At 34.6% G+C, this 72,089-nt stretch overlaps 2 protein-coding genes across 2 annotated transcripts; one reads left to right on the plus strand and one right to left on the minus strand.

Moving 5' to 3' along the window:
• Positions 1-1,034: 1,034 nt before the first annotated feature.
• Positions 1,035-41,922, minus strand: LOC131804180 (uncharacterized). Its single transcript, XM_059126665.1, is given in 9 exon segments — positions 1,035-2,654; positions 20,908-20,922; positions 20,925-20,963; positions 21,028-21,168; positions 21,221-21,354; positions 28,427-28,538; positions 29,998-30,141; positions 39,836-39,940; positions 41,716-41,922. Coding segments are annotated over 9 exon segments (1,272 nt in total). The 3' UTR covers positions 1,035-2,279.
• Positions 41,923-46,648: 4,726 nt separating this feature from the next.
• LOC131804205 (probable tubulin polyglutamylase ttll-15) lies at positions 46,649-50,007 on the plus strand. Its single transcript, XM_059126707.1, has 4 exons — positions 46,649-46,827; positions 46,889-48,054; positions 49,237-49,450; positions 49,514-50,007. Exons 1-4 carry the CDS (start codon positions 46,789-46,791, stop codon positions 49,628-49,630), a joined length of 1,536 nt encoding a protein of 511 aa, XP_058982690.1. The 5' UTR covers positions 46,649-46,788; the 3' UTR covers positions 49,631-50,007.
• The last annotated feature ends 22,082 nt before the right edge of the window (positions 50,008-72,089 follow it).

The following is a 72,089-nucleotide window of genomic DNA, read 5'->3' on the forward strand; positions in this document are numbered from 1 at the left end:
CCTCCTACTGCCCAGCCCTAAACTCTAACTCCGTGCAAAATTCAGCGTCGATTGGTTTATAATTGTGGCCTGTAAAACAACAGCAAAATCAGGAAATTCTTATGTTTTCGGTCTATTTCAACCCCTAAATATTTTGCGATCATCTCCAAAAACGATAGGCTTCTATTATGACCCTATCCCCACCTCCATTTTGAATTTCGTGAGTATCGGGTCATAGTTGCTGTACCGTATGAAATTGCGTATAGAAATTGCAAAACTAGCAGATTCTTGCAAGTACTGGAAAAGAAAATTAATAGAATTTAAATAAAGAAAATTAGAATTGCAATGTAATGAAATGAGTGAAAAACCATAAAAGCCATACGCATCCTGATGTTATTATGCGATAGTCTTGAACTCGATAGCGAGTAGTTTTGCAAATTTTAGATATACCTAGAAGTTGCAAATCGAATGGTTTGAAAGTTTTCATGAGTAAGTAAAGGAATGCTATTACGAAAATTTGGCCCTTTGACATGTTGTGATACGAGTTTATACCCTACACAACTTTGTGGTAAAGTGTATTATGTCTTTGTGCATTTGTTTGTAACATACAGAAGGAAACGAGATAGACCCATAGCTCTTTCTGATGGTCACATTCACATTCTGAGTCTATTTATGTATTTTTGTATGCATCCCCGTCCATGTATTTTTGTAAACAAAGCACTGATAGCATTTGTTAGGCTCAAAGCCGAACCTTCTTGAAATCGGCGATAATCGGTCCGAGTTTAAATACAGCCCCAATATTTGTGTTCGTATGGCTTCAGTTTTATTGTGCGACAACTGTAATGTTGATCCAAGTACGATGGAGTTTGCCACATGCGGCCAAAATAAGCCAGTATATAAGCCAGAGTATAAGCCAGTGTTTCAATATTTGTGAAAATCGGATATAGCGATAACTTCCTTTATATATGTTTCATCCGATTTGATATTTAAGTCCCTCGAAGTTGTAAAATGCACTGTACAACGATGTTACTTAGTTCCAGATACAACCTAGCACAAATTATGGCATTTAAACGTCACACGGTGCCCGAATGTTGCTCTGCGGTATTTTGTCCCCTTCCCGGCGAAATGCTTGCTTGCTCCAGACACAAAAGTCCAACGGATTGGTATCCGGAGATTTTGGTGGATGTTGTGCGCTGGAAATGAAGAGAGGAACCTCATTTTGTAACCATTCTTGGGTGGCGCGTGCTGAGTCCAGTTGGAATGTCCAAGGTCTGTGGCCAAAATGTCTGCGTGCCCAAGGCGTTAATACACCCTCCAGAATATTTTCGCGATACTATTCGGCATTTATTCTGATGCCACGATCGATCAATACGAGCGTAGAGCGATCATCGGCTGTTATGGCGGCCCACACCATCACCATGGCCGGCGCTTGAGTTATGGTGGCCAACCGAAGGTGTATATTTTCAGCTGACTTCTTTGTCAAGTAAACACGATAATTTTGTTTGTTTAAAAACTGCTGGACAACGAATGTTTTCTCATCGGAGAAAACCAAATTCGACAGTTCACCACTTTCAGCCAAGCGAAGCAACTCTTTAGCTCTTTTGAGTCTATTTTCTTTCTGTTACGGGGTAAGTTCTTGGATTTTTTGGAATATCAATGGCTTTAACTCCGACCTTATTTTTAAACACTTGCCGAATGGAATATTGCGATATGTTCAGCTCAGGAGCCATTTTTAGACCACTGCGACGCGGGTTTCGATCAAATCGCTTCTTTACCCTTCGAACCATTTCTGCTGATGTTGCTGTTTTGTTCAGTCCAATTCCTTGACGTCGGACTACGCTACCAGTATCAGGTTACGAGCGATGGTACGAGACACAAACGATTTATTCACATTTAAATGCTGGAGTGCTCTAACGGGAGCCACTTGTGGCTTTCCTGCCAAATATAACGAAACCGCTTGAATTCCATTACGAATAACTTTTTTACTGGAAAATTCTCACCAAAAATGCTCCTGTACGCTTGTAAACAATATAATGAGCTGTCACTGGAATAATTTTAACAGCTGTCGAAAGAGTGGCTTAGAAATGACAGCAGTCTGAAGTTGGTTGCAGTTTTTTCATCTCACCCTGCACTGTTCATAAACTCTATTTAATGTCGATGAAATTTCTTCCTCTGGCACAAATAATAGACTCAATTCGAATTCGGCTTTTATTAAAATTTTCTAAAGATGTAACTGAAATCTATCTGTTTAAAACGACTTAATTTTGAATTTCGATTGAAATTGTATCAACAAGTACAGACTAAATGTTGTCTTCAATTATTTGGCAAATTATGGGAACATCTTGTATGCGGGTTGGATTTGAAACGGAGGCATGAACTAAATTGCTCTGAATTGTATTGCTTTTGAATTTCTTCCATTGACGCGTACATACAAAATCGGTGAATAGCGATTGCCGGGATGGAATAGTTGAATCCAGATAAAAACGCCTGCGTTGCCATACATTGCCGGGATTTTGCATTTTTTCAAAAAGCCAAAATCTGGGTATCATTAGACATTGTACAGTTGTCCGTGCCATTATAACGCGACGTTCACTTTTTTCGCCAAGTCCGAATATTCCTCCGAATGTTATGGATCCAACATCAATAAAGTGCTTTTTCTTGACATAGCCCGATTTCTGAAAAGAAGAAATTTATGTACAAAGAAATGTATGATTATTTCAAAACCTTTAAGTTAAATAGCCATTTTCATAAAAAATAGCATATCTCTGTCGGTTCAAAAGTCAAAGTCTACTGGAAAGTATAAAATGTTTTAGATTAGTGCGGAGAGTCGTTTGGTATGTGCATTTTCTCTCGAATATGTTTCCAAATGTTTTTTTAGATCAATTACTATAATTTTAATATAATATTATTTTTACATAAAATTTTAAATAAATAAGATCCAAAAGACGGTAAATTGTAAGCGCATAATACTTAATTTGGTATTGCGCACGGACAGGTGTAAATTTATAACTTATATATGCTAATATAAAAATTATTTTTATTGAAAATGTTGACTTTATGGGGGACCGGCCGGAGCGTATAGACATATAATAGTCACATCCTCTGATGATATATATTTAATACAAAAATTTATATGTGTGAAGTCAAAAACGTGCAAACCTACACCTTTTTACACATTCCACCCTACGAAGAATCCACTTAAGACCTCACAAAATGTAAATTCTATGTCAATTTAGCAACATCCGTCCTTCTGTGGAAATCACACTAGCTTAGGAACGATGTAAAATACTGACTGGAATTGTCTTAAATTTCTTAAGTGGAGTTCGTAATGGGTATCATCTGCTACGGCAAATAATTGTCCATATAGCTGTTAAAATTATTCCAGTGACATCTTATTATATTGTTTACAAGCGTACATGTTATTCGTGATGGAATTCAAACGTGATAGTGTGATTTCTTTATATTTGGCTGGAAAATCACAAGTAAATATCGTTAGAGCACTCCAGAATTTAAATGTGAATAAATCTTTTGTGTCTCGTGCCATCGCTCATTTTCGTGATACTGGTAGAGTAGCCCGACATCGAAGAAGTAGACGAAAGAAAACAGCAACATCAGCAAAAATAGTTCGAAAGTAAAGAAGCGACTTGATCGAACCCCGCGTCGCAGTGGCCGAAAATTGGCTAGTGTGCTAAACATATCGAAATATTCCGTTCAACAAATATTGAAAAATTAGCTCAGGGTATAGCCATTGAAGTTCCAAAAAGTGCAAGTACATAGACTCAAAAGAACTAAAGAGTTGCTTCGCTTTGCCGAAAGTTGTGAACAGCCGAATTTGGTTTTCTCCGATGATAAAACATTCGACCGCTCTCTCCGCTCGTATTAATCGACCGTGGCATCAGATCAGATGGAGGGTGTATTAAAGCCTTGGGCACGCAAACATTTTGGCCGCAGGCCTTGGACATTCCAACAGAACTCAGCACCATCGCACTCAGCACGCGCCACCCAAGAATGATTACAAAATGAGGTTCCTCGCTTCCGTTGGACTATTGTGTCTGGGATATTTTGGAAAGCAAGGTTGATACAAAAAATACCAAAGTGTCGATTACCTCAAGCAAGCGTTTCGCCGGGAATGGTCCAAAATACGGGCAGCATGTGACGGTTTCATTGGACGTTTGAAGATCATAATTCGTGTTAAAGGTAACCAATTCGAACAAATCTAAACTTATTTTAAAATTTGTTGCTTTTTCCGACATTTTTTGCTTTCATTTAATCAAATTAAAAAAAAATGTTAAAATTATGGCAATTGATTGCTGGTATTTTATCTCACATTTCGCTGACGATCTAAGATTGATACAAAACTTACCGTGTTTGAAGTCAAAAACGTGCAAACTTACACCTTTTTATACATTCCACCCCACGAAGAATTCACTTAAGGCCTCACAAATGTAAAATACTGACTGGAATCGTCTTTAATTTCTTATGTGGAGTTCGTAATGGGTACCATCTGCTATGGCAAATAATCGCCCACATATGAAGAATCTTACCAATATTCAGTATTTTCATAATTGTTCAAAGGAATTATTTCAAATTGTTGTATGTGGTGTTGACAATAGCTATCATCTTCTCAGGTAGAAAATGATCTAAACAGGTCCACATTTTCGCGTAGCCCCCATATTATTATACCTCTTATATTTGGAATTTTGATGAATTGTAAAAGCTATATATCAATTCACTAATACAAGTTTTTGCTAAAATTAGTTGAGTTGCATAAAGTTTTATTAGCATAGCAAATACCGCCCTGTTATTGTAGTTACTGTTCCCGAACTCTATTTAATTTTGATGAATTGTTTTAAATTTGGTACAATCGGTGTTTGGGTAAACGGACTGAGCTGGAGCCGATGTAGTACAGAATAAACGAACCAAAGGCTTTTTTGAAATTTGAATTATAAGTGTTCGAATATAAATGTACCACAATTAATTAAATTTGTATTTGGTATAAGAATTAAGTTTAGAAAATTTAGCTAATATAAAGAGGTAAATTTGGAAATGAGTACTAAGCGTAAGAACTGTACTAAGTTTGTTGCAATTTGGTTTTGGGTGAACGTATGGAGAAAACATTTGATATGTTGGCATAGAGGTCACTACTGATGTGTGGAGTTGTTATAAAATGTAATAAATTGTATTAAATTTGTTATTTGGTAGACCGATAATAATGTTGATGCGTGAGATTGAGATTTGAAGATGATTGTGGAAATACGCACTAAAATATCAATAAGTAATAAAGTGTACTAAATTTGGTCTTTGGGGAAGAAATTGAGCAAAGTGTTGAGGTTCCTTGATATTATGTATAAGCAAAGGATTTTTGAAAATTCGAACAATAGCTTTCACCAAAAGTTCTAAAATGCAATAAATTTGGTACGATTTCATATTATGTAAATGGATAGAGGCAATATTTTGCTACGAAATGTGGTACAACATGGTTTTGGGTGAATATATAACTGTTTAGCTTTAAGTTAAGGAGGTGAATTTGGAAACCCTTTATATAAAATGGCCCAATAGTGCTAAAAGGTACTAAATTAGATATAGGATTAGATTTAGGAATAGAGTTGAACTTATGAATATTGTTGAGGGGGTAACTGTTGGTTAGACAGGGAAGAGAGAGTGAACGTAGTGTAAATGTACGTAGTTCGGTAGGAAGTGTAGGAACATAGTTGGATATATACATGTTGATATTAGAGTCACTGTGAGTGTATAGCTTTAGTCGATTTCCAAATGTGATCTATAACATATACAGGGTGAGATAAAAAACTGCAACAAACGCCATAATTTTTACATTTTTTTTTAAATTTCAAATTTTAGAATAAATTTAGATTTGTTCGAATTAGTCACCTTTGGTCACGAATTATGGCCTTCAAACGGCCAATGAAACCGTCACACGCTACCCGTTTGTTGCTCCGCGGTATTTTGGTCCATTCCCGGTGAAGCGCTTGCTTGAGGCAATCGATACTTTGGTATTTCAAAATACTCCATACACAATAGTCCAACGGATTGGTATTCGGAGTTTTTGGGGACCATTATGCGCACAATATAAACAATATAATGAGCTGTCACTGGAATAATTTTAACAGCTGTCAGACGAATGGCTTAGAAATGACAGCAGTTTGAAGTTGATTGCAGTTTTTTCATCTCACACTGTAAGTACCATGTGGTACTATATCTGGTACCCAGAGCGGGAGAGGAGTGAGAGTTGTGCATTTTGGTATTAAGATCAGTGTGAAACATATGAAATATCATCATATTTTACAAAAGGAAGAGAAATACATAGCTACATATATTTATGTACCCATTTTTAGAGGTTACTTGGGGAAGCTGTGGCGTCGACAAATTCTAATCATTGGGACTTATAAATACTACATTACAGCTAATTTAGTTCGACAATTTGTATTAGGAACTTCAGAATAATATCCACCGATATCAATTTATAGCACCAATGTCCAATTGAACAATGTTGACTTTTTACAATAGGGATTACTGCATTGGGGACATTTCAATACCAATCATCTTAGTAGTGCGTCAAGTGTCTATTTCATTAATTTATCTGAAATATTGTACATTATATTTGAAAGAAATGGATGGAAAGGTAACAAAAACTGTTAAGCTGATCTTAGTTGGAAGCCATAACTTTGAAAAATATATAGGTCTTTCAAGCTGACTATAATTCAAAAATCAACAAGTTAAAAAGCAATAAGTTCGGCCGGGCCGAACTTTGAATACCCTCCACCATTTGGAACGAATTTGGAAATTTTCAGAAAATAAAATCCTTATATTATATTGGACCTGCATAGGCATTGTTTGTCATTAGCCATTGTCATATTCTGTAGTATCCATTTCGAACTTCAGATACCACAGTTGAAACAATTCCGGTGAATATCAATCATCAAAATACCGAATATCGGGAGGTACCGTTATATGGGGACTATACCAGAACGTAGACCGATATTTATCATTTTCAATACCAACCATCCTAGACACAATACAAATTTCTCTGCTAAATTTTGGCGCTCTACGTCACATAATGTGGGCTGTATCGTGATTTCAACAGACAGACGGACGTCATGAAATCGACTTAGAATTTTGTGCTGATTATGAATCTATATACTTTATGGGGTCTACGACGAATATTTAAAGATGTTACAAACGGAATGACAAAGTTAATATACCCTCCTTTCCAAGGTGGGGGTATAAAAATCAATTGTCGCTGGTAATGGAATCAGTTGAGAACGTCTGGACAGATTTGCATAATTTTTTGTACAAACGTTGGTCATACCCCGAGTTATGTTTTTAAAGAAAAAATATTGACCACGCCTATTTTTACGCCCACTCTTTCGATTTATCTAAAATCCTTATATTTGCCAAAATAATGAAGATATCGGTTTGAAAATTATTACAAGAGATACTGTTGACTTTCCATCCAACTCTAAGTATTTATTTGGGGCAGAGGAACTGACCACGACTACTTTTTTAATCTATATATTTAAATATCAATTGTTGTTCATTGGCAATCGAATCAGCTAAGAACGGCTAGACGGTTTTGAATATTTTTTTAAATGTTCGTCCTACCCCGATTTTGATTTTTATGCAAAGAAAAAGTCACCACGCCTACTTTTACGCTCATTTTTTCGATTTACCTAAAATCCTTATATTTGCCAAAATAATGAAGATATTTGTTCCATAGTTAGTATATGACGTACTCTTGACTCTCCCCCTAACCCTAGGTATCTGGTTGGGGTCAGATGAACTGGCCACACATACCTCTTTAAATGTATATGTATAGAATTTAAAAAATAAATAGCAACACATAAGTTGAGAACTGCTTGGCCGATTTGACTCAAATTTTCTTTTGGTTATTTGTAATTGTAGTGGAAACGTTTTCATGAATGAAAATTTTGAGAAAAGCCTCTAGAAAAATTGCAAAAGTGAAAAACTTGAATATTCTATTTTGATAAGGAATTTTGTATAGAATTGTCGAGAACAAAATCGAGAAATTTTGCATATATTCATAAAATTTTGAAAATACTTCTCAAAGCATCAAAACATTTAAAATCTCAACGTACTTTTAAATTGGGGCTATGCATAATGGGGAACAATAGTAAGTTAAATAGTAAACAGTTATTGCCGGTATTGATTTCACAATACTGAAAACGTTAAATGCCAAAATACAGTTAATTCGGTAGAAATTATAACAAAAACATACAAAATGACGAATGTTTAGCGGTATTATTATACCTAAACAAAGCGTATATATTCTAACTTCCTAGGAATATTGTATAAATGTATCATAAAGTAGACTTTTCGTAATTTTTTAACAAATGTTTTATAACCTCAAAAATGTTTTGAGACCTTCAAAATACCTCAAATCGACAGGTTATATGGGATATCAGTATTAAAGGACTAGACTTAAGTGTACTGAAATCATAAAATGCCACATTTGAGCACATTTAGTTCACGAATATTAGGAGGTAATATTATATGAGGGTAGATATAGCCCTCATAATGATAACAAATATATACCTTTTGTAACACCATTAATCCTAAGAATAATATCTGCTAAGTCTGAAAGACGCATATTACATTTGGTGAGCTCTATCGCAATTGCAAATAGAGAACGGAGGGGCTCACGGACATAATTTAATCGACAAAGATTTATACTTTTTAACATACTTTATAGGGTACATAACTTTTATAAAGCGATGACTCCTTATTTATGATAGTTAAATTCAATTTAGAAATTATTATCGATTCTGACGACGAAAACTCCAAAAAACATATATACATGTGTATATGCAACAAGTCCATCATTCGTCATAAATTTGATTGTGCACTCTAAAAAAGAAGTAGAAACGAATACAACAATAAACCACAAAACAAGGAAAACCGCAATAAGTGAAATGGAATATATATATATATATATATATATATATATATATATATATATATATATATATATATAGATATATATTTATATATATATATATATATATATATATATATATATATATATATATATATATATATATATATATATATATATATGTATATATGTATATATATATATATATATATATATATATATATATATATATATATTCCATTTCCATTCCATTGTGCACCAAACGTATAATGTCAGTCCGAATAGTATGGAATTTTGCACGTACGATCAGATTGGACCTGAAAATAAGTATGCCAAATTTGATCGAAATCGGTTCAGATATAGCTATAGCTCCTAAATATATTGTTCATCCGATTTGTTATTTTTTTCCTCCCCAGCCGTAATATGCACTATGCAGCAATATTTGGGGAAATATTTCAAATATAGCTCAGAAATACATTTGCTAAATTTTATCGAGATCCGTTCAGATTTGGATACAGCTGCCATATATAACTTCGTCCGATTTACCTTTGATTGTGCACCAAACGCCTATATTTGCACAAATTGGATGAAATTTCACACTTACGACCGAAACTAGAAGCTAGTGTGTCAAATTTGGTGAAGATCGATATAGCTATAGCTCCCATATATACTGTTCATCCGATTTGTCATATTTGTCACCCACAGCCGTAATATGCACTCCATAACAACGATATTCAGAGAAATATATCAAATACAGCTCAGAAATATCTTTGCCAAATTTTATCGAGATCGGTTCCGATTTGTATATAGCTCCCATATATATTTTTATCCGATTTCAAATAAATTGTGCACCAAATGGGCAATACAAGTCCGAATTTAAAAGATACAAATGCATCGGCATATTTAGTCCTTTGAACTTTAAATTATAATTATAATTATAATTATAATTATAGCGTGTATGATTAAATTCTCCCATAAAAACTTTTAATTGTTATGTGGAGCTCTACTTAATTAGCAAAGTGGTGTAGGGTATCATAAAGTCGGCCCCGCCCGACGTTAAGACTTTCTTTAATGGTTGTTTATTTAAATGTGTTCGCATCTTCCAGCTGAAGCACGATGTAGATCCTGGAGTTGAAAGCTAAATGCCAATTTCAGACATGAAAGATCGCCATTTAACATCTTATTGCGTACTATTTCATTTTTGATATTATTCATTCAGAATTCAAAACAATAACAAATGTACACTTCTAAATAGTTTTTGAATTGAAAAAATTTCACGCCAAAAGGATTTTTTCTTCTATATTTTTATTGGCATATTTTACGCAATTTTTTTGAAAGATTCCATTCCGAAGTCGTATGAATTGTGAAAATCCGTCAAAACGTTCTTGAGTTATAAGCATAGTAACTATTAAACAAATTGAAAAAAAATCTTCAACTGGTTCGCTGGTGTTTTACAGCCAATATTTAAAGGTCCTTGGTTAGGGCTATATAATAATAACTATCTTTCCTGAGATAAATAGCTGATCTTTTGCTATTTTTGCCAATATTTAATAGCAGTTGCACTGTACGGCCAAAGTTAATTTCAATGGACGCTGGTTTTTACACCCTGATGTTAAGACGTTCGAAGCTTAAAGAAAAATATTGCGATATGCCAAGTTTGAATGAAATCGTATATTCCCTTTGCTTTAAAATATGCATGTTTTTATAACCAACTATCAATTTTTTCCAGGGAATAGACTGATATTACCCATCTTCCGAGCGGAATAAAGTATGAGGACATAATTGCATCAAATGTATCTTAGGTCCGTTGAATTTATAAGTATTGAAAATGAAATTTATGTGATGAGTTATTTTTAAGATTTTATGACACATTTTTCTACGGAAATGCAGGTTAACATCTTCGTAAATCCACCATATAGTACCTCCCGATATTTGAAATTTTTCAGTGCAATTATCTCAAAATTGGTATTTGGAGTTCGCAATGGACAGGGTTTTCTACGGCAGAATACGGTATTTTAAAAATATTAGCGGCATTTTTTCAATCGAATCTTTTGAAATTTGGCAAGTCCCTTCCTAATGGTGGTGTAAATGTTTTTATATCCTCCATTACACTATGGAGGGTATATTAACTTTGTCATTACGTTTGTAAATTCTCGAAATACTCATGTCAGACCCAACAAAGTATATATATATTCTTGATCAGCGTAAAATTCTAAGTCGATTGAGGTGTGTCCGTCTGTCTGTTGTAATAACGCTAACTTTCGAACGAATTGAGATAGAAGGCTAACATTTTGCACAGGTTAAGTTCGTAAATGGGTCATGCCGGTCCACGCTTTCGTATAGCCCCATATAACGCTACATCTCAATATTGGGTATTTTGTTGATTTTAGCGACATTATAGACTAGAATCGATTAAAACTTCACATTAGAAGATCTTAATGGATACTTCAAACTCTGACAGAAAACTTTCTATACAAGTCCACGTTTTTGTATAGTCATTATTTTTCGACGAAATTGTTTTAAATTAATTTAAAAGATCAGCTATTTATCTCAGGAAAGATAGTTATTATTATATAGCCCTAACCAAGGACCTTTAAATATTGGCTGTAAAACACCAGCGAATAAGTTGAAGATTTGTTTTCAATTTGTTTATTAGTTACTATGCTTATAACTCAAGAACGTTTTGACGGATTTTCACAATTCATACGACTTCGGAATGGAATCTTTCAAAAAAAATTGCGTAAAATATGCCAATAAAAATATAGAAGAAAAAATCCTTTTGGCGTGAAATTTTTTCAATTCAAAAACTATTTAGAAGTGTACATTTGTTATTGTTTTGAATTCTGAATGAATAATATCAAAAATGAAATAGTACGCAATAAGATGTTAAATGGCGATCTTTCATGTCTGAAATTGGCATTTAGCTTTCAACTCCAGGATCTACATCGTGCTTCAGCTGGAAGATGCGAACACATTTAAATAAACAACCATTAAAGAAAGTCTTAACGTCGGGCGGGGCCGACTTTATGATACCCTACACCACTTTGCTAATTAAGTAGAGCTCCACATAACAATTAAAAGTTTTTATGGGAGAATTTAATCATGCACGCTATAATTATAATTATAATTTAAAGTTCAAAGGACTAAATATGCCGATGCATTTGTATCTTTTAAATTCGGACTTGTATTGCCCATTTGGTGCACAATTAATTTGAAATCGGATAAAAATATATATGGGAGCTATATACAAATCGGAACCGATCTCGATACAATTTGGCCAATATATTTCTGAGCCGTATTTGATATATTTCTCTGAATATCGTTGTTACGGAGTGCATATTACGGCTGTGGGTGACAAATATGACAAATCGGATGAACAGTATATATGGGAGCTATAGCTATATCGATCTTCACCAAATTTGACACACTAGCTTCTAGTTTCGGTCGTAAGTGCGAAATTTCATCCAATTTGGGCAAATATTAGACGTTTGGTGCACAATCAAAGGTAAATCGGACGAAGTTATATATGGCAGCTGTATCCAAATCTGAAGGGATCTCGATAAAATTTAGCAAATGTATTTCTGAGCTATATTTGAAATATTTCCCCAAATATTGTTGTTACAGAGTGCATATTACGGCTGGGGAGGACAAAAATAACAAATCGGATGAACAATATATTTAGGAGCTATAGCTATATCCGAACCGATTTCGATCAAATTTGGCATACTCATTTTCAGGTCCAATCTGATCGTACGTGCAAAATTCCATACTATTCGGACTGACATTATACGTTTGGTGCACAATAAAAGGCAAATCGGTCGAAGATATATATGGGAGCTATATCTAAATTTTGACCGATTTCAATAGGGTTCGTCCTTAGGCCACACAAATGATTTGTGCAAAATTTCATCTGGATAGGGCAATAAATGCGAACTGTACTTTGTTTACAAAAATACATGGACAGACGGACGGACATGCATAAATCGACTCAGAATGTGATTCTATGCAGATCATCAAAAGGAACTATGGGTCTATCTCGTTTCCTTTTGCCTTTTACAAACAAATGCACAAAGACATAATACCCTGACCACCTTGTGGTGTAGGGTATAAAAATAACCAACAAAACGTTATGGGGCTCATTTCAACACGTGGACCTACCTACTTCTATCACATGACAATAATCCGTTCAATGAGAACTCAATATGCAAAATTCATTGGGACTGCAATCAGTGAAATACCGAATATAAAGGGAAAAGGATTTCTATTCTTTCAGAAATTCTTCCTAAACTTTCACGATACCTTAAATCACTTTTGCAGTTCATGATATGGGCCATAACTCACGGATAAGGATACAACCCGATTTCAAGTATATCTTACATTTTAATCATATTTTCATACTATTTTCGGCAAATGTTGGTAATTTGGCAAGAAACCATCCATGCAAAAACTGATCACGTTTTGTATAACCATCATCGTCTTTGAATTATACTATGATAAAAGATATGGAAATTATGGGGTCTCCAACGCGCAATTTCAATGGCAAATAATTCATATTACTTTAAAAACAAGTAAAACAAATGAAGTTCGGCCGGGCAGAATTATTACTATCATCCATGTGAGGGTAAAGGAAACATTTTTATATAAAAGTATCTAAATTCAAGCGTGTTTCACTTTAAACTTCATATACCAGTAAGACTGTTTGGATAATGCAGTTAACTTACCAAAAAAACATAAAGTGAATGAGGCCGTTATATGGGGCCATACCAAAACGGGAAGCTCTGTGGACAATTTTATACTTCAAGGATTGTCTCCTTCTAAAATACCAAATTTGAAACAATTATACGCGTAAATGTGTGGATTATCAACATACCCAATATAGGTAGGTATCGTTATATGTGTTAGACAAATCCGAGGAGAAATGTGGCAAAAATCATCAAAATACCGAATTTCGAGAGATACCGTTATATGGGAGTATACCAAAACGTGAACCGATAGACCATTTTCAATACCAACCATCCTATACACATTACAAATTTTTCAGCTACATTTTGACGCTATACGTCAAATAATGTGGGCCGTATCGTAATTTAAACAAACAGACATACAGACGGACAAATCGACTTAGAGTTTTATGCTGATTATGAATATATATGCATATTTAATGGGGTCTATGACGAACATTTAGTGATGTTACAAGGTGGATGATATAATAGCATTAAAGACTTAAATTATGGGCCGGCCGGATGGCCCGGTCTGCGTACTTTTAGTTTTAATGCGTATTTTTTAAAGCATAATAAATCACAGATCTGACTTATGTAAGCGGCAGAATTTTCATTCTCCATGACTAAATAGAAATTAATTTTTGTGTTAAATACCTTTATGATAAAGAACATCTATAATAGCCCAATGTGAAAATTTTATTTTCGCAACAGAAAAAAAAAAATTTATTGTTGTAAAAAGCTTAACATTTTCATTCAAATGATCTATAATTTCGAATTTGTATTTCCAACGTTTAAAATCCCGTACTGCTTGGTATTTAGTTTTGTTCACCTCATACTTGAAGGTAGAATGTTGTCAGAATAGCCAAAGAAATACTCTTTTGGGCATTTAAATTGTGCGATGGAAATCCAATAAAGTCCACATTTTTCATCGTAGTGTAATTCAATGACGATTAAAGAAATGTTCGGTCTCGTGTTACTTTCTAATTTCGTATTTTTTTTCATGTTTCTGCCACAATTTCCGACTGAATAAGTCCCAGATTGACATTTCGGAGTTTATTTCATATAGACGTACATCCCAAATCTACGTTCCCAACCAATATTCTCTTGGGGGTTACAAATTCAATAGAATACCAAATTTTCTTTTGTGACCAAACATTGGTTGGAAAAGTGGACTTGGGGATATCCTAATGTGGGGACTATACTTAAATAAATGCATATGTGGATAATTATCTGAAGATTGTTTTCTACCTCAGGGTTTTTTACCCAATGTAGCCTCAAGACTAAGATGGACCCTTTTCCGAAAAATAAATATAAAAAAATAAATTATGAGAAGAGGTTTTCTTCCCCCTTAGAAACAAAGATGTCAAATAAGGGCCAAAAAAATGGAAAAAGTGACCAAGACCCCGAAAATACCTTAAATCATATGATGGTGATACTAAAACGTGATCATTTCTTGCAAGGATGGTTTTTTTTAAATTATCAACATAAGATAAAATTAGTACGAAAAATATGGTTAAAATGTAGAATATACTTGAAATCGGGTTGTTCCGTTATCGGGGGTTATGACCCATATCATGACCTGCCACAGCGATTAAAAGTATCTTGAATGTTTGCAAAAATTTTCTGGAAGGAATTCGCTCTACTATTTTGCGTCCTTTATAGTCGGTATTTCACGGATTGCAGTCCCAATGTATTTTGCATTTTGAGTTCTCATTGGACGAATTATTGTCATATGAAAGAAACAGGTCCACTTTTTGAAGTGAACCCCATAACGCTTTTTCGGTCATTTTTGTTTGTATAAATGTGTTCGCATCTTCCAGCTGAAGGTCCTGGAGTTGAAAGCTAAATGCCAATTTTATACATGAAAGATCGCCATTTAATATCGTATTACACACTCATTTCATTTTTAATATTATTCATTCAGAAAACAATAAGAAATGTACACTTCAATATAGAAAAAAGAAAGGATTGAAAAAATTTTTAAAGGTCCTTATGAAGTTTGTCTGTAGAATGTACTATTATTTTGAAATTCGATTTTATTGAAAAATTTTCGATTTTTCCCGATTTTAGAATTTTCATATCTTAATCTCTTCTGAAATGATATTATACATATTACCCAATAAATACATAAAATCTATAAATAACAGTTTTATCCGTTGTCGCTTTATACTACCCACAAAAACTACACATCATATTAAAATTCCAAAAAAAAAAAAAAAAAAAAAAAACACTACAAATGTACATTCGAAAATAGTAAGTCAAAATTAAAAAAAAAAATCATGCAAAATAAAGCATTACTATTGTACATTTTAAAAGTCAAAATGAAAATGTTCAAAATCTCACATTTTTACGCGATTTTTTTGAATTTTATGCTTTTTTGCCAAGAGGCAATTCCGAATTTGTCTGAATCGTTAAAATCAGACCAACGGTCTTTATGTTATAAGCGTAGTAACTTACATAACTTTCTTTTACGTATAGAGAGACAGATTTAAAAGTAGGCGCGTTCCTCAGCCCCTAAATAAATACTTACGGTTGGATGGAAAGCCAACAGTATCTCGTGTAATAATTCTCAAACCGATATCTTCATTAATTTGGCAAATATAAGGATTTTAGATAAATAAAAATAGTGGGCGTAAAAGTAGGCGTGGTCAATATTTTTTTCTTTAAAAACCTAACTCGGGGTATGACGAATGTTTGTACAAAAAATTATTCAAATCGGTGCACCTGTACAAAATACTTTGTACATACTTTTGAGTGTGATTGAGGCGCTGGGAAAATGTAGCAATAAAAAATAAATGGTCTAAAGTTAAATATTTCCCAGCCGCCATAAAATATCACATATGAAGAATTCAGTGATCTTGTGCGCTGACGCATACGATAATGTGTGAGATAATAAAGATTACGACCCACAGGCACAGATATCGATGCGCTCAGTAAATGCACAAGACCACTTGAATGAAATTACAAGCAGCCCTGCAATGTTCTCCATTCAATATTAGAATAGATAAGAACAATTGTGTGGCTGCGACTAGGTTAAGTTAGATTAGTTTCAGTAGTACGTAAGGAACATATTTCTTAAATAAAATCAGAATTGAAATAACACACAGACGAAACGGTCGTGTTTCTATTCTCAACAGCACCCATATTGACATTTCGGAGTTTATTTCATATAGACGTACATCCCAAATCTACGTTCCCAACCAATATTCTCTTCAATAGAATACAAAATTTTCTTTTCTGACCACACATTAGATGTGAAAGTGGACTTGGGGATACTCCAATGTGGGGACTTTACTTAAATAAACTTCTATGTGGCAATTATCTGTATGATGGATCCTTACCCCTGGGTAGCATAAATACAATTTTTTGTGGCAATAATCTGTATGATAGTTCCTTACCCCAGGGTAGCATAAATACAATTTTTTAGCCAAATCAATTGATGAATGTGGTTAAAACCAAAATGGGCCCTACTCCGAAAATTTTATGCGAAGAGGTTTTCTACCCCCTTAGAAACAAAGATGTTAAATAAGGGCCAAAAATAGAAGAAAGTGGCGAAGACCCCAAAAATAGCTTAAATCGATTTAAGGTATCTTGAATGTTCGGGAAGAATTTCTGGAAAGATAGAAATCCCTTCTTACTAAAAGTCCCATTCGCTCTACTACTTTGCACGCTTTATATTTAGTATTTTACTGATTCTACTCCCAAAAAAATTTGCATTCTGAGCTCTCATTGGACGGATTATTGTCACATGAAAGAAGTAGGTCCACGCTTTGAAATGACCCCTATTAGTCTTTTCCGGTCATTTTTGTTTGCTTCAATGTGTGCGCATCTTCCAGCTGAACCACGATGTAGGCCCTGGAGTTGAAAGGTAGATGTCAGTTAACATCCTATTTCGCACTTATTTCATTTTTTTGGTGAAAAATTGTATATAGTGAAAAATTATTCTTTATTTTGTTCACAAAATCCACTGAATTCAATTGAAAAAAAAAAATTGAGAAAAGAAGAATAACAAATTGAAAAAATCTTAAACTTGTTCGCTGATTTTTTACAGCAACTGTTTAAAGATCCTTACAAATTTTGTCAATAGAATGCACTTTTATTTCAAATTCAATTCCATTGAAATTTTTTTTCGATATTTGCCCGATTTGAGAATTTTTGCAATGAGATCTCTTTTTCGTGATTTTTTAGCGATTTTGAAAAAGTAATTTTCTTTTAACTTTGGTGTGATCGCGTTAAATTATTTCTATATCATCTATTCCGTTTCGCCACCACATAATTCGGTACTACACTTCCATGTAACCCGCCACCAATTTCACTTCTCAAGAAATCAAGTCAATTAAATAAATTGGTATTAATATTCGAATTCACAAATAAAATATAAAAAACACTACAAATGTACATTAGAAAAAAAAGTAAGTCAAAATGGAAAAAAATCAAGCAAAATAAAACATTACTATTGTACATTTCAAAAGTCAAAATGAAAATGTTAATATATCACATCACATAATATATATCTAAATTTTTACCGATTATCTCCAATTTCAATAGGGTTCGTCCTTGGGCCAAACAAATGGTGGTTGGGAAATTTTATCTCAATTGGATAATAAATGCGACCTGCATTTTGTTCACAAGAATACATAGACAGACGGACTGACATGCATAAATCAACTCAGAAAATGGTTCTATATAGATCCTCAAAAGTAACTATGGGTCTATCTCGCTTCCTTTTCCATTTTACAAACAAATGCACAAAGACATAATAGCCTGACCTTGTGGTGTACGGAGAAGCCGGTACCTCATCAGCTATGTTTAACGATTTTTTGTTCACAAAATTGAAGAGCACGCTTTCACACAGCTGAAGTTCGAATTATAGCAAGTAAAAAACCTGTATACTCTCCACCAATTGAAAGCAACTTGCAAATTTTCATAACAATTTGCGTTGAAAACTACATGCTAATAATAACAAGTAAAAAACATTAAGTTCGGCCGTAAAGGAAACATTAGAGCCCATTATGACCCACATATTACAATTTTGATACATATTCATGGGAAAATATCGAATATAGGGAAATACGGCTGTATGGGACTATACGAAAACGTGGACCTATACATGCAGTGTTTCGCAAAAGAGCTAGAACCCATTAAGACCAACAAATACCAATTTCTACACAAAACCGCGAAGAAATGTGTCAAAAATCACCACACGAAGTGGGACCCATTATGACCTACAACTACCAATTTTCAGAGAAATCCTTAAATATTCGTCATAGACCCCATATATATATATATATATATATATATATATATATATATATATATATATATATATATATATATATATATATATATATATATATATATATATATATATATATATATATATACATATATGGGGTCTACGACGAATATTTAAGGATGTTACAATATTTAAGGATGTTATATATATAATACCAAATATATGAAGACGTAGACCAGTATATGCAATTTCTGTCATAGACTGGAGTATCTATTAGGATGTGTCGCTTAAATCATTAAAATACCAAATATAGGGAGGTACCGTTGTATAGGGGCTGTAAGAAGACGTGGACCTGCATAGACAATTTTCTGTCACAGGCTGTAGTATTCATTACGAACTTCAAATACCAAATTTGAAACAATTTCTGTGAATAATGTAGCTAAAATCATCAAAATACCAAATATCGGGAGGTACCGTTATATAAGGGCTATAGCAAAACGTAAACCTACATAGTCCATTTTCAATGTCCTTCAGACATAATATACATTTGAGTAACATTTTATCAATCTACTTCATTTCCTTCGGAAGCTAGAGTGATTTCCACAGACGGATAGCCGGACGGACATCGCTAAATCGACATACAATTTTATGCTGATCAAGAATACTAAAAACTAAAATAATAATAAAATGTATATTTCGAGTTGTTACAAACGGAATGACAAACTTAATATACCCTCCATACTATGGTAGAGGGTATAAAAATATATGGACAGTCGAACAGGTGGAAATGAAAAAACTGCAACCAAATTCAAACCACTCGTCTGACAGATGTTAAAATTATTCCAGTGACAGCTCATTGTTTACAAGCGTACAAAAGCTTTTTGGTGGGAATTTTCCAGAAGAAATGTTATTCGTGACGGAATCCAAGCGTGATAGTGCGATTTCTTTATATTTGGCTGGAAACCCACAAGTGGCTATCGTTAGAGCACTCCAGCATTTTAATGTAAATAAATGTTTTATGTCTCGTACCATCGCTCGTTACCATGATACTGGTAGCGTAGCCCGATGTCAAGGAAGTGGACGGAAGAAAACAGCAACATCAGCAGAAATGGTTCGGAAAGTAAAGAAGCGACTTGATCGAAACCTGCGTCGCAGTGGCCGAAAATGGCTCGTAATAGACCTCATATAACTGTACCGCTCACTTTGTGATATTGTAAAGACTTCAAATGCATCTTCCAACCGATTACGCCAATTATTTCAGTTTAAAAGTCGATTTTTATACCCTCCACCAAAAAAAGTATGGAGGGTATATTAAGTTCGTCATTCCGTTTGTAACTCACCGAAATAATCATTTTAGACCCAACAAAGTATGTATATTCTTGATCAGCGTAAAATTCTAAGACGATTTAGCCCTGTCCGTCCGTCTGCTATAATCACGCTACAGTCTAAACGAATTAAGATAGGAAGCTAAAATTTTGCACAAATCTCCCTTTTGTCTGCAGGCAGGTCAAGTTCGAAGATGCCCTATATCGGTCCACGATATCGTATAGCCCCCATATAACGGTACCCCCGATATTCGGTATTTTGATGATTTTAGCCAATTTTTTCAATGGAATTGTCTGAAAATCCACACAAGTAGTTCCTTGTGGGTACTTTATACCTCGGCAGAGAATTATGTAAATAGGTCCACCATATCGTATAGCGCCCATATAACGGTACCCCCGATATTTGGTATTTTGATGATTTTATCCACATTTCTCAATGGAATTGTCTGAAATTCCACAAAAGGAGTCCCTTGTGGGCATTTTACCCCCTCAAAAAGAATTGTCTATATATGTCTACGATATCGTATATCCCCCATATAACTGTACCCCCCGATATTCGGTATTTTGATGATGTTAGCCACACTTTTTCAATGGAATTGTCTTAAAATCCCCACAAGCATAAACCTACCCTATAATTTATGTTATGAAAATCAACAAAAGTTAAAATTCTTATAATACCCTGTACCACGGCGTGCCGTAGGTTATAACAATGCATATTGAATTAAAAGTACTTACCATTTCATCCTCTGAACTGATAATTTGTAAAATGTATGTCCGATCCTTTGTGCAGTCTTTTAAAAGAAAATATGGAACCAAGCTAATTAATTTATAAAACACATCTCAATCTAAGCTTACCAAAACTTCCAGGCACTGCAGTATCATGCATTCGCCGCTGAGGACAAAGTAAACATAACCTAGATGTCCCTCGTCCTCATAGTATATCGTTTGCAGTGGCTCGAATTGTCGCAAGATACCCAATTTACATGCATCGATTACCTGCCAACATAGAAAGTGTTACAACCATTGCAATATTTCCATGGAAAGTAACCTGGTCCTTTGTGAAAAACTGGAAATAGTCCAATGCTTCTATGGAGTGCCTCTTTTCCAACCATTCCTTTTCCATAACGGGACGCAGTATGCGCTCGAAATCCTCGTGAAATACTACCAATAGTTCAACAACATCTGTGTAAAACAATAAACATGTTTGACTATGTCATTGTCGAAATTGCAATTCGAATGTTTGGAAAAAATTCAACGGAAATAAAACGTCTGTATGAAACAATTGTCAGAGAATTGTAAGGACATACATTCGTACATTGTGTGGTGCAAGTAATAGAAGAAATATCTCCTATCACTGTTAGAGGGCTAGATTTAAAGACAAAAAAAAAAACATCAGACCACGCTACGCTACGCTAATTTTTGACGAATGGTATAAACTACTTGTAGCAGTGATTCATGTCATAACTCATCATGTAATAATGGACGAAGTTTGAGTGACTTCGATTCGATGGGTGGTTCAAAATTTCACCATCAATGTTCTACAAATGAAAGCGGCAAACAAATCCATGTTGAACACGACCTCATACCTAAACGTAGTCAGATAGTACAGTCATGTATAAAATTAGATAACACTGTGATACAAATCTTAAAAAAAATAAACTCGGATTTATAAATATACCGTTAAAAAAATACATTTTTGAAGTGACGTGGTTGTTGGCTTCCACAAACCAGAATTGGAACATTGGAGCAAGTGTGTATTTTTGATGTCGCACAGTGTAATTAATGTGGCATATTATGGTTCTGGATAGAATATTAAAACCTAGTTAACAAATAGTTCAACTGTAATTCCTAAAGCACTGTCTGAATCGTGTCGGATCTCATTACTTGTTATACCCTACATTATGAGATGAAGCGTAGCATGACTTTGTCATTCCGTTTGCAACATCTAAAAGTATCCGTCGAAGACTCTATAAAGTTCATGTATTCGTTTGTACATATTTCTTTGCTGTTTGTTTGTCTTTTCTATAGCTTAAAAAAAAACACCCACTTTGTAGGGTCTAAAAGACGTACATCAAAAGTTGAAAACGTACAATCCGAGTTGTGCATCTTGCCATAATCACAGTTCATAGTTTTCAAATCCGTAATATATTTTTGAACACAAGTGTATGCAAATATTGATTTGATTTATTTTGATGTGTCCCATTTTCAAAGAAACACGCAAATAAATTTAGCTAAGGTGGAATTCATTTTATTGCCGATATAACAATGTTTATTAGCTAATGTCATTAAGCAATTTACTAGAGCGTTGTTGGATCAAACATTTATAAGTATTCAATTATGTAAAGAGTTGGGTAGTTAGTCAATGCAAATATTTACTCAAAGCCATAACTCTTGTGCATTTAATGACAGACAACAGATGGTATTGAAAATATTTTCAAGCAGGATTGCTAATTTCGACTTCAAATATAAAAATTCTCAGTTATTCTCAGGAAGGAACTAATATCAGGTCGTATACATTTTTATTAATGTAACACTTTTATATTTTGTACGTTTGCTTCTGATCTAAGTGTGAAAAGGCTATAAGCACGTTTTATATGTGATATATGTGTGTCTTCCTTTTTATACCCTCTACCATAATATGGTGGGTATACTAAAATTTGTCATTCTGTTTGTAATACATCAAAATATAACTTTTAGACCTCATAAGGTATGTATATTCTTATCGAATTGACTAAATTCCACATCGATTAAGCGATGTCCGTCTGTCTGTGAAAGTCACTCTAGCTTCCGAACGACTGAAGTAAGTTGATACAATTTTTCATAGATGTGTGTTAGGTCTGCAGAACTTTTGGTATTGAAAACGAGCTATGTTGTTCCACGTCTTGGTATAGGCCCCCTATATCTGTACTTCCAGATATTCGGTATTTTGATGATTTGTGTCACACTTTTCACCAGAAATGTTTCAAATTTTTAAATTGAAGTTCCTAATGGGTACTACATCCGATGAGAGTAAATTGCTTATACAGGTCCACGTCTTCGTATAGCCCCCATATAACGGTACCTCCCTATATTCGGTATTTTTATGATTTTAGCAACATTGTTTAGCGGAGTCATTATAAATTTCGTATTTGAAGTTCCTAATCGGTACCCCGTACGGTACCTCCTTATATTCGGTATTTTTATTATTTTAGCGACAATATTCACAGGAATTATGTAAAGTTTTGTATTTGAATAACAAATTGCATATAGAGGTAACTAACTTTTTTCCGTATTTTTATACCGTCCACCATAGTAGCATATTCAGTTTGTAATTCCACCTGTAACACCTCGAATTGTACATTTTAAACCCCACAAAGTATATATTTTTGAACAGCATAAAATTCTATGTCGATTTAGCGATGTCCGTCCGTCTGTCCGTCGGGCCGTCTATGGAAATTTGAAAATTTGATGAAATTTTACTCAAATGTATATTATAGCTGCAGGACTTTTGGCATTGAAAATGGTCCACGTTTGGATACTACAGCCTATGAAAGAAAATTGTCTGTGCAGGTCCACGTTTTTGTATATCCCCCATATAATTGTACCTCCCTATATTCGGTAATTGGATGATCTTAGTTTTATTATTCACCGATTTTTTTTTTTCAAGTTTCGCATTTGAATATTGTAATGGTTAATGATAAAAGTTGCCTATGCAAGTCCACGTCGTCGTATAGACCCAAATATAAAGGCTACATCCGGTATTTTTTAGATTTTAACAGAAATTTAACGGCTATTGGTTTTTTGAAAATTGCCAAATTCGTTCCAAATGGTGGAGGGTATTCAAAGTTCGGCCATGCCGAACTTACATTTTTTACTTGTTTTAATTTAATAGTATTTTTTGTTTTGAAAATTTGCAATTCCTTGCAAATGGTGTATCGGGTAATCCCCTACGTTTTTATGTGAAATATGTATAAGATTATTCTCGTGAATTTTAAACGGGGAGGTATCAAAAAGGACCAACACTTCCCATTATAACAATTTCTGAAACAAATTGTTGGGAATGTGCGATTGTATTTCGCAATTTGCGAAAGTACTTATTACACATTCACAAAAGATCTGTGGTTAATACAAGAATATACATGAACGATGAACGAAATTTGAAGAAAATCTCAGTATTATTTCTCATGACATAGAGATACAGGGTGAGATGACAAAACTGCAACCAACTTCAGACTGTTGTTATTTCTAGCCTTTCGTCCGACAGCTGTTAAAATTATTGCAGTGACAGCTCATTATATTGTTTACAAGCGTACAAAAGCATTTTGGTGAGAATTTTTCAGAAAAAAAATATTCGTGATGGAATTCAAGGGTGATAGTGTGATTTCTTTATATTTGGCTGGAAAGGCTATCGTTAGAGCACTCCAGCATTTAAATGTGAACAAATTTCTTGTGTCTCGTACCATCGCTTGTTACCGTGATATTCGTTGCGTAACCCGACGTCAAGCAAGTGGATGGAAGAAAACAGCAACATCAGCAGAAACGGCCGAAAAATGGGTTGTGAGCTGAAAATATCGCTTTATTCCACTCGGCAAATATTGAAAAATGAGCTCGGGGTAAAGCCATTGAGATTCCAAAAAGTGCAAGAACTTACACCACAGCTTAAAGAAAATAGACCCAAAAGAGAATTTGATTTTCTCCGATGAAAAAACATTCGTTGTCCAGCAGTTTGTAAACAAAGAAAATGATCGTTTACTTGCCAAAGAGATCAGTTAAAAATTCGGTTGGCCACCAGAACTCAAGCGCCAAGCCGATGGTCGCTCTCCGCTCGTATTAATCGACCGTGGCATCAGAAAAATGCCGAATATCATCGCAAAAATATTCTGGAGGGTGTATTAAAGCCTTGGGCACGCAAACATTGTGGCCGCAGACCATGGACATTCCAACAGGACTCAGCACCATCGCACTCAGCACGCGCCACCCAAGAATGGTTAGAAAATGAGGTTCCTCGAATCATTTCCAGCGCACAATGGCCACCATCTCCGGATACCAATCCGTTGAATTATTTTGCCTGGAGTATTTTGGAAAGCAAGGTTGTTACTAAAAAATACCAAGTGTCGATCACTTCAAGCAAACGCTTCGCCGGGAGTGGTCCAAAATACCGCAGAGCAACATTCGGGCAGCGTGTGACGGTTTCATTGGTTGTTTGATGGCCAAAATTCGTGCCAAAGGTGACCAGTTTAAACAATTCTATACTTGAACTTATTCTAAAATTTGATGCTATTTCCGACATTTTTGCATTCATTCAATAAAATTAAAAAAAATGTAAAAATTATGGCATTTGACTTTGTTGCAGTTTCTTATCTCACCCTGTATGCGCAATTAAAAAAACTGTAGTATTTGGCGGGGTCTTATATCCCACATTCACACCAGATCTAATGTTGGTACAAATATGGAGATGGACGAAATTTGAAGAAAATCGCAGTATTATTTCTCATGCCACAAGAGATATCCGTAGTTAAAAAACGTAGTTCTTGACAGGGTCCTATATCAGGTACTGCTATTTTTGAACGGATCTGACGGACTTGTCATTGCTGTCGAGGACGCCCATTGTTGCAATCTGAACACAGAAGGTTTGAGAAGACTCAGGCACCTGATTCCTGGTGCCTTATCTATGCTGTTCAAGGAAAGGTTATTATGAAACTCCTTTTTTTCTATCGACGCTACAACAGTGGTTGTCCTTAGTTTGCAGTCTTAGATTTTTAGTCATAGTTTTAAAGATATCCTTCAATTAATAGAATTCGCCAACTTTTTAATTTTGTATTTTCGGGGTTTATGTTTTTAAACCTTTTTTCGATTGACCCCACGTAGTAATATCTGAGAATACTTTCAAAATATTTGGTACCATGGTCCAACTATTGAAACCGCTTTTATTTTACGTTTGCTTATTCACTTTCTTCTATTTTCGTAAAAACCTGAAACTCTAAAATAATTATATGATTGGAAAATGTTTCTCAATGCATCAAAATACTTAAAATCTGCAGGCACCCATAATTGGGAGGCTATACTTAAAAGGAACAAGTTAAAAAACAGTAAGTTCGGCCGGGTCAAACTTTGAATACCCTCCACCATTTGGAATGAATTTGGAAATTTTCAAAAAATAAAATCCTTAAAAAATTCTGTTTAAATTTTAAAAATATCGAATATATAGAATATATATAATATCATCAAAATAGTGAATATAGGGAGGTAGAGTTATATGGGGGTTATACGAAGACGTGGACCTGCGCAGACAATTTTATGTCTTAGGCTGTAGTATCCATTACCAACTTTAAATACCAAATTTGAAACAATTCCGGTGAATAATGTCGCTAAAATCATCAAAATATCGTATATCGGGAGGTACCGTTATATGGGGGCTATACGAAGACGTGGACCTGCACAGTAATTTTTCTGTCTTAGGCTGTACTATCCTTTTGGAACATCAAATATCAAATTTTAAACAATTGCGGTTAATAATGTCGCTAAAATCATCAAAATACCGAATATCCGGAAGTACCTTTACGAACTTAACCTGCCTACTGAAAAAACAAGTAAAAAAACATTAAGTTCGGCCGGCCAAACTTTTAATACCGGTCAAACTTTACTCACCTTAGGGTAAAAGAAACATTAGAAGAAATGTGGCAAAAACCATTAAAATGCCGAATATCGGGAGGTACCGTTATATGGGGGCTGCACCTAAACGTGGACCTATAATTGCAATGTTTCGCCACACGAACTAGGACCCATTGTGACCCACAAATACCAATTTTTAGACAAATCATTGAAAAAATGTGGCAAAAACCATCAAAATACCGAATATCGGGAGGTACCGTTATATGGGGGCTATATCAAATCATGGACCCATGCATGCAATGTTTCACCACCGAAGCTGGAACCCATTATGACCAACAAATACTAATTTTCAGACAAATCCGTGGAAAAACGTGGCAAAAATCATCAAATTACCGAATATCGGGTGGTACCGTTATATGGGGGCTACCACAACGTGGACCTACACATGCAATGTTTTGCCACACGCTCAGGGACCCATTATGACCTACAAATACAAATTTCCAGACAAATCCGTGAAAAAATGTGGCATAAATCATCAAAATACCGAATATCGGGAGGTACCGTTATATGGGGACTATACCAGAACGTGGACCGATATATCTCATTTTCAATACCAACCATCCTAGACACAATGCAAATAGCTCTGCTAAATTTTGGCGCTCTACGTCAAACAATGTGGGCTGTATCGTGATTTCAACAGACAGACAGACAGACAGACAGACGGACATCGTTAAATCGACTTAGAATTTTATGCTGATTATGAATATATATACTTTGTTGGGTCTGACATGAGTATTTCGGGGAGTTACAAACGGAATGACAAAGTTAATATACCCTCCATAGTATGGTGGAGGGTATAAAAATATACACCGACGTAGTCAGGTAATCTTTTTAAAGCTTTCTCAACAGTTTTCTTGAAAAAATTCTGTTGGACACTTGGAAATGGTCGTGGAAGTTATTTCTGGCCACCTCAGTAAATAAATGCATGTAATTATGATCGGAAAAGATATTATTGCGGATTATTCATTCGCATTATTTAAGTGCTATACCTAAATGGGTAAATGAATTATTTATTCGTTTTTGCTACACTCAAAGACATATTTAAAGATTGGAACCTCTTTTTTAATATCAAGGGACATGCGGATAGATAGATGGATATAGTTTAATCGACGTAGAATTTTACTCTGTTTGTCCTCAAAGAATATTTTGAGGTATGACAAACCGATAGCAAAATAATTTACTCCCATCTTATGGTTGAAGTCATAAAAGACTAGTTAAGTTGAACTGTCTTCTATCATGAGGTGGACAAAACTAAAAACTTGCAGCATGATTTCTAATCGTCTAAATGGGCTCAAAACAAGAAAAAAATGATTTGATAGTCGGCAATTTGATAGATTGATTGGAATAAGACTGAAACTTATATGGTTTAGACAATTCCATTATAAGATTATAATATATATTCTTTATCAGCATAAGTTTCTATGCCAATTTAGCAGTACGTGGAAATTCACTCTACATAGATCCACACGAATTTAATTTGATGCATTTTTGGTTAGTAGATGTAAAACACCCATATCGCTGCACCGTCAGATTAAAGGAGCTTTGACGGTATTAGTCATATTTTTGAACTTACAACGTATAATATTAAGGTGGAGATACTTACTTCCTGTTGTATATGTATTCAAGCGAGGGCAATTTTCAAGCATTTCTATATCTCCAATACATTCACCGGGCCCACTTATCCGAACTATGAGGTTGCTCCAGGTGTTTGTTATCTACATATCAGAAACATATAAATTAAATATGCATTTGTTTATTTTTGTCGATTGAGGACATAAATCAAGAAGTTTATTTATCTTATGTAAAATGAAACAAATAGCAAGCCACTTTTTTGCCACATGTTTTCATTTAAAGCTTTGTTCCTTCGCTTGTTCATCAGACTTAGTTTAGGACGAGCTCGTCTCGAAAGATAAATTAACAATTAAATCGTAGACATATGATATTCGCCTTACTAAGGCAAATAAAAAACAAGTTAAAAGGCAGTAAGTTCGGCCGGGCCGAACGTTGAATACCCTCCACCATTTGAAAAGAATTTGAAAATAAAATCCTTAAAAAATTCTGTCAAAATTTTTAAAATACCGAATATAGCCGTTATATTGGTGTCTATACGACGTGGACCTACATAGGCATTGTTTGTCATAAGTCATTACCAAATTCAAATTTAAAACTTTAAGTAAACTGTGAATAATGTAGCTAATATCATCAAAATATCCTATATAGGGAGGTACCGTTATATCGGAGCTGTGCGAAGACCTGGACCCGCATAGACAATTTTCTGTCATAGGCTGTAGCATCCATTACCAACTTCAAATATGACATTTCAAACAAACTCGTGAAAATACCGAATATGGGGAGGTACTGGTATATGGGGCCTATACGAAGACCTGGACCTGCATAGACAATTTTCTGTCACACACTGAAGTTCCCACCACGAACTCTAAATACGTAATTTGAAACAATTCGGGTGCATAATGACGCTAAAATCATAAAAATACCGAATATAGGGAGGTACCGTTATATGGGGTCTATACGAAGACTTGGATCTGCACAGACAATTTTCTGTCTTAGATTGTAGTATCCATTACGAACTTCAAGTACCAAATTTTAAACAATTCCGGGAAATAATGTCGCTAAAAGCATCAAAATACCAAATATCGGGAGGTACCGTTATATGGGGGCTATATGAAAACGTACATGGCCCATTTACGAACTTAACCTGCCTACTGGAAAAATAAACATTTGTGCAAAATTTTAGCCTTCTATCTCAATTCGTTGGACAGATAGCGTGATTACAACAGACAGACGGACAGACAGACAGATGGACATCGCTAAATCGACTTAGAATTTTACGCTGATCAAGAATATATATACTTTCTTAGGTCTGACATGAATACTTTAGTTAGGAGTTACAAACGAAATGACAAAGTTAATATACCCTCCATAGTATGGTGGAGGGTATAAAAAGAATATTTCTCAAACATCGAAATGTTGGCCTCATTTTTATGCAGTAATTTTTTCAAGATCATGTATTGGAAACTTATTCTCTGAAGTGTTTTTGTAAACAATTTCTTTAAGTAATAAACTGAGTAACAGGGCTTCACATTGTATTTAGAATTGTACAGTAATAGGAACATAGCTTCTACGAAATTATTGTTTTTGTCGTATAAAACTTACCGGATTAAAGGTCTTTTTGCTTACTTCCACTTCGCCAGTTAGTATAAAATATACCATTTGGGGCATATCTCCCTGTTTGATCAGCACACGGCTAGGGTTAATAACCATAAATTTGATATATTTTGCTAGCCGAGCTCGAGTTTTCTGTAAGAAAAAAGAATATTGTATTTAATATAAGCATACTGACATTTCTATTTTTAATTCGTAAATATTTTTGTTAATTTAATTCTAAATGCATAAATTCCTATTAGAAAACAAGTAAGAAAGCAGTAAGTTCGGCCGGGCCGATCTTTGAATACCCTCCACCATTTGGAACGATTTTGGAGATTTTCAACGAAAATAAAATCCGTTAAAAATTCTTTTAACATCTTAAAAAGACTGAGTGTAGCCGTTATATTAGGGTCTATGCGACGACGTGGATGCGAAACTTGAATAAAAAATTCGGTGAATATAGAGAGGTACCGTTATGTTGGGGCTATACGAAGACGTGGACCTGCATAGACAATTTTCTATCATAGGCATGATCCGCTACGAACTTTAAATACCAAATTTGAAACACTTCTGGTGAATAATATCGCTAAAACCATCAAAATGTCGAATATCGGGAGGTACCGTTATATGGGGTCTATACGAAGACGTGGACCTGCACAGACAATTTTCCATCTTAGGCTGTAGCATCCATTATGAACTTAAAATAACAAATTTAAAACAATTCCGGTGAATAATGTCGCTAAAATCATCAAAATACCGAAAAAGGGAGGTACCATTATATGGGGGCTATACCAAAACGTGGACCTACATCACCCATTTTCATTATTAAAAGTCCTGCAGAGATAATACACATTTGAGTAAAATTTTATCAACAGACGAATAGACCGATAGACGGACGGACATTGCTAAATCGATATAGAATTTTATGCTGATCTTTATATTCTTGATCGGCATAAAATTCTATGTCCATTTAGCAATGTCCCTCCGTCTATCGGTCTGTACTTTGTGGGGTCTAAAATGTACATTTCGAGCTGTTACAAACGGAATGACAAACTTAATATACCCTCCATACTATGGCGGAAAATAGAAATGCAATAATCAATGTGTCAAAGGTTGAAAATAATTATAATATCAATATCAAATTAGAAAAACCAATAGTTGTTATTACATATATACTTTATTAGTTGAACCCGGTGCACATCGCTATTCCTTTCGCTACCCCTTTATATTCATTCAAAGTTTTATATACGAATATTTTGTGGTTTTTAAATGAAAATAAAACTAATTCTAAAATGTAAAAGCACGTAGTTTCTAATGCTTTAGATACAGTGATTTTTCTGTTTTTCCTTCACCAGCGATTTGTTTGGTCTACAAACGCGTAGGCCGACATGTCAGGTACAGCATGAGAAAAGCAGGAACATGCCAGATTTAGTCCACATACAAGAAGAGTTTGTGCTTGGGATTTGTTAGTTGTTATAGCAAATGCCAAGCGCACAGGAAACGGCATTCCTTTAAAGTCCAACGGAAATTCTGTTGCTCGTAGAGCAGCGCTCATTGCCCATCGGCATTTCATCACACTTTTCACACAATCTTGGTTTTGTGTATAACATTCACCATCGGTCAGTAAACTCACCACCAGAAAGTGTAACTCTCCCTCTCTCGTAAACATTTTGTTTGCTAATTCTTTGCGAAATGGAAAATCATGAATCATGATATCAAACAATATGATCTCCTACTCGTTGAAAGCTAAACTGTTACTTTTTGTTGTTGCAAAGAAGCGAGCAGTTCTGGTGGTGAGTTTGCCGATCGATGGTGAATTTTACATACAAAACTATGATTGTTTGCGGGGTGTGTTGATTGGGCGAGCAATCGCTAGGCCAAGTAGTTAGTGGCTTCACGCTTTTTGACGAACTTTGTAATGAAATCTTCGGTAAAGATTTCTTGACATCTGTCATGCAAGTTCGTCAATTTTCGGAAGAACTAAAAAGTAAGGACAAGGCAAGCCAGGCTAAAGCCATGGTCTCCTTGGTAGGCATGCTAGGTATAAATGGTTAGGTCTTCTACATTTATAATTGCCAACATTAACTCTGTTGTATCGAGACATAAGAGGCACTACCTCCGTCTATTTCTCAATGAGAATCAGCCGGAGGTCATGTTGTTGGCAGAACACAAACTATCTCAAAACCACAGATTTGAGATAGGAGGATATGTTAGTTTCTTACAGTATAGGAGTGATTTGAGGGGTGGGGGTACCGCTATACTAGTAAGGGAAAACATAAGATGTGAAAAAGTACCGCTTGATTTGGGACCCATCGAGTGTACTTGTGTTAGAATCTATAGGGCCGGCGGGTCACCACTGTACGCAGTGGCTATGTACTGTAGGCCATCTGAGATTTTCAATATAAATAGCTTAGAACCACTTGGGAACTTAGCTAGATCTGGGGAAGTTATAGTAGGGGCAGACCTCAATGCTAGACACACTAGCTGGGGGGTGACCAAACATGTACAAGAGGACGGATAGTCTTTGATTTCCTAATCGGCTGTCCAGATTTAAATGTAATACCCACAGAAGGACCGACCAGGGTCGCTTTTGGATCACAATCCTTTATCGACATCTGTCTGGCTTCGTCTGGTACCCATGTTGATGACAATGGGGGGCGAGGGATTACAACAGTAGACTGTAATTCCGATCACAGAGAGCTGAAAATGACGGTATACGGGGACGAACCGGAACGTAGACCTAGACGGACTTTCTTCAACTATAGAAGAATGGACAAACGACAATTCAACAGGATATTGGCGGAAGAGCTTCCCAACTGCCAACTTCCTATAGATCGGAATGTCACTCAGTGAGGTTTTCCGAAATGCCATGGAGTCCACCATGCCACGAGTGAGGTTTTCCGAAATGCCATGGAGTCCACCATTCCTAGAACATATTCTGGGAATAGAGACTTTCGCCAGAAATACTAGACCTTATCCGGCAAAAGAAAGTTCTACGGAGAAGATTATACCGTACCCTAAACCCTGAGAGGTATATAACTCTCAAGGCAGAAATTCGCAATGCGGATAGAATTATCCAAGGAGCAATTGCGGAATACGAAACAGTTCAGTGGGTCCAATTCCTCAATGGAATCCAGGTGAATGAGCGTATGTACGGTAAAGTTAAGGCTGCAGCAGGTATTAGCCGCCATGCCAAAATCCCAGAACTCGTCGGCAGCGATGGGACCACGGCAGTCATGTCTAGCCAAAAGGCTAACATGTTAGCGGATGTTGTTCAAGGACAATCTGATGCCGTCGATACCACTCCTTTCAGCAATGCTATTAGAAGTGATGTATCAATTTATAATGATAACTCACCACTGGTGACATTTGCAGATAACTTAACTGCAGATGGTTCCATAATAAGTGAGGAAAATACATGGCGTAGTAATAAATTCCTAAAAGCTCCCAATATCGGAGCAGGGTTGAAAAGAAGATCTAATCGCAAATCCGCAGGACCTGATGGAATCCCTGACATTGTGTTAAGGAGGACCGATGGCGCTGCCTGGAAACATATAGCGATTATCTTCAACCACTGTATAAATCTGGGCTATTTCCCGGTTTCATGGAAAAGGGCAATTACAATTCCCATCCTAAAACCTGGCAAGGACTCGACATTATGCAGTAGTTATAGACCAATTAGCTTACTCTCAGCGTTCGGGAAGCTTTTTGAGTATTTTTTACTCTCTGATATAAGAGAGAAGTTAGAAGAAGGAGCAATCCTATCTGATAGTCAATTTGGCTTCAGGCAGGGTCATTCAACTTCACATGCCCTGATGGTCTTAGGGGACTATGTGACTAAAGCTCTAAATAACAGACACATAACTATCGCTGTTAGTTTAGATTTTGCCAGAGCGTTCGACAACGTATGGCAAAATGCCATTATATATAAAATGGTAGAATGGTAGCTAGCTTTTTAGCAAATAGAAGTTTTAAGGTAAAAGTTGAGGATGACCTTTCGTCAGAAAGGGCAGTAACTGCCGGGGTACCACAGGGCTCACTCCTTGGACCCATTCTCTTCAACATATTTATTAGTGATATACCACGTGCGCCTGATAGGCATTTACTCCTGATTTATGCGGATGACATATTTGTCGCTGCTACGGGAGCCCACGCTGGGAATACTAATAACAGACTGAATGCATATTTAGAGCAACTCTCTGAATACTTCCAAACCTGGAAAATGCATTTAAATGTCGATAAGTGTGAGGCTATAACCTTCAAAGGCAAGAAGAAATACCTGTACCGTAGCGCCTGACAGTACGAACCTTCACTTGCAATTGGAGGGGAAGCCATTAAAAATTCAGACCAAGTCAAATACTTGGGAGTTATTTTTCATAGCAAATTTGAATTTGTAAGACATATTGACTTTATACTTAGAAAAGTCAAATTCATATTTTGGACCTATCAACGTGCCATCGGCAGAACCGCCCAACAGGGTAGTATATAGTTCCATAGACTTCACCCGCATAGATAAGTTTCTAATGACTAGTGCCCTCAAATTCCTAGATCGGGCAACTTCGTTAGATAATAGTTTAGTTAGGGAAAGCCTTTTACACGACACTGATGTACAAAGGCTAATTCGGGCCAATTATAGGCCGCCGAGTAGCTTAGTTACACTAGATGAAGAAGGTCTTCTATATAGAGAGGACACACTCCTCTTCTATCATCGCAGGTTCGGCTCGCTAGACATTGACGACACTGTCTACCAAATAGCCCAGTAACTGGTGTAACGCCCTTTAATTGTATATATTGTATATAGTAGCATGTAAATTAGATTATTATGTAAGAAACAAAAATTATAAAACTGTTAGAGTCCTCTTTTTTTAAACATCTTTTTTTAGGGGAATTATTAATGTAAAGTTATTTTGCATTTATGTTTATTGATTAATTGAATTAATGTTAGGTAACATTAGCTATGTGACCCCCCTTGTTGTATTAATTAGATAAACTTAGAAAAAACAGAATTATGCTAAGTAATTTTAAGCCATAGACTTAAGAACTATTGTTAGATAATAAGTTATTAAATAACTATGTGTAGAGATCGGATGGAAAAAATAAACTTGAAACTTGCGGGGTGTGTTGAATTTCCCATAGGCGGTCTGCGTAGTTTTTTTCTACTATTGCCTAATACTATTGCAAATATTTTGTGGATCTTGGTTTCTTAATAAAATATTGAAATCTGAGCCGATTTCAATATAATTTTACAATTCTTTTTTTTTTTTTGTGCCAAATCCCGTCACTCATTCCTAATTTCATTGGAATCGGACATACATATCGCGTTTCATGCATAAAATGTGTGAAATCGGCCGAAAATATGTATGGGATATACATCCAAATATGGACCGATATCAATATAATTTGCCAAACACATTTTTGTACCAAGTTTCATCACATGTTCCAAATTTCACTGAATTTGGGGATACATAACGTGTTTGGTGAAATTAATACACGAAATTTGCCGAAAATATATATGGGAGCTATGTCTGGACTAATTTCAATATAATTTGGCAAATTTATTTTTGTACCAAATTTCGTCACACATTCCAAATTTTATTGGAATCGGCCGATAATATATAGGGGAGCTATATCCAAATCTGAACCGATATCAATAAAAATTTGGAAATTTATTTTTGTTCCAAACATATTCCAAGGAACTATATCCAAATCTAAACCGATTTCAAACGTACGAACATTTTCTTCTTTTAAAAATATATATATGTTTTTAACTTTCTATTCTACAAGGGCCTTGACAAAGGAATATGAAAGATTAATGCATGCCTGGAGCGGGCGATTTTAATTCTGGAGCTTCTTAAAATTAAATATATTTTGGATATAGACGAGAAAAATCATCAACTTCATAAACTTGATAAGTCTTGCACATGCGTACAGCCGAAGAGCCATCGACAGTAAATTTTGCAAAAGCAATGATATAATATATAAACACGTCATTGTTTGTACTTTGTATGACGATGCGGCGATTTGGAGGTTTTTGAAGTAGCTGACATCAAATAAATGTCAAAACAGCGCAAAATTTTACTTCCACGGAAAGAATTTTTCTCGAGAGATGATTCCCCCAAGCATGTATAATTGAGGACAACAATTTGTGCATACATCTTTTCCGTACCGTGCAAAATTTGAAATGCTTTTGTTTTTTATAAAAATTAAGCTGTTTAAATCAACAATATGGTCGGGTTCCTCAAACAAGAAAGAATTACTGAATTATTCGAAGACTGTTTCAGGGAACACTTTCAAGATTTAGCTGCATATTTCCTTTCACTTCGATATACATAGAATATATATTTTGCTATATATACGATATCTTGGATATCAGCATCGATGTAACGCTAAGAACTTACCTTTTCGTGTATTTGTGATTTCGCAGTGGTCAAAAAATATTTGCGGATTAATTTCGTATTTTTAACATTTTAGCCGCTAAATATAATCCGATGACCATTCACATTGGTAGACTTCTGCAGTTTCCTTAACTCTAGATTGTGAACTTATTGAAAATTGCGAATAATTTTCCTTTGATTCTCCTCGCATATGATCTAAGTTTTCCTGTAGCCCTCATATAAACTTATATCCCAAATATTCGGTATTATGATGGATGTCATACAAGCCTGTGTCACATGATAGGCAGAAGTTCTGCACATTGCTATCCATCCGGGCCTAAAACGTACGGTACTCACTTTATATTAATCCATGACTGCTAATACCGCGTCAAAGTGAGAGCATTTTCAATTTCAATTTCGTGAGGATCGAGACATAATTGCGACCTGTAATGTCATTACAAATTAACACGGGCAGACGGACGGACATACATAGTTAGATCGACTCAGCTCTGCGAGATAGGAAGATCCATATATGTACATGCAATTTGACAGCAAAGTAATTAGCCAGTTGAAATTTCTTCGTAACCTGGGAGGGAGCCTCCGCTTCTACCAAACTTAGATCAGGTGTAAAAACTAGAAAAATAGGTCCACACTTTTGGTACCTCCTTACCTTTGTAAGAATTTTTTGAATATTCGTGAATATCGCACATTGGATGTCTATCAAATCCACTTTTTCTAAACAAAAAGTAACCATTTTCGCACAATTCACAAAACGGAGGTTATTTTGGTAAAAATTTTAAAAATAGTTTCAAACATATTGGTCCTGGACCTATTATGCCTATAGGCCCCGGAACAACAATATTTGCGTGAAAAGCAATAATAACCAGTAAAGAAGGTCAAAAGTTTGGCGGACCTACTATATAATACCCTACACCCCTATGAATGTTTTGTTAATCTACCCGTAACAAATAAACGTTTATATTGGGAATTTATATGAAGTAGATCATACCAACTAATTATTAGTTGTAAATCGATCTCGAACATATAAATAAGATGTATCTTATATGTTGTACCAATTATCATTGTTATGGATTCCATATTACGGATTTGATGGATTCAAATATCAAATCGGATAAAACAGATATAGATATATCTGAATTGATTTTCAATGAATTTGACACACTGATTTCTAAGCTGACTTCGGTTGTCCGCCTGACTCATTTGGTGCACACAAAAAATCGGATAAAGATATGTATGGGAGTTATATTGAAATCTGAAACGATGTAGACGGCATTTGTTATTTCTAAGCTATGTTAGATATCTTATATCGATAATATTTATTATAGATTCCGTATTACGGTTAGGAAGGACTTAAAATTCAAATCGATTCTATGAAGTTAATCAAAATAATATTGATCCAGTTCCTGCTCTTTGAGAGCTAAATGAATGACCCTTAATTTGGATGTTGCTAACGCATCTAATAGTTGGCATATCTTGAAAGATTTGTATTATAAGATATCACCCGACTACAGCCTTTGCTGACTTGTTTTGTATGGCAATTGACAAAAACACGAGCTTTGATTAAAATTTAACGTAAATGCGCTATGACGCCTGGGAATCCCTAGACGGACTGGGCGTACACAGTTAGGAAATTCTCGCATTTATCGATGAGATCCTACAGAGCGGTTCCAGACTAACTGACCTCCCTGACCTCGCCCTCACAGACGAGGGCCTGAATAAGACTATTATTACAGACAAGCCAACGAAGGGTGACCTTAGTCAGATGGTAATTGAGAAGGAGCGTAAGGACAACCAATTTGGGAATGTCTCAAATCCAGCGTGTCCTATATCGGCAGCAGTCGATAAATCGATATATGATAACATAAATAACAGCATTTATTATATGTTACAGAACAGGCGGATTTACCCCTTTTGTTAAGGTATTTTTATGTATTTCTACGTCTATATGGTCTATGTCGTAAATACGTATTGACCAATTTTGACCGGAATTACAATATCCGATTAATTAAAAACGTCAAGGGAATAACATTTGTTTGTATTAACCTATCTCTGACATGAGCATCTCTACATACAGGGTGAGATAAAAAACTTCAACAAATTCAAACGGCATAATTTTTACATTTTTTTTTTTTAATTTTATTGAATGAAAGCAAAAAATTTCGGAAATAGCAAAAAATTATAGAAAAAGTTTAGATTTGTGCAAATCGGTCACCTTTGGTACGAATCAAGGCCTTCAGACGGCCAATGAAACCGTCACACGCTGCCAAATGTTGCTCTGCGGTATTCTGACCCATTCCCGGCGAAGCGCTTGTTCGAGGTGATCGACACTTTGGTATTTTTAGTGCCAACCTTGCTTTCCAAAATACTCCAGACATAATAGTCCAACTGAGTGGTATTGGAAGATTTTGGTGGCCACTGTGCACTGGATATGAAGCGATGAACCTCATTTTGTAACCATTTTTGGGTGGCGCGTGTTGAGGCCTTTTGGAATGTCCAAGGTCTGGGGCCAAAGTGTTTGCGTTCCCAAGGCTTTAATACACCCTCCAGAATATTTGACAATAATATTCGGCATTTATTCTGATGCCGCTGTCGACTATTAAGAGCGGAGAGCGACGGTTTTTTTTTTTTTTTTTTTTTTTTTTTTTTTGGTGGCCAACCGATGGTTCACATTTTCAGCTGACCTTTGTGGCAAGTTTGTTTGTTTACAAACTGCTGGACATCGATTGGAGTTCAGTTCACCACTTTAAAACCAAGTGAAGGAACTCTTTAGCTCTTTTGAGTCTATTTTCTTTCTGTTACGGTGGAAGTTCTTGCACTTTTTGGAATTTCAATGGCTTTGCCCGATCTCATTTTTCAATATTTCCCAAATGGAATATTGCGATATGTTTAACTAACGAGCCATTTTTCGACCACTGCGACGCGGGTCTCGATCAAGTCGCTTCTTTACCCTTTGAACCATTTCTGCTGATGTTGCTGTTTTGTTCCGTCCACTTCCTTGACGTCGGGCTACGAGACAAAAAAGTCTTATTCACATTTAAATGCTGGAGTGCTCTATCGATAGCCACTTGTGGTTTTCCAGCCAAATATAAAGAAATCACACTATCACGATTCAATTTCATAACGAATAACTATTTTTTCTTGAAAATTCTCACCAAAATGCTTTTATACGCTTTTAAACAATGTAATGAGCTGTCACTGTATCAATTTAAACAGCCGTCGGACGAGTGGCTCAGAAATGACAGCAGTCTGAAGTTGGCTTCAGTTTTTTTTTAATCTCACCCTGTATGCTGTTTATAAACAATGTTTTAAAAATGTTTTTTGTCTAGTCTTTACATTTATATGTCTTTAAACATGAGTGACATATCCAAACTTTTTCATTTACAAAAACTGGTCATTTGTATTCTCATTTGAACTACATAAAGTAATAATTTTAATGCATACAATGGACATACCGGAGGCAATTTTGAAAAGCATTTTAAACCAGTCATCAATGACACCAAGCGTTTCCTTTCTGCAGTGGTGCGCAATTTTCCATCTGTTCGTATTAATGATTTCTCCTGTAAGAATATATAATTATTAATATAATTCATTTCGTAATTGAATAACCAAAATTAAGTCTAAAACCCAATAAGGGAAAGAAAATTGTAGAATGGGTTGCTTTTGTTAACCCCACAACAATTCAACCATATCACTAATCCCTATACCCTATTTATATAACTTGATTTAAAAAATATTTTTTAGAACATCAAAGATCCTGAATTGCAATTATTTTACGTATGCGTTAGATTTCATTTATGTTATGCACCAAACACGATATGTATGTCCGATTCCAATGAAATTCAGAATGTGTGGCTGAATTTGGTTACGATAATTAATTTGACAAATTAATCAGAAATAGGTTTGGATGTAGCGCCCAACCGATTTCACATATTTTATTCACCAAACACGAAACACCAAATATGGAAGGTGTGACCGATGGAAGGTGTGACCAATTGCAACAGAAATGCAAACTCAACCTCAAAAGATTGCAGTTTCCTGCATTCTTGCAATTTGCTATAAAATTAATAAATCCGAAGGACAAACCCTTCGTGTATGCGGACTAAATTTGGCATGTTCCTGCTTTTCTCATGGTCAGCTGTTCCTGGCATGTTCACTCGTTGGTAGACCGAGCGGTTTGTTTGTTTACGGTTTAAAGCATTAAATTTTAAATTTTGTTTATTTTTTTTAACAACCAAATATTCGTATATAAAATTTTGGATGCATATAAAATCAAATGGGGTAGCGAAGCGCACCGGGTTCAGCTAGCTACTTATATCCAATATTCGAACGTGTTCCACTTTAAACTGCACGTACCAGAGAGTTCGTCTGGAGGATGCTATTAACATTCTCAAAGTGCTATAAAGACAATTTCCTACAAATGTTATCTTTTGGGTATCATAATGTGGGCAGTATACTAATTTTAACAGACAGACGGGCATGCTTTGGTTCAGATGGAGGTCCGCAGAATTGTATTGAAAATGCCCTATATTGGTCTACATTTCAGCCCCCATATAACTGTATCCCCAATATTCGGTATTTTGATGATTTGTTTCGCATTTTTCACCGAAATTGTATCAAATTTGGAGTTCGTAATGGATACTATCTCCACTTTAAAATTTTACATTTACAGATCCACGCCTTCGTCTACGCCCATTGTGGAAAACCACAAGTGGCTATCGTTAGAGCACTCCAGCATTCGAATATGTCTCGTACCATCGCTCGTTACCGTGATACTGGTAGCGTAGCCCGATGTCAAGGAAGTGGACGGAAGAAAACAGCAACATCAGCAGGATGAAAATGAGGTTTCTCGCTTCATTTCAAGCGCACAATGGCCACCAATCCGTTGGACTGTCGTGTCTGGAGTATTTTGGAAAGCAAGATGGGCACTAAAAAATACCAAAGCGTCGACCACCTCAAGCTAGCACTTCGCCGGGAATGGGCCAAAATACTGCAGAGTAACATTTGGGCAGCGTGTGACGGTTTCATTGGCCGTTTGAAGCCCATGATTCGTGCCAAAGGTGACTAATTCGAACAAATCTAAACTTATTTTAATATTTGATGCTATTTCCGACATATTTTGCTTCCATTCAATAAAATTTACAAAAAATGCAAACATTATGGCGTTTGACTTTGTTGCCGTTTTTTTATCTCACCCCGTGTTTAAAACGGCAACATGGCTATCTACACTTATATCTCGCCCAGTTTCACTTATATTTTCGCCCAAAAATCATATTGGAGAGTACATACATTGTAGATTGTACATCCAATTTTTGATTAAGTTATTTCTCCTTACCTCTAAATTCAGAAGACCAATTTTTTGCTTCGGACGTATCAACAATGCTATATTTTTCTTAACGTTGAGCGATAGCTTTTCCTCTCCGACATCAGTTAACCAAGAACGATTCAAAATTACGCAGTGCACAATTTTTCGAAACCGCTGTCGAGCAATTGCTCGTCTTTTCAGTTCCTCAGCATATCGATTTCTGTTCGATAATTGCATTGTAAATTAAATGAAAAATGTATATGAGAATTAGGAAATTATTTATAAGTTGACATTTTACGAAACAAAGTATATTTAATAAGGTATACGTGAAAATCTGTTTTCCTAAAGATAATTTACCCAGTCTATCTATATATAAAAGATATAAGAGACTAAAATTAACGCCCATAGGATACGGCTGAAGTTACAATCTTGAAATTTTGCACGAGGGTCAGTCTTGGCGCGTAGGAGTGTGATAAGTCTGGGTTTTTGGAAATTCTTACTTAAAGGATACGAAAGGTACTGAAAATTGGACAAACCGAATGAGCCGGAATTAAAAAATTAGAAACTAGAGTCACTGATGGAGGAAAGATGTACCAAAGTGTTTTTAAGGTTACAAAAAGTACAAAAATGATACTAAACTTGTAAAATTGTACCATTAGGAATTATGTGAACAAATAGAGCTAAGGCTGCAAATACATAAAAAGCTTGAAGTCATGGCTAGGCATATTAATGTCAAATTATAAGGAAAAACGACGGCAGGATTTTAGTGCGGCTCTGTAATTCCTTTGTGAAATGTCACAAAATAGGCCGTGCCATGACTTCAAGCTTCTTATGTACTTAGCCCTTAACAAATTGAAAATTAGCATGAGAAGTAAGTTTGATATATAAAGTCAGTTTTTTGAAGTGTGCACTGAGTGTGCGAACTGTACTAAATGGTATTAAATTTGGAACAGTCTGGTTTAGAGTGAACGGAATAAATTTTTTTGGTGGTAGTAAATTTGAGATAAATAGGTCTTTTGGAAATGCACACTACTAGTGAACGAAAAGTGCTAAATAGTACTTTTTTGGTACTATTTGGTATCGGCTGAACATATGTTTACAATTTTTTGAAAATTATTAACTTGACGAAATCTCATGTCAAAATATTTATTTATAAATGTATTGTACATACACAAATCCGAGATGGGAACCTACCTTCTATGCAGTGAAATTTGACAAAGTAAATGACACTAGAGCCCATTTTCCCCAGTAAATTAAATTTCAGTGCATTTTGGTGATTCGATTTGCGTCGTTTTGAGTTCTGTCGCGATTCTCCGGTCCCCATTAACGACGCAAGTCGGGGCTCTAGTGTATTTGAAATGACTTTACCTTCTTGATTTTAAATTATTGTACCATGATTGAATGTATCTGTAAAAATTAATTCAGTACGAACATATTCTTGCAGGTCTGGAATAGACCAACTATATTAAAGTCATATGAAATGTGACGTTTTCATATTTTTCATTTTTATAGCATACTTTAAAGAACACGCAACAAACTAAAAAGTAACTCCATATTACATCATCTACACACAATACATTATCATAAATTCGCTTGTAGTTTATGTATTCTATATGTTTAATACATTTTTTTAAATTTTAATGTACCATAAAGGTTTCCATTTTGGACTAAAAATTCTGGTGATCACCTAGAAGTATGCTATGAAAAAGTTACTTTACAAATTACTCTAAAATCATGTAAAATCTTCAAACGAACTTCCCAGGGGGCCTTTCATGATTTGAAAATACTATGTGAGCATTTGTTGGTAGAAAGCAATACAAACGTCACCTGAAAAAATCAAATATGAATCAAAGACAAAGAAAGCTTAAAAATGCACTTCTATCAAATGTTTTCATCCAACAGCCTTTACTTGCAATAACTAAAGGTGTAGGTATGTAGGCAGCTCGAAGTCTTCGCATGACATATACACTAGAGCCCCGACTTGCGTCGTTAATGGGGACCGGACGCAACTCAAAACGACTCAAATCGAATAACCTTTATATATACATACATATACAAAATGCACTGAAATTTAGTATACTAGGGAAAATATTCAAAACAAAGAAAAAAATTATATTTTTGATAAAAAAACAAGTATGAATACATTTTTATTTATTCCATTTATTTCAAAAAAATGTTTATAATTATTATAAAGAAATTACAAAACAATAAATTAAGAAAAATATAACAAAAATTAAATTCATTAACATATGTATGTACATATAGCACCATAAAGAAAAGGAAAATTTCCTTATTTTACGCAATTTGAAAATTTGTTAACGAACAGGTGACGATCAGTGTTGCCAGAAGTTGTAAAAATGCTAAACAACAGAATATATGCCAATTTAGGCTCTGCAAATGCAAAAAAATAGTAATGCACAATGTAGCTCGGACCGACGCAACTTGAAATTGCAACGACGCAAATCGAATTTTCTGGTTTTTGAAAAGCGACGCAACTCGAAACGACGAAAATCGGGACGACGCAAGTTGGGGCTCTTGTGTATTGTGACATATGGTAAAGGGATGCCAAAGCCGCACTCGAACCCTGCGGTACTGTTTCTTATAATTTGAAATTAATATGCCTAGTCATGATGCCAAGCACACCTTAAGACCATAAAAAATATATATATGTTGATATTTAGGAATACATGTCATTCGTGCCACGTTAATTTATAAGGTACACCATACAAGTCACCTGAATACAATTTCTGCTTATCATAGTCTTGCAGTGTCAAAATATATGCACAGTTTTGTTGTGGCTGTATGCATGGCATAATTACAGAAGGTAGAACAAAGCTACCTCCCAAATACATTTTATACCCTCCACCATAGCATGGAGGAAATATTAAGTTTGTCATTCCATTTGTAACACCTCGAATATATACATTTTAGACCCCACAAAGTACATATATTCTTGATCAGCATAAGATTCTATGTCGATTTAGCTATGTCCGTCCGTCTATCCGTCAGTGGAAATCACTCTAGCTTTCGAATGAATTGAAGTAGATTGATCAAATTTTACTCAAATGTATATTATGTTTGCAGGACTTTTGGTATTGAAAATAGGACATGTAGGTCCTCGTTTTGGTATAGCTACCATATAGCGGTTCCTCCTGATTTTCGGTATTTTGATGATGATAATGTAGCTATAAACACCGATTTTTTTAAGTTTCGCATTTGAATATTGTAATGGCTTATGACAAGAGTTACCTTTGCAGGTCCATGTCGTCGTATAGACCCTAATGTAAAAGCTTCATTCGGTATTTTTAAGATTTTAACAGACTTTTTAATGGATTTTATTGTTTTTGAGAATTGCCAAAGTCGTTCCAAATGGTGGAGGGTATTTCAAGTTCGGCCCGGCTTACAAACTTACAGCTTTTTACTTGTTTTCTTTTGATGCTCCTATTCTGTTAAAACATATACACAGTTTGTATATATGTGTGTATTGTTTTGAATAAAAGAGATAATTATTTGAAATTATTTTAAATTTAGAGACAATAGAAATGCATATTTTTCACTTAACGGACAAATAAAATGTATAATTTTGAGATAAAATAATATTGTCCTGTCTTGGATTAAATTTTGTAGAGAAACTCCAAAATGTCATTCAAGTTTTGTAGGTTTTCCCCAATATAATAATTTTTTGAAGAAATGTTAAATAAACAAAACCAATTGTTGCTTGTTTAAAAAGTTAATTTGACACAATAAGACTCCGGTACAGAGTTACATTTTCCTAGTTTCCTTGAAGTTGAGCAACCTTTCTTATTGAACCATGCAACACCTGGCTTCGGAGTTGTGTCTTTCACAAAAAAGGAATTTTTGGAATATACCCAACTAAACCCAGTACAGAGTTTAATTTTCCTAGTTTCCTCGAAGTTGAGTAACCTTTTTTTATTGAGCCATGCAACACTCTGGCTTCGGAGTTGTGTCTTTCTAATTTGAATTAACAAATCAACTACTTTTAATAATAATTCCTGATCATGATTTCGTTCTGTAGACTCAGTTTTCATCGTCTGTAATTTTATTAAAATTTCATGTATGTTGAAAATAAAATTGGCGCTTATATTGCTATTACATTCACACTTGCACTTGCCTTTTAATTATTATACCGTGGTGTCTTTTAAGCCTAAAAAAGAATCAACTTTTGATTTTGTTTTTTTTTTTTGCCTTTTAAATGACATAAGTTAGAAAAACAGTATGTCGATAACACTCTTCACCTTTGTAATAATAAACTTTATAGATGTAACAACAGCAAATTGAAACGGCTTTACCTCTCTCTCTCTCTCTCTCTCTCTCTCTCTTTGTGGCCTTATACATACATAGACAAATGAAGATGAAGATATATACAACGAAAGGTTAGTTTTGTCTTTTTATCCAGGTGGCTCTCATCATGTTTTGCATAGTCAACATGCCGATTTACGCGTTCAACCTACTCGAATTCGCTTCGATCGTTCCCAACGCAATCACATTTTATCGTTTTTCAAGAATTTCACTTTATTTTTCCGGAATTTTTCGATTACGACTTTAGAATTGAGTTATTTCAATATTCTCACTCAAACTCCTGAAACGATATAGACGACATCTGCTGATTCAATTTTTTTCGAATATAAATGGTGAGAGCATTTCGTTGTCTATATTTTCATTTCTCTATGCCTTATGTCTTGTGTTAGTCCTAGTTCCTAAAAACTAACTACAACCGAACTAAAATTACACCAAAGGCGTACCATTATATATTTTACTGCATATTTGAAAATTCGGAGTCAACACAAAACAATGTAACAACGGCCAAAATATTATTTCTGTTTTAACACTAGGACATTGATTGTACGATCTTCCAATTTTTCGTTCGATTTATTTGAAATGTAAACCCTGTTGTGTAACAACGTACATGTAAAGAGGTCGAAAATCGAACACTGAATTCCTAACGTTCATTTCTTTATTATTTGTTTTTAGTTTGTTTTGGTTTTTGATTTTTTCTTTGGTCAATTCAAAATAAATTATTTACTTTTTTAACACAACAATTAAATACTAAGAAAGGGCCAAGTGTAACAAGATTTGTTTGATATGGAAAATGAATTACGGAAAGGAGAAAAAGATTCAATGGTAATATAAATATATTTGATTATTCAGTGAAAAACTTTCACTTTAATTTACTTCATTTTAGGAAAGCACACGTAGACTTGATTCAACTACAATATCTTTGAAAGCGCTAATCGTATTTTTCGCAGCTTCTATACTTTCTTCAGTTATCATAGACTTTCTGCCAATACAACAAAATCCCTGGAAATGGGATACCACAAAGACGAGCGCGCCCCAATATTGCACAGAGGAGAAAACGTACGCCATATATGCCAGAAGCAAGAGTGAGGATCACTTGATACACGTTGTTAATGTTTTGGAGAAATTGGGTTACACTCGTGTTAGTTTGGAGAAAAACTGGCAACTGTTATGGGCACATGACTATCCATTTTTAAAGATGAAGGAACGTATGAAACGTTTAGAAAACTATCAAATTGTGAATCATTTCCCGGGATGTGGATTTCTAACAAATAAGGTAGACTTATCGACGTCTGCACTGCTATTTCTTCCGCGTGCCTTTCGTCTCCCATCACAAAAAGATGAATTTCTGGAATATACCCGACTAAACCCATCAGCTCTTTTTGTTGAAAAACATAATGAACATCGTCACATTGTTATACGTTCGCCAGAGGAAATCAATCTAAACTCCACTACATCCTTTGTCCAGGAGTATATCCAAAACCCATATTTAGTTGATGGGTATAAATTCGATATGGGCGTCTATGTCGTTATCACATCCGTCAATCCATTGAGGATCTACATGTACAGTGGGGACGTTTTATTTCGATATTGTCCAGTTAAATATCATCCATTTGATGCTTCCAATATTGATAAATACATTGTTGGTGACGATTATTTGCCAACATGGCAAGTGCCTTCTTTGATCAAATATTATTCGCAATTCGGCGGCAGCATGAGAAGTGCATTCGATGCTTATGTGAGGGATCAGCAGATGGATCCAACAGGGATTTGGGTGCAAGTCGAAGATATAATACGCCGTACAATTTTAGAAAAAGAACGAGACATTGTGAATATTCTTCGGTCGTATAAAACGCGCAATTTTTTCGATTTGATGCGTTTTGATCTTATTGTTGATAAAAATTTGAAAGTCTATTTGATGGAAGCAAACATGTCTCCAAATCTTTCATCAGCGCACTTCAAGCCAAATTCAGTTCTTTATGAACAAATACTGTACAACGTTTTGAATTTGGTTGGTATTGGAACACCAATTAAAATGCCGGATGATTGCAGGTAAGTGGGCAATAAATATGCGTCAGAATGTTTCGAATTAGTTTTATACATACATTCAAAAAATAACTGATTTTAAAGTTGCAAACGAATATCATTTTTAATGATATTAACCAAATAACGGTAAAAGAGAAATAAGATTTAATGTTAATTTTGAACGTTGCAGCCAACATCGATATTTCATATTTCATCTATATATTTATTTAAGATAAATATACAGTATGCATCTTCATATCAAAAAAAAAAAAAAAAATTGACGTTTTGAAAGTCTGCCCACGTCTTTCCTGACGAAAAAAAAAATATCGTTCATTTATGGAACAGTATTGGCCTGTTTGTTCGGGATACCATAGTATTTAATCCCATTATTGTTGCTTTTATAAAAACACCGTTTGTTCATTAATGGAAAAAGATGGTAATGTTTGCCAGAAGTTAGGCAGGGAATACTTAAGTTTCGGAAAGAGCCACCATACCTAATCAGTTCCCTTGTTTTTGTCTGGGATTTTCTCCCCAGAAGTTATTTTACAAAAAACTCCTGTGACAAAAAAACTTTTTTATCCAAGTGACGTGATCGTAAGCGGAACCAAAGAATTACTTTGAACTAAAATTGTTTTTTTTAAATCTTCTAAATCTTACAACCGCACTTATAAACATTTTCATCTCTCTCCACTTGTTGCGCTATTGGTTTACATGAACAAAATAGCATAACCATGTAAGTTAGTTTTGTCTGTTACCACAAAGATCCCTTCGGCGACCGTGGCTTGTCTATTAATAGAACAGTGTTGACATGTTTGTTCGGGATACCATAGTATTTTGTTGTTGCAAAATAGTCAGGCCTAATCCCATTATTGTTGTCTTATCCTGCATAGGCTTTCTTATATTAAAATAATTTAATACAGCTTCGACAAAAATTCTTCATTCCAAAAAAATTCACTAGGAACTCAGTTTCGATTGTAACACATATTTGAATATTCCCATATAAATTACATATTTTCTCACAAATTGGTAATATCAGTCTTTGTTCCTTTCAAATCAACTTTCGTTTTGGAAAATTAAAAATGGAAAATCATGATCAAAATGATTGAGTGGGAGACAAGGATGATATACAATTTAATATAGATCAATTTATATCCAGATTTCTTATCCATAAATGTAATGATTACATGAACTTGGAATTCTCTTCTTTAGATTAAATGCTGTTAATGAAATGATAGCAACAGATCAGAGCCTGTCGACGAACCTCAATAAATGTGCATCACTAGCCTGCCACAGGTCTTGCAACAAACAAGGATGTGATCTGTGTTTGCCTTGCCTTACAGGAAGTGAGTATGATATGTTATATAGAGCACACATGGAACACCTTCATAGGGGTAACATGAGACGTCTGTTCCCCCCGTCATTTGTAAGTATACTTTCTACAGCTTGTCATAAATTGATTATTAAATATACATCATTTTAATTGCAGATTAGAGCTGATACAGTAAATATCAACGCAGAAATACAAAATATGACAAAACTCAATGCTTGGATGACACGATGGTTCTTCTACAAGTGCCTTTACGATGCCAGCTGGTGTCATTAGAATAATACGTTGCATTAAGATAACACGAGGTTGACCTTTGTGGAATGTAACGTTTTAATGGGATTTTGATGTAATCGTTACTTTTTGACAATAACTGGAATCTCTTTAAAATGAGTATTGTACATTGTTTTCATTCTAAACCTTTCACAGATATTATTACGCGAGTGAGATATTATTTATTTTTAATTGGCAAATCAAAGAACAACATTCCTCATTAATTGTTAATAAGTATATTATGTACATATATTATTAAAGCTGATTTTTTCATTAACTCGCCTTTACACGCCCTTGAATAAATAAAATAACAACCAAGTTCTGAGACCAGATCCTGTTGCGACTCTTCTGTCGTATATGCTTCTTTAAAATTCTGAAACAAAGATTGTTTTTACTTCAATATAATTCAAGTTCCTTTATAACTCACCTTAGTTTCACAATATTTCGTAACGCAACGCAGAACTTCAATGATTTAAGGAATATAATAAAAAATTGAGTGTGAACATTGAAATGAAATAGGATGGCTGATTTAGTACAACAACTATTTTACTCAAGCTTATGTGTCGTATTAAATACTATGCATTTCGATTAGATTCCTCTATATCGAAGATCCTGCCAACGCGAAACTGACCAAAGACCTATGTTTGGCCTTTATTAACTTTTATCCAATCTTACGGTGGAGTTGTCCACTTTACTAAAATTGGAGAGAAGTATTCGATTTAAGTTTCAAGAGTATTCAATTTAAGTTTCAACAGTATTCGATTTAAGTGTCAACGTAACTGCTCAGGTCCTCACTTTGTCGCCGTCTGTGGGAACAAAAGCCGTATAGTTATTGCGAGTTAACCGTGTTGATGTGTTAAGAAATGTTATACTACTTTATATAACCAAGTTTCTGTTTTATCTATAGTAGTCTTTGATTTACTATTATATTACAATTCATGTTGTACATACTCAAGTTTTTCATTCCTAATAAAACTTCTACTACAAAAGGTTATGAGCCCAGGAGTCTCTGAGAAAAATAAAAATTATAAAAATATAGAACTTCAAAAATTTATGAAAATTTTTTTTTTAAGAAATGGATTTTGCTAAGCACATCAAGCCTTTGGAAAACGAAACGGACTATCCAATATGGAAACGGAAGATGCGTGATTTATTAGACTATCACGAAGGAGCAATTGACGTTATTGAAGGTAAACTAAAGAATCCAAATCCACCATCCTCTGATGCCACGAGTGAACAAAAGAAGCTGTACAAGGAAAAGTCGGACTTGTATAGAAAAGCAAACAGTTATGCAAAATCCATGATAGCAAGCGCAGTAAGTGACAATGTGTATCAAAAGATAATGGATAAAGAAACTGCTGCTGAGGCTTGGGAATCGCTAATGGTTCAATTTGAGGCTAGATCGAAGGATCAATTATTCAAAATATGTATTGACTTCTTCTCATTTACATGGAATTTAAGTGAAGACGTGAGCTTACATATTGCAAAACTCAAAAGTTTGTGGATAGAACTCAATAACGGATTGAAAGGACGTAAGGAAAATGAGCTCCCAGAAGTTTTATTAGTTTGCAAAATCCTTCAAATTTTACCAAGTCATTTTGATACTTTTAAGTCAAGTTGGATGCTTTTAACAAAAAACGAAGAGAAGAATTTTGAGGAAATGACCGCACAACTCTGTATGTATCAAAGAAATTGCAAAGGTGTTGATGTTAAGGACGAAGAAGCTTTAATGCTTAATAATGTCAAGAAAAAATTCCCACAAACCAATAATACAAAAACAAGCAAGAAAAATGGTGCATGCAATTATTGTCATAAGAAAGGTCATTGGATACGAGATTGCAGAAAATGGATAAGTGATGGTAAGCCTATAAAAGAAAAGAAGGCTGAAGCAATAACTCCTCAACACCAGATTTTACCTTTAATGTATGAAGAGATTAACACAATTAAGGAGGATATTTCAAAGAATTGGTGGATTGATAATGGCGCTACACGACACGTGGCAAATAATAGAAATGTATTTAAATCTTTCGAGAAGTTCAAGGAATGTTGCAAGATTAAAGCGGCCGGTGGTGAAATGTTAGATGTAATTGGGAAAGGTACAGTTGATATCAAGTCTTATGTCAACAACAAGGTAATCCAAATCACACTAACAGATGTTTGGTACGTTCCAAGAGTGTCAAGGAACTTATTTTCTGTTTTATCTGCACAAGACAAGTGTTCAAACAGTGAATTTAAGTCAACAGCAACTGAGTGTGAACTTTGGGTCAATAATAAGGTGATATTAGTTGGTCATCGGGAAAAAGGAGGCACATTGTATCTAGCGGATATTGAAACAGTCATCTCAAATTCAACAAATGAAGTAAATTTAACGGAATCTGATAACACATTGCAACTATATCATGAACGTTGGGGACACCAGAATAAACGCCATGTACAGAAGAAACTAAGGGAGGAATTTGGTATTAATGTAAAACTTGATATGCAAATTTGTGAATCCTGTATTTATGGAAAGTCACATCGATTACCTTTTGGTACTAGAGAGGTTTCTAAAAGACCAGGCGAATTAATGTCAGCTGACGTATGTGGCCCATTCCATATGTCTTTCAGCAAAAGGAAGTATTTGGTCATATTTAAAGATGCATACAGTAAATATTGTTTTGGATATTTCTTGAAGGAAAAATCCGAAGTTAAAACTGTATTGAAGGAAGTTCTAGTTTTTTCAGAAAATCAAGGAAATCCAATAAAAGAATTTTTGAGCGATAATGGTGGCGAATTCGATAATAATGAAGTAAAGCAAATTCTAAAGAAATATGGAGTTACACAGAGACTAACTGCTCCCTACACTCCGCAACAGAATGGTGCAAGCGAGAGGGAAAATAGAACTGTAATTGAGATGGCCCGTACTTTTAAGTACTCGAATAAGAATGTCCAATTTCCTGAAGCTATTTGGGCTGAGTTAGTTCGTACCGCCATATATATTTTAAATCGTACTCGCAAGACACCAGTTGATGACAAAAGTCCACATGAACTTTGGTTTGGAAGAAAACCCAGAATTACTCATTTGAGAATAGTTGGAAGTGAATGCTATGTCCATGTTCCAAGTCAGAAGAGGAAAAAGATGGATTCAAAGGCAATCAAGGGACATTTAATTGGATATGATACTGAAGAGCGTTATAGAATTTACATCAAAGAAAATCAGAGTGTAATTTTGTCAAGAGATGTGACATTTAATGAACAAATTTCAAAATGTGACGATCAAAAGCAAGAGATGAATGAAGAGTTTTCAAATAAGAGAGCTGAAGAAATAAAATTGCCATTTAAATCATATGAGAGATCTAAAGAAGAAGTGTTAGAAGAAGATCATATTCAGCCCAGTACACCAAGATATATTCAAGAGATTCGTTGTGATTCAGATTGGGAAGATGAGATGTTTGAAGAATGTTCGGAAGAAAATGTATCCAATGAGAGTGATTTCCGTGGATTTGATACGATAGAAAATACAATTAGAAATCGTTTAAGAGATCGATCAACGCTACATAACTCGAAGTATGATGACTATGTTATGGCTGCTCAAGATTTTATGTGTGAAGTACAAACACCTACCAGTTTTATTGATGCTGTCGAAAGTACAGAAAAATATCATTGGATAAAGGCAATGAAGTCAGAAATGAATTCCCTCAGAGAAAACAACACGTGGGATTTGATTCAACTTCCAAAAGGAAATAAGGTACTCCCATCAAAGTGGGTTTATAAGATAAAAACTAACCCTGATGGAAGTACAGACAAATACAAAGCAAGATTAGTTATAAAAGGATACAAACAATGCAAAGGTGTAGACTACAATGAAACCTTCAGTCCAGTTGCAAGGTTGGCAGCGATACGAGCTATAATAAGTATAGCTGCAAGTGAAAAGATGCATCTATCTCAATTTGATGTATCCACTGCTTTTCTTTATGGCCACCTTGAAGAAACTATTTTTATGAAACAACCAGATGGTTTTGATGACGGCACAGGAAGAGTTTGTAAGCTTAAAAAGAGTCTATATGGATTAAAGCAAGCTCCGCGGTGTTGGAACCGAAGATTTGGAAAATATTTATTAAAAATCGGTTTTATAGCAAGTGACGCCGATCCCTGTATATACATACGAAATCAAGAAGGGAATAAATTAATACTAGCTCTTTATGTAGATGATGGTCTAGTAGCTGCCACAGACCCCGGCGAGCTGGAAACATTTTTGGAAGAGTTGAGAAGAGAATTCAAAATAACCACAAAAGATGCAAGTTATTTTTTGGGTCTGGAAATAAAGGCAAATGAAAGTGGAATATCAATCAGTCAGGAAGCATACGCAAAAAGAATTCTGGGAAGATTTAGGTTTACTGATTGCAGGCCAGTTTCATCGCCTATGCTGAAAGGAGAAAATTTCGAATCGGGGAAAGACAATGTGAAGTGTTCTCAATTTCCATACAGACAAGCCGTAGGAGCCATTATGTATCTTATGTTGGGAACAAGGCCTGACTTAGCTTATAGCATTGGATTCCTTTCAAGAACATTAGAAAATCCATCCAACGAAGATATTACCCGAGTTAAAAGAGTTTTTCGTTACATATCTGGAACAATTAATTATGGAATATTTTACAACAACGAACATGCTCAAGAGCTAGAATGCTACAGTGATGCAGATTTTGGAGGATGTTTGAAAACCGGAAGATCTACATCTGGTGTTGTTGTAAAATTTGCGGGAGGGGTTGTATCATGGTTAAGCCAGAGACAAGCTATGGTAGCAACATCTACAACAGAAGCAGAAATTGTTGCAGCTTCTGAAGCAACAAAAGAAGTAATTTGGCTAAAACGTTTATATTCTGAATTGATAGAATTAAATTCCACTCCATTGTTATATGTTGATAATTCTGCTGCAGTACGTTTGGCACAAAATCCTGAATATCACAAACGCACAAAGCATATCAACAATAAGCATTTCTTTATTAGAGAAAAAATTTCTGAAAATGAGCTTCAAGTAATACAAATACCTACGCAAGATCAATTAGCTGATTTGATGACAAAACCTTTGCAACCCACAAGACTTAAACTTCTTTGCGATCATATTGGATTACAACAAACAGTCTAACATCTCTTAACAAGGGAAAGTGTTGATGTGTTAAGAAATGTTATACTACTTTATATAACCAAGTTTCTGTTTTATCTATAGTAGTCTTTGATTTACTATTATATTACAATTCATGTTGTACATACTCAAGTTTTTCATTCCTAATAAAACTTCTACTACAAAAAACCGGAGACCTTATTATTGAATAAGTATGGCTCCTAAACTAAGGCGATGTAGATTTTAGAACTCAAGTGATGTAGATCAATCTGCACTTATAGAGGGAATCGAATGGCAATCCTTCGCAAACAATACTCTCTATCGACTTTTTTTGGAAGGCCCTTTCATCTTTATCGATGGCTTCCTTTATGAGGATCTTCCTCAAACCACCACTCCGCTACCGTATCATATGAAACCCACTGTTGAACTGCCTGCGTCGTTAACTTTTTCTTCGTCTAAGGTTGCTGTCTCTTAGCTGACCGCATGATACCCACTACTGAATTAATCTCGATAAAATAAAAACAAAAATAATTGAGTAAAAACGACTCATTTGAAATCAAATTTTATTTTACCAAATTAATGAAATAATTAACAATATAAATAATGATATTTTGAGAGATATAGGAAATTAAAAAAAAAAAAAAAAAAAAAAAAAACAAAACAGCACTCAATGGCCACCAAAATCTCCGGATACCAATCCGTTAGACTATTGTGTCTGGGGTATTTTTAAAAGAAAGGTTGGCACTAAAAAATAACAAAGTGTCGATCACCTCAAGCAAGCGCTTCGACGGGAATGGGCCAAAATTCCGCATTGGCCGTTTGAAGGCTATAATTCGTGCCAAAGTTGACCAATTCGAACAAATCTAAACTTATTCTAAAATTTTATGCTATTTCCGAAATTTTTTGCGTTCATTCAATAAAATTAAAAAAAAAAACAAAAATGTAAAAATTATGGCGTTTGACTTTGTTGCAGTATTATTTTTATCTCACGCTGTATTTAGGTCCAAACGACGCACGGGTATTATTGGCAAATATATATCATGTAATGATAAGATGTCTAAACTATAGATTTATTTTTTAAATAATTAATGTGTCAATATAGTATTGTGAATAAAAGACAAGTAAAAAAGCAATAAGATCGGATGAATAATGTCGATAAAATCATCGAAATACCGAATATCGAAGGTATTGTTAAATGGTAGCTTTACGAAGACATGGACCTACATACGCAATTTTTTGTCATACGCTGTAGTAGCCATTACGAACTTTGAAAACCAGTAAGGGAAGCTCAAAAGTCGGGCGGGGTCGACTATATGATACCCTACACCACTATGCATATTTAGTAGAGCTCTCGTAAAAAAGGTTTATATTGGACATTTCTGAGCTCTATGAGATATCTGGTACAAAATATGATTATGGTAGAGTGCATATTCCGAAAGTTAGAGATTTAAACACCAAATCGCATGAAACATATATAGCTAGAGCTATATCTGAACCGATTTTCACCAAGTTTTAAATGTTAATTTCTAGAATGAATTCGCTCGGAGGTGCAACGTTTCACTCACTTTGGGCTGAATTTAGCCATTTGGATCACAAGAAACCTAAAATCGGACGAAGATATATAGGGAAGCTATATCCAAATCTGATCCGATCTTGATAAAATTTGAATCATGTATTGCTAGGCTGAATCTAATATCTGGTACCAAATCTCATTTTTATGGGGTATATATTACGAATGTAAGGGACTTAAACATCAAAATCGGATGAAACATATATGTATATGAGAGCTATAGCTATATCTGGTACAAAATATGATTATGGTAGAGTGCATATTCCGAAAGTTAGAGATTTAAACACCAAATCGCATGAAACATATATAGCTAGAGCTATATCTGAACCGATTTTCACCAAGTTTTAAATGTTAATTTCTAGAATGAATTCGCTCGGAGGTGCAACGTTTCACTCACTTTGGGCTGAATTTAGCCATTTGGATCACAAGAAACCTAAAATCGGACGAAGATATATAGGGAAGCTATATCCAAATCTGATCCGATCTTGATAAAATTTGAATCATGTATTGCTAGGCTGAATCTAATATCTGGTACCAAATCTCATTTTTATGGGGTATATATTACGAATGTAAGGGACTTAAACACCAAAATCGGATGAAACATATATGTATATGAGAGCTATAGCTATATCTGAACCGATTTCCACCAAATTTAAAGTACTTATTTCTATACTAAATTCGGTCGGAAGTGCCAAAATTCACACTTGACTGATATTAGCCATTTTGTGCACAAAAAACCTAAAATCGGGTAAAGATATATATGGGAGCTATATCCAAATCTGAACCGAACTTGATAACATTTGATCTATGAATTGCTAGGCTGTATCTGATATCTGGTGCTAAATATCAGTCTTGTGAAGTGCATATAACGAATGTAAGGGACTTAAACACCAAAATCGGATGAAACATATATATGGGAGCTATAACTATATTTGAACCGCTTTTCACCAAATTTGAAGCACATGTTTGTAGGCTGAATTGCACATGAAACCTAAAATCGGATGAAGATATATAGAGGAGCTATATCTAAATTTGGGCCGATTTTCACCAATTTCAATAGGGTTCGTCCTTGAGCCAAACAAATGCTATTTAGAAAATTTTACCTCAATCGAATAATACAAAAACACATGGACAGACGGACGGACATGCATAAATCGACTCAAAATGTGATTTTATGCTGATCACCAAAGGTCTTTCTCGTTTCCTTTTGCCTGTTACAAACAAATGCACTGAAGAAATATATATACCTATACCACATAGTCGTAAGGGTATTATGAAGCAATTTCGGTCTATAATGTCTCTAATACCATTGAAAATTCCGAATTTCGGAGGTACCGTTATATAGGGGCTATATTAAGACGTGGACTTGTATAAATATTTTTTATAACCTCCACATAATAATTTTAGACCTCACAAAGTATGTATATTCCTGATCAGCGTAAAATTCTGAGACGATTTCGTTCGTCAGTCTGTTGTAATCACACTAGAATCAAAACGAATTAAGATAGGAAGCTGAAAGTTGGCACATATCAGTCTTTTGTCTGCAGGCGATATTCGGTATTGCCATGATTTTAGCCACATTTTACCATATAACGGTACCCCCGATATTCGGTATTTTGATGATTCTAGTGACATTTTTGACCGGAATTATTTCAAATTTCGCATTTAAAGTTTCAGGCCTGCAATGAGTATTACAACCTATGCAGGTCCACGTTTTCATGATTTTTTGAAATTCTTCAAGATCCTTCGAAATGGTTGGGGATATTAAAAGTTGAGTCCAGCCGAACTTAGCCGTTTTTAACTTATTTTCATAGGTTCTAGTACCCATTAATATCTTCCAATACGAAATTTAATACAATTCCGCTGAATAATGGGGCTAATATCATCAAAGTACCGAATATCCGGAGGTAACGTTATGCGGGGGCTATACGAAAAAATGTCCCATTTACGAAGTTAACCTGCCTACTTGCAAAATACACATGCGTGCAAAAGTTTAGCCTTCTACCTTAATTCGTTCGACGCAAACATTTTGGCCGCAGACCTTGGAAATTCCAAAAGAACTCAGCACGCGCCACCCAAGAATGATTACAAAATGAGTTTCATCGCTTCATTCCCAGCACACAATGGCCATCAAACGGATACTATTGTGCCTGGAGTATTTTGAGAAGCAAGGTTGGCACTAAAAAATACCAAAGTGTCGATCACCTAAAGCAAGCGCTTCGCAGGGAACGGGCCAAATTATAGACTAATCGACGCGGAATTTCGCATGTAGCTAGAGTTTAGGGCAGGGAAGAAGCCTACCAATTCGGGTGGTCATCGGATAATATTTAGCGGGTAAAATTGACCATATCTTTTGTGTTGAAAAAAATCAAAATTTTTCATTAAACGCGAATATTTTAAATCCCGGCATAATCACAAAGCCATGACAAGGTTACTTCTGATATTTACATTGATGTTAACATCCAACAAATCGGATATATAGCAAAATATGTGCGATATATATGTCTATCAAAGAAGATATGCTTGAAAGATCTCTTATATGTCGAGAACGGCTGAACTGATTTCGACAGTTCTCATTAATTCAGAATGGCCTCTTGGCAGGAAAGAAAAAACATCTAAAAAATCGTCTAAAAATATCTCTCTAAAGATGAAAATATTGATTTTCTAAAATTTTCTCATATTTTTTCAATTTTGTCATATTTTTGGCATATTTTCATTTTGAATTAAACATTTGGTAATATTTACACAGCTAACAAAACTAAGTAGTTAGAATATCAGGATATCATATACAGATCGCATTTATGGCCCGATCCTTACGAAATTTTGCATGGAGAGGGTCAGAATAGAAGGCTACTCTTTTTGGAGATGATCGCCATATATTTAGGGGTTGAAATGGACAAAAAAAAACTGCAAAATTGTCAGCAGGTCGTAATTATCGGCCGACCCTCTCGCACATTTGAATGGGGGTTACCGGACATTGCAAAAGCCAAGCAGTTTTGGATGGCCATCCAAAAATATTCAATGTGTGAAATAGTTTGCCAACTTTTGTAGACTAAATACGAAAATGTCCATTCCAGTGACTTTTTGGAGAATTCACAAATACAGGAAAGACGCACTTCTGACTATTTCGTTAACGCTGATTTCGTTGAAGAATATAGTCAAATGTCTGTATCTCATATAGATGCGTTTCAGTCAAAAACCAATAATAAATGTTAATCTTTTGCCACTTCTGAGAGATTATAGGTCTTTGGGAAATATTGGTTCCAGATCTAGGAAGACCATTTACGTGCAACATCTACCAATAAATTGGAAATGAGCAAATTAGCTTAAGTTGCTATTATTCGAAAATTAGAGAACGAAACCTGATGGTTTTCTTTTATTATTTGTCACAATATCTTGTGGAATTCATTCGAGTATCTCGCCTATATAAACTGTATCACTTATTATAGTGTTGTAGGGTACTCAACGGTCGGCCCCGCTCGACTGTAGCCTTTGCGTACTTGTTTATATTTACGAAAAAGCTTATTTTTAGAATTTTTTAAACTTGATAACTCAGGGGATATCCATGGATATTTATTTGAATTTTTAACTCTAGTGGTTGGAACACATTCCAATTTAAATCTATTCAAAATATCATAAAATTTATCAATTACATATTCTAAATCTTTATGGCTGTTACACAGGCACACAGAAGCCCAATTTACGGAGAAAATGAGGGTATTACATTTTCGAAAATTAGTTTTTATACCCTACAACACTATGTGTTGGGGGTATTATAAGTTTGATTGGGCCAGAATTTATGTAACACCTCGAAATATTGGTTTCCCATATAGGAAAGTATATATGGATCTTCCTAGCTCGCCGAGCTGAGTTGATCTAGCTATGTATGTCCGTCCGTCCGTCTGTCCGTCTGTCCGTCTGTCCATGTTAATTTGTAATCACTCTACAGGTCGCAATTATGGCCCGATCTTCACGAAATTTAGAATGGAGGTGGGGCTAGGGTCAGAATAGAACCCTATTTCTTTTGGAGATGATCGCATAATATTTAGGGGTCGAAATGGACCAAAAACTGAAAAAATGTCGGATTTTGCAGTAGCTATACAGGTCGCAATTATAGACCAATCGACGCGGAACTTCGCATGTAGCTAGAGTTTAGGGCGGGGAAGAAGCCTACCAATTTGGGTGGTCATTGAATAATATTTAGCGGGTAAAATAGGCCATATCTTTTGTGTTGAAAAAATTCAAAATTTTTCATTAAACCACGAATATTTTAAATCTCGGCAAAATCACAAAGTCATGACAAGGTTACTTCTGATCTTTACATAGATGTTAACATCCAACAAAACCGATAAATAGCAAAATATGTGCGATATACATGTCTATCAAAGAAGATATGCTTGAAAGATCTCTTATATGTCGAGAACGGCTGAACTGATTTCGACAGTTCTCATTAATTCAGAATGGCCTCTTGGCAGGAAAGAAAAAACGCCTAAAAATCGCATTAAAATATCTCTCTAAAGATGAAAGTATTGATTTTGTAAAATTTTCTCATATTTTTTCAATTTTGTCATATTTTTGGCATATTTTCATTTTGAATTAAACATTTGGTAATATTTCTACAGCTAACAAAACTAAGTAGTTAGGATATCAGGATATCATATACAGATCGCATTTATGGCCCGATCCTTACGAAATTTTGCATGGGGATAAGATGGGGGTCAGAATAGAAGCCTACTCTTTTTGGAGATGATCGCCATATATTTAGGGGTTGAAATGGACCAAAAAACTGCAAAATTGTCAGCAGGTCGTAATTATAGCCCGATCCTCAGGCACATTTGAATGGCGGTTACCGGACATTGCAAAAACCAAGCAGTTTTGGATGGCCATTCAAAAATATTCAATGAGTGAAATAGTTAGCCAACTTTTGTAGACAAAATACGAAAATGACCATTCCAGTGACTTTTTGGAGAATTCACAAATACAGGAAAGACGCACTTCTGACTATTTCGTTAACGCTGATTTCATTGAAGAATATAGTCAAATGTCTGTATCTCATATAGATGCGTTTCAGTCAAAAACCAATAATAAATGTTAATCTTTTGCCACTTCTGAGAGATTATAAGTCTTTGGGAAATATTGGTTCCAGATCTAGGAAGACCATTTACGTGCAGCATCTACCAATAAATTGGAAATGAGCAAATTAGTTAAAGTTGCTATTATTCGAAAATTAGAAAACGAAACCTGATGGTTTTCTTTTATTATTTGTCACAATATCTTGTGGAATTCTTTCGAGTATCTCGCCTATATAAACTGTATGGTTTATTATAGTGTTGTAGGGTATTCAACGGTCGGCCCCGCTCGACTGTAGCCTTTGCTTACTTGTTTTTTTTGTAATTAAGGACAGTTTTAAATGAGTCGGACTGACTTTCTTCAATTACATAACTGTGAGTCATGGATATATATACAGTTGGATGGTATATATCTTCAGGAGTGCATATTGGAGGAATTCTGAATATATCTAAATGCTGTGTTATATTTACAAACGCCAAATCAAGAATTTTGCCGAGGGAATTTTTCACACTGTTTATTTGATAAAGATTTAAGTCACACAAACTATTTATAACATCAAATGTATACTGGGTACTGTTCATTTCGGATGGCAAAGGAATCAAAGCTTCAGAATCTGGTATTGGAAGCCACCTAATGGAGGGCATATTAAAATCACCAAGGATCAGAATGCGATCGGAATCTTTCATTTTTTCAGTGATTAAATTTATTGCTGATAAATGCTGATTATAAATGTCAAGTGAAGATGAAGGGGGAATATAAGAGCAAGTTACAAACAATTTAGATTTGCCCAATTCAATGGAAACACCAACAAATTCTATATCAAGAAAATCATATCAACTGCAATAAGGACGCCACCACCTTTTTTACAAACACGATCTTTTCTAAATATTTGATATTTTGAACATAAAATTTCACTATTTAATATAGATGTTTTTAACCAAGTTTCGGTGAAAACCAATACATTATAATTGAAACCAATGCTATCAGTATATAAACTGGTTAATTTTGTATTAAGCACCCTTACATTCTGATAGCAAATAAAAAATGAGTCATTTAGTTTTTTGGCACCGAATCTGGTCTAAGAGGCAAATGAGCTAAATTATCGGATCTCTCCACAAATTCTTTAATAAATGCCCTTGCAGGCCAAAATTCTTTTAAAATCGACTGTACAAAAATATTTTCAGCCACAACGATTTTGAAAGAAGGTCTACTTTCAGAAAATGCAGATCGGAGCTTATAACATCTCAACAAGTAATCTCTCTCAATTTTTGATTTTATATAATAGATTATGTCATCGGCCGTTGTTTCTGGCGCAAACCTTGTTGCAAATATCATTTTCATTGTGGGAGCCATAGATAATGATCTTTGGACAGGTTGAGTTTTGCCAGTAGCAGTCTCGGGACGATCACTAATGATAAGTGAAGGAAGTGATAATTCTTGTATTCCACGAGTAGATTGTGAGGTTGTCTTAGAAACCTCACTATCAATATTCATAACTTCAGGATTATTTACCCCTTTACCTATACCGCTGTTATCCACCGGAACTCGGTGTGTAACAACACTGGCATACGACTGTTCACGTCCAGTCTCAGTTGTATCAGTGATATTAACTGAAACCGGTTTTGGAACAGTGTTCTCCACAGAAACTATTGCTTTGCGACTAGGCATTCCCTTAGTTGGTGCCTTTTTCGCAGCCCTTTTGCGTTTCTGGTCAGATGACGACACGAACTCATCTAATTCTTGGTATTTCTCAAACAATGTAGAGAAATTCTCAAATCGGAGTGATAGTGAGGAAAAATATTTTTTCGGTGTCAATTCCGACTGCAAATACTTTACAAAATTATAAAAGTCTGCAGAGAGTTTCCTACATTGCACACAACACCAACGAACGCCAACATTATTTCTAATTGTGTCTACGACTTTTGCATTAATCCTAGCACATTTTGCATGCCATTGATTAAGACAAAATCAACAGGTAACACACAATTCATCCTCTGCAACAATATTACACAATTCAAAAGGGCACGACATTTTTTATTTTAATTATAATTATTTCTTTTTTAATACACAAGTTACAACTATATTTTTCGAGGTTAGATCTGTAGCTGGAATTTTTTTTATTTATTTATCTATTTTATTCTTTTTTAAATTCTTTTTTAAGTGTTGGCAACTCTTATGAGAAGACAAACAAAACAAGACGATATGTTACAACAACTAATTAGCTAATGTCACAAAAGAAAGAGGATAAAAGGAGAATGTAAAACTACACAATTTGAAAATTGATATTACTTTAAAAGACAAAACAAAATTTTAAAACACTACACCAATTATCACTTTGAGTTACAAAATCACTATTGAACACTTTTACTTTTTTTTTACCAGATTAATTAATTTTTAAAACATGTAACTAATAATTTTTTCAAAAGCACGGAGCACCACAATTTTTTGACACTAATCACAACAGGATTGCCAACTGACTAACATCCCCTTCCTTTGTAGATATTCATTGTATATATTTCTCTATATATATTCGATATATTTACTATCGGCTTCTACGTAACGATCAGAATTGACCGGTTCGTCTGTTTGTGATTTCGCCGGGATTAAAAATATTCGAGGTTTAATGGAAATTTTAACTTTTATTTAACACAAATCTATTTCACCCACGATCTATTTCACCCACTAAATATTACACGATGACCATCAAAATTGGAAGTCTTCTGCCCAGCCCTAAGCTCTAGCCCCATGATAACTTCCGCTTGGATTGGTCTTTAATTGCGACCAGTAGAGCAATTGCAAAATCAGAAAAATTTTCATTTTTGGTCCATTTCAACCCTAATATTTTGCGATCATTTTCAAAAGCAATAGGCTTCTATTCTGGCCCTAGCCCCACCTTCCCACCTAAAGTTCGTAAAGATTGGGCCATAATTGCGACCTGTAGAGTGATTACAAATTAACATGGACAGACGGAAGGACGGACATACATAGCTAGACCGACTCAGCTCAGCGAGATAGGATAATCCATATATATTTTCCTATGTGGGAAACCAATATTTCGAGGTGTTACATAATTTTTGGCCCAATCAAATTTATAATACCCCCAACACATAGTATTGTAATGTCATATGTCTATAATTTCCAAGTGCAAATCATAAAAAGGCGTTTCGATATAATTAGCTATGTAATAATTACATATCCACATCCCAAAGAAATTGTAATGCGCGTTTTTCCGATAATATATTTTTGCAGATGTTCCAAATTTGATGTGTTTCCTCAGATAAAGTTAATGGACTTGGACCCAAAATGGATTGTTAGATTTAGAAGAAAAAAAACTCAAGATTTTTTATAAGCATGTATATTCCAAAATTTCGACTTTATGAAAATACTAGCAGAGCCCGGCGCGCTTCTATGCTCCTATCTGCATACAAAATTTTATATATGAATATTTGTAAATAAAACCAATTCGTAAACCAACAAATAGCTCGGTCTTCCAACCCGCGAACATGCCAGCAACAGCTGACTATGAGAAAAGCAGGAACATGACAAATTTAGTCCGCATACACTAAGGGTCCTTAGGATTTATTAATTTCATAGCAAATGCCATTCATGCAGGAAAGTTCAATCTTTTGAAGTCGTATCCTCAATTAAATTATTGTGTAGTTTTTAAACGGTTTTATTATTATTATGGAGTGAGCTACATTTGTTTGTTTTATTTTTGGGTCAAATTTAGTAATTCAAATATTACCCTCTTTGGATTTTGGTGACAATACTGGGGGTTTATGTTTATTCATTATAATTACAAATCTAAGATGGCGGCCGCTACAAAATGGCGGATAACGTAGGTTTTATCAATCCCATCAATATGGGCATCAAATGAAAGTGCTCAACCAGTAGAATACAATTAAAATCTAAGATGGTAACCTCAACAAAATGGCGGATAACTATCAATCCCATTAACATGGATATCAAATGAAAGGTCTCGACAAGTAGAATACAATTTACTACGCAAAATTGAAATCTAAGTTGTCCGCCGCTACCAAATGGCTGATAACAATTTTTTTATCAATTCCAACAATATTTAACAAATAAAAGGGCTTGACAAGAAGAATACAGTGCACTATACAACCTCAATATTTAAGATGGGCGCAGCCACTAAATGGCGTATAATAAGATTTAAATTAAGCAATTGCATTTGTAATTTAGGTACCTGATTAATCCAGCCACCCAAGTCAAGATTTTGTATCGTGTTGAGGACTGTGTGGCGTTAGGTTGGATAAAAATAATATGTCGTTAGCGTTTTTCCCTCAAGACTCAGGTGCATCTTGTTGTACATAGCCCTTGCCCCTTTATTGGACCTCTGGGGGGTCGACCGTTTAAATGTCCTTACTCGTAGGAACAAAATGGTAAAATAATATAAAAAATACAAACACAAATAAAACAGAAACTGCAACTGCAGCACAACGTCATCGAAGCCTTCAAATTATTTGTGAATAATGAGGCAACAATGGCATCAAGATACGAGTGATGAGTTTGCAATAGACAAAGCGTTAAGGGTATGCCCTACAAATCAACAAGTTAACGACCACAACTCTACTATATTGAATTTGTACAGAAATAATGGTGCTCGCGTTTACAAAATAAAAGCGCAGGATCAGCTAGTACACGCCACACGAAATGCAGACAACATGGATATAGCTACTATAATACCAACTGATATCAACAAAACTGGGGGTTTACCAGCGGAACTGGAAATATTTGTTGGGGCTATAGGCTACATCAACGAAATCGTTTGGCCTAGAAAAAAAAATAGGTAAAAAACTTTTTAAGTTAAATGGTTTTATGTTAAACGTAAATTGCAATGTTTAAGATAAATGTACTTAAAACCAAAACATAATAAAATAGATACAGTCGGGGGAATTACAAAGACATGCATAGACTAGACTAAAATAAAACCGTGGGGCACGTCAATTGTCTATAATCGTTGATTAAAATGTTTGTTTTGTAATGGTACACTATAACAAGGTAGTTGTTCAACCGACAACGTTGTCGTTTTTTTTAATAAATTAATATCCAAATCTGAACAGATTTCCATATAATTTGACAAGATTTATTTCTACACCAAATTTTATCACACATTCCAAACATCATTAAAATTTGACATAATTTTGACATAAAATTTGAAATATACGAAATTGGCCGAAGGTATGTATGGGAGCTAATAATCTCATGCCATTTCTGTTTGAAAAGATTGCTATGTTTAAGATTAAATATGGTTTCCTTGTTTTGTGGGTTATTGATGTAGTCTTTTGAACCAATTTTTAAGGGGCTCACTATGCAGGATAAATTAAAAAAAAATGTATTGCACCTGCCAATTCATAATTTCCTTATTAGTAAATATGTTCTGCAGTTTGGTGTTTTCGTTCACATGATTAGTAGTAAATTATAAATGGAAATAAACATATACTACGTTTCTGATACCAGCCTATTTTAAGTGCCTTGAAGAAAGTGATCATAATTTTTGGCCATATGACTGTAACTTAATCTACCAAAATAATTGTATGTCACAATATATCTAAACTGATTTTATTATAAAGTCTATGCAACATTCTCCGTAAGTATATGTTATTTTTTTAGGTGTTTAGTTTTGTGCTTCTAATGATTGATGGCATAGAGTTCAGGACAGCCAAACTTTACTCATCTTCATGCCTATAACCATATGACTGGGGTAAATTACTTTTTCATTAATTTGATACACCACAAAATATTCGTTGGGAACCCAGAGATACATATTGTAGTCGATTGCAGTATGTCAATCGATCGGCCCGACCGTCCCTTGAGATACTTGAAACTTACTATGATTGATATTGAAATAAGTATATCAGTCCCCGTAAAGGCAATCCTCTGACCCTCTGACAATCGTAATTTTACATGTTTTTGCAACATTTCCAAAAGCATGAGCTCTAATTCTCAGATTTGTGAAATAATTGTATAATACTGATTCGTCAATGTAGGCAAAAATTCCTCTCGTGACCACTTCGTATTTTGAAGCTTTCTTTTGATATAAATCCACTATTTGATATGACCTTCAAATGACCTGATCCCTTTCTCAATTACTCAATTTGCGACCAAATGGGCTGCAATATAGAATTTTGTATTCTATTCTAATTGGATGAAATTTTATAATTTTTGTTCGATTTAAGATGGAATCGCACCACCATTTTATTTAAATTTTATTCGCTTTCAAAACCAAAACAAAAAATATTACAAAATTCAAAATATAAAGTCAAATTGATTGAAACAAATCACAAAAAATATATGACAAAATTTAACGAAATTTTTCATATTTTTATTGGCATATTTTTATGGGACTTTTTTTTATCATTTTCCTCCAAGAGACCATTCCGAATTTGTGTGAATTATTCAAGCGTAGTAAATAACATAAGTTTCTTTTATATATAGACTAGCTGAACCCGGTGCGCTTCGCTACGCCTTTTGATTTTATATGCATTCAAAATTTTATTTACGAATATATGTTGGTTAAAAAAAAAAAAAAAATTAAAAATTAAAAAAAAAAATTGCACTACTTTTATGCGTAAATAACCAAAACCATTAGAAAAGCAGTAACATGACATACATACATGAAGGGTTTGTCTTTCGGATTTATTTATTTCATAGCAAATACCAAGCGTGCAGTAAACTGCAATCTTTTGAAGTTGAGTGGCATTTCTATTGCAATTAGTGAATTCGAGATAGCAACATACTTCGCCGTAATAAGCGTATTTCAAATCAATTGTTGTGTTGTTTTTTAGTGTTAGCCTAAGACGCTGTGGGTCAATGGTTCTCATTAAAATCAAATTCCAATCTGATCCGATTTAAATATAATTTAAAAAAAATACTTCTACACCAAACTCCGCCACACCTTTCATATTTCATTGAAATTGGTGCGTCAGATATGTGAAATCGGCCGATAATATATATATGGGAGCTATATCCAAATCTTAACTAATTTCCAATTAATTTGTCACATTTAGTATTGTAACCAAATTCCGCCACACATTCTGAATTTCATTGGTATCGGTCATATATATCATGTTTGGTGCATAACATATATGAAATCGGCCGAAATATATATGTTAGCTATATCCAAACCTCAACTGATTTTAATATAATTTGGCAATTTTTTTTGGTGCCAGATTTGTCTCTCTGTCTTTGGGTGCACCAAATATGTGAAATCGGCTGAGTATATATATGGGAGCTATAATCAAATCTGGGCGTATTTGAATATAATTTGTCAAATTTATTTTTGTACCAAATTTAGCCACTCATGCCGCATTTCATTGGAATCGGAAATACGTATCGTGTTTTGTGCATCAAATATGTGAAATCGGCGGAAAATATATATGGGAGCTATATCCAAATCTGAACCGATTTTAATATAATTTGACTAATTTATTTTCTAATCAAAATCCCGTTACATATTCCGAATTTCTTTGGAATCGAACATACATATCGTGTATGGTGCATAAAATACATGAAATCGGTCGAAAATATATATGAGAGCTATTTCCAAATCTGAACCGATTTTAATATAATTTGACAAATGTATATTTGTTTTAATTTCCGCTACACATTCCAAATTTCATTGAAATTAGAGATACATAGCGTGTTTGGTGCATCAAATACATGAAATCGGTCGAAAATATATATGGGAGCTATATCCAAATCTGAACCGATTTCAATATAATTTGACAAATTTATTTTCGGATTAAATCCCGTCACAGATTCCAAATTTCATTAGAATCGAACATTCATATTGTGTTTGAGGCAACAAATGAACGAAATCGGTCGAAAATATATATGGGAGCTATATCCAAATCTGAACCGATTACAATATAATTTGGCAAACTTATTTTTGTTCCACTTTCCGTTACGTATTCCAAATTTGGAGACTGTATCTTCAACCAATCAATAGATATGTGCATATAAAATCTAAATTCTTGGGAGATACCTCCGATTCTGATGCTATATCTCCAGTTCCAAGTGGAAATTCAAAAATGTATATAGCCTATGTTACTTTCAGGCGATGTTGCAGTATATATGGAAATTTTCAGGAAAATCTATTAAGCGGTTTTCGAGTCCATAAATTACAAACAAACAAACATACAAACATTTTCCTCTTTTATAGATATAGACTAGCTGGCCCGGCCCGCGTTGCCGGCCCGTAGTTTGTGTCTATTATGCATATTTGTCAAAGCATAATTATTCACAGATATGACTGTAATAAGTGTTCACGTACTGGTCGATTAATTTTTAGTCAAATGAGCAGTAATTTGGAATTTACTGTATTTTGTACACCTCATAATTGAGGGCTGAATGATTTAAGAATAGCCAAAGTTAATTACTTTTTTAAACCCATTAGCACCTCAGATTGTGCATTAAGGTGGACTTGAGGGGGCACTATTACATGGAAAAATTTCTAAAATTTGTAGATATGTTGAAATTTTTGTGTAAGATTTTCACCCCTCAAATACACATTTTTAGCCAAATCCTTTGAAATATTGTGAAATCAGGAGGTACCTTTATATGGGCACTACTCCGAAACATCGACTTACATTGAAAACTTTCTTCTACCCCTTATAATCAGAGATGACAAATAGAGGCCAAATCAAAAATATAGCAGAACAACATAGCATATAACTGAAAAAAATTCACCTGATTCAAATAAGTAAAAATTGTTTTATCCACCTCATAATTGACGGCAGACTGATTTCAGAATGGTTAAATATAATTACTATTTTACACAAATTACCGTAAGATGGGAACTAATTTTATTTGTCATTTAAATTGTAAATTGGAAACTCCATAAAGTCCGTATTTGTCATCATAGTATAATTCAATGACGATTCAATAAATATTCGGTCCCGTGCTACTTTCTTATATTTGTAATTCGTTCATTTTTTCACAATTTATTTGATATAGATGTACATCCCAAATCTACGTTCCCAACCAATATTCTCTTGGGGGTTAAAATTCAATAGAATACAAAATTTTCTTTTCTGACCACACATTAGATGTGAAAGTGGACTTGGGGATACTCCAGGATAGCGTATATACAATTGTTTAGCCAAATCAATTGATGAATGTGGTCAAGACTAATATGGGCCTTACTCCGAAAATTTTATGCGTAGAGGTTAGAAACAAAGATGCCAAATAAGGGCCAAAAATAGAAGAAAGTGGTGAAGACCTCAAAAATAACTTAAATCATACGATGGTTATATATGATCGATATCATGATCTGCAAAAGCGATTTAAGGTATCTTGAATGTTCGGGAAGAATTTCTGGAAGGATAGAAATCCTTTTCTTACTAAAAGTCCCATTCGCTCTACTATTTTACACCCTTTATATTTGGTATTTTACTGATTGTACTCCCAAAAAATTTGAGCTCTCATTGGACGGATTATTGTCACATGAAAGAAGTAGGTCCACGCTTTGAAATGAGCCCTATTAGTCTTTTTCGGTCATTTTTGTTTGTTTAAATGTGTGCGCATCTTCCAGCTGAAGCACGATGTAGGCCCTGGAGTTCATTTTTTGGTGAAAAATTGTATATAGTGAAAAATTATTCTTTATTTTGTTCACAAAAAATCCACTGATGATAATACAAATTGAAAAAAATTGACAAAAGAAGAATAACAAATTGAAAAAATCTTCAACTTGTTCGCTGATTTTTTACGGCAACCGTTTAAAGATCATTACAAAGTTTGTCTTTTATTTTAAAATTCAATTCCATTGACATTTTTTTCGATATTTTCCCGATTTGAGAATTTTTGCAATGAGATCTCTTTTTCGTGATTTTTTAGCGATTTTGAAAAAGTAAATATCTTTTAACTTTGGTGTGATCACGTTAAATTATTTCGATATCATCTATTCCGTTTCGCCACCACATAATTCGGTACTACACTTCCATGTAACCCGCCATCAATTTCAGTTCTCAAGAAATCAAGTCAATTAAATAAATTGGTATTAATATTCGAATTCAAAAATAAAATTTAAAAAACACTACAAATGTACATTAGAAAAAAAGTAAGTCAAAATGGAAAAAAATCATGCAAAATAAAACATTACTATTGTACATTTCAAAAGTCAAAATGAAAATGTTAATATATCACATTTTACGCGATTTTTTTAGATATTATCCTTTTCGGATAGGAGACAATACCGAAATTGTATGAATCATTAAAATCAGTTCAGCGGTTCTTAAGTTAAAAGGATAGTAACTAACACAACTTTCTTTTATATATAAAGATAAACAAGTAAGCAAAGGCTATAGTCGTGCGGGGCCGACCATGTGATACCCTACAACACTACAATATGTTCTAAGTTTCCTTATATCCAAATCCATTTTTGAAGGTTTCGTTTTGAAATGATGTTAAGGAGCTCTGCCCAGACTCGTAGAATTTGGCCAATAATCACGTACTCCGTCGTGTTGTATTCAAAACAATTTCACACGAAATGGTCATCCAACATGCTAGACTCCTTCCCTGTCCTTAGCTCTCTTCTGATGCGAAATTCCATGTCGATTAGTTTTCAATTTGTGGCGACTACAAATTAGAAAAATTTAATTTTTTAAGGTCCATTTGAACCCCTATAGAAGAACAATAGAAGAACACTAGGCTTTAATTCTGACCCTAACGCTACCCCCATGCAAAATTTCGTGTGGATTGGA

Source organism: Musca domestica, unplaced genomic scaffold, assembly GCF_030504385.1.
Source record: "Musca domestica strain aabys unplaced genomic scaffold, Musca_domestica.polishedcontigs.V.1.1 4, whole genome shotgun sequence".
NCBI lineage: Eukaryota > Metazoa > Arthropoda > Insecta > Diptera > Muscidae > Musca > Musca domestica.

Excerpts from the sequence above, each read along its gene's own strand:
- LOC131804205 (XM_059126707.1), top strand. The coding sequence starts at position 46,789 with ATGGAAAATGAATTACGGAAAGGAGAAAAAGATTCAATG. Across the intron at positions 46,828-46,888 it reads AAGGAGAAAAAGATTCAATG|GAAAGCACACGTAGACTTGA; the intron begins GTAATATAAATA and ends ACTTCATTTTAG. Across the intron at positions 48,055-49,236 it reads AAAATGCCGGATGATTGCAG|ATTAAATGCTGTTAATGAAA; the intron begins GTAAGTGGGCAA and ends TCTCTTCTTTAG.